The sequence below is a fragment of the Diadema antillarum genome, unplaced genomic scaffold (assembly GCF_040938485.1).
Source record: "Diadema antillarum isolate AM-2024a unplaced genomic scaffold, OU_Dant_1.0 seq00000085_RagTag, whole genome shotgun sequence".
Lineage (NCBI taxonomy): Eukaryota > Metazoa > Echinodermata > Echinoidea > Diadematoida > Diadematidae > Diadema > Diadema antillarum.
Genome location: NW_027271177.1, coordinates 1,456,121 through 1,528,209, shown reverse-complemented (window position 1 = coordinate 1,528,209; position 72,089 = coordinate 1,456,121). Strand labels below are relative to the sequence as shown.

General features: G+C 37.4%; 2 protein-coding genes across 2 annotated transcripts; both read left to right on the top strand.

Moving 5' to 3' along the window:
- Positions 1-10,846: 10,846 nt before the first annotated feature.
- Positions 10,847-25,236, top strand: LOC139726473 (epithelial sodium channel subunit gamma-2-like). Its single transcript, XM_071637427.1, has 10 exons — positions 10,847-11,228; positions 11,768-12,143; positions 12,677-12,789; positions 14,030-14,193; positions 15,173-15,371; positions 22,551-22,623; positions 23,014-23,071; positions 23,658-23,731; positions 24,480-24,555; positions 24,891-25,236. The coding sequence occupies exons 1-10, from the start codon at positions 10,847-10,849 to the stop codon at positions 25,053-25,055; spliced, it is 1,680 nt and encodes a 559-aa protein (XP_071493528.1). The 3' UTR covers positions 25,056-25,236.
- Positions 25,237-51,858: 26,622 nt separating this feature from the next.
- Positions 51,859-65,268, top strand: LOC139726471 (epithelial sodium channel subunit beta-like). The gene is made up of 7 exons (XM_071637426.1): positions 51,859-52,201; positions 54,048-54,188; positions 56,557-56,857; positions 58,041-58,141; positions 63,149-63,312; positions 64,281-64,479; positions 65,240-65,268. Exons 1-7 carry the CDS (start codon positions 51,859-51,861, stop codon positions 65,266-65,268), a joined length of 1,278 nt encoding a protein of 425 aa, XP_071493527.1.
- Positions 65,269-72,089: the final 6,821 nt, after the last annotated feature.

Sequence of the window (72,089 nt, the reverse complement as noted above, 5' to 3'; positions counted from 1 at the left end):
AATGTTCCATAAAAATAAACAAGGCAATCGCCAAATTGTGTCTCGCCCATTCGCGTACAAGGAATTAATATTTTTTATAACTCCCAGAAGTTAATTTACCTGCTTATGACCTTTGACCTTGTGGTGACCTTCAACACCCTAAGGGACATTTACCATCCAAGTTTGGTCACAAACGGACAAAGGGATCAAAAGTAATGAGCCATAATCGAAACGCGCCATAAAAACTTAACATTGGGCCATAAAAATTTGTTGACCACTTTCTGTGACCTTTGACCTTGTGATGACCTTTAACTTCCTAAGGGACATCTACCGTCCAAGTTTGGTCACAAACGGACATAGGGATCAAAAGTTATGAGCCACAATCAAAACGCGCCCTAAAAACATAACATTTGGCCCTAAAAGTTTGTTGACCACTGTCTGTGACCTTTGACCTTGTGACGACTTTCACCTTCCCAAGGGACATCTTCCATCCAAGTTTGGTCACAAACGGACAAAGGGATCAAAAGTTATGAGCCATAAACGAAATGCGCCCTAAAAACTTAACATTGGGCCCTAAAAGTTCGTTGACCCCCGTCTGTAACCTTTGACCTTGTGGTTACCTTCAACTTCCCAAGAGACATCTACCACGACTGACGACGGACGGACGACGGACGGACGTCATTTGGATCCCTTAGTCTCGCCTTCACCTCCGGTGGGCGAGACAAAAAGTACACAACAATGGCTTACAATAATTTCATATTGTGGAAAAAGTTAAGTCACTATATATATATATATATATATATATATATATATATATATATATATATGTAGACAGGTATATATGTATATACTCATATATATTATATATATATATATATATGTATGTATTATATATATATACACGTATATATATATATACATATATTATATATATATGTATATATATATATATATAGATGATAGCCTATCAGCATTCGTGTGTTTATGATTATCAACTTCGAGCAGATCCTTGAGAGCTGCTCTCTAACAGGAATACAACTCAGTGAATCGTAATGATTATAAAATCAATGTTTATTCCTGCTTGAAACCCTATATCTCTACCGAGTGACCTCGCGAGCTATTTGGAATGCACTGTGTCACATAATTAATCACTGTTTATTGTGGTATAGTCGATGATGACGGACTAATACTGAGTTACATATTACAAATTCAAGACAGCGGTTCGTAGGTTGGGTATGATTCTAACAATCACCTGCATGGTATTCAAATGTGGCGCATTGGTTTTCCTCTTTTCATGCATGCTTTTTACAGAAACACAATCTCGAGATGACAGATATTTCAAGACAGCACTTCAATTCTATGAATGTGTTCTATCAAATCGAAATTAACCGATAAAACACAATCTCGAGATGACGGATATTTAAAAACCCGTACTTCAGTTCTATGAACAGTGATGAATGTGTTCTATCAAATCGAAAATATTAGCTCAGAAAAGGAGAACGAGCCAACATTTCCGTTCCTTTCTACAACGTTTTGCACTTCGCCAAACTTGATCACATGATGAAGGTACCGTATATAGTAGATGGATTATAATGTCGCTATAACCATCTCTTTTCACAGTTACGTGAATGCAGGTTTGCCACATTCATTAATTCCAGCCTATTTAACATGATAATAAAAAGAGACTGCTAGTTTATGTGTTGGTCTCGCCACACAGCTAGCGAAGCAAAGTTTTCTTGCTGCTAAAGAGAGCTTGTATAATGTGCAGCCATAAATATATAATTGAAAGCTCACAGTGATAAAGAGGGGGGGGGGGGGAGAGATCGGATCAAAATCAGTCACACACAAATAGTTATTACACAAGATACATTGTTGGAAGTGAAATAAGTGGAATGAATTGAAATGAAAATGAAATCGAAAATGAAAGATGACCGACTAAATTCCTAAATATCAATGAGATGCTTGGTTTTCTATACAAAGAAAAAGAGGACAGAATCTACTGAGAAAAAGGTAAATAAACAAGGACATATGAATAGGAAATGTAGCTGTTTGAAGAATATACTGTTCATAACCATAATTCCCAATAGCATGGGTCTCATTCTAATATGATTCACATTCTTGTATCTAATTTAGACAGATATGTCGGTATATGTACTGCACGGGGAGAATACATTATTCTTTTCAACACAAGGACTGCTATTGGCATTCTCTCAATTTATTTTCCTCTGTTATTGTCTTCTTTATACAACAAAACTACGTACTTATTGTACACTATTGTAATCATACCATGGCGTTAGACATCATTTTCACATTACACTTTATCTTTATCATAATTAGTCAAAGTTATAGTCACTGCAGGACCTTATATCAATGTGTCTGTGGCGCATATCTGTAAGAAAAAAAAATAATACCAATAATAATAATAATTTTCATTCAATTTCTTTGATTGAATTTGCTAAACATATTCATGTTATGTGGGTATAACTGATTTGGAGTGATTCATATATATATATATGTATAGAATTATATACATAATTTTTATATGTATATATGTATATATATATATATATATATATATATATATATATATAACATAACTGGTTTTCATGTCATTTAGTGAAGTGAGAAAATTGAAATACGTACCCATTTCAATGCAGAAAACAATGCACAGGTTCAAGAAGAATGTAACCATATGTCATCTTTGCCTTCCCATTACGACTGTTTGAACCTTATTGGTTTGGGCAGAGAGAAATAAGAAAAATGTAATTAATTTGCACTTAACGGTAGCAAACATCCTCTTTGATAACAGCAGCCTTTGAAAGATTTGCTTGGCGCCACATTAATAACAAATGATCTAATGTTATACTGATCTATTTTTCAAACCTCACCTTTTGTCAACACCAATGATACACTCTTAATCGCAGTCCATGTTTAGAATCAGTAGCCGCTTACATCCAGCTCAGCATTAGGTAAAACATCAACAGACATGGCAGAGAACAGAACAGAGGCAAAATATTGTGATAATGACAATAGATATTGGACCCTTTATGTTGTATCGCTTTGGAGAGTATGTCAAATAAGCTTGATTAAATTTAACGCTAAGTGCTCTGTTGGGAAAGATCTTGTTGGTTGGTACTGACTTCCAATGTGTCATCAGAAAATAGCAACAGCAGTTGAACGCATTGTGAATAAAGTTCGTTAGTCATTTTAAAAATAGCATTGCTCATTGACAGCATAATATTGAGCTCCACAGGTGATCGAATTGATGAGAAAATTAGAGGGGTCGGTGCAATATAGTGCTAACCCACACAATAATCATTTTGAGATAATCACTGTTGAATGTTTGGAAAGGCCATACATTGTACATTAATAAAACATGAATGCATGCATTTTTACAATCTTATTGGTTGAATTCTAATATGATATTTTCACGGATGTTAGAGTGAAGGATATATAAGGATTATGAAAATGCATGTAACTCAATTTTTACAAAAGTGTGGGTTAGCACTATATTGCACCGACCCCATTAATTGATAACTGGATTATGACAGACGAGTATGAAAAGAGTTCACAGCGATGTCTGAAGATTTTTGTTGTTGTTGTTACAGGGCCACTCTAGCGGACAAAAGAAAAGAGATGGATGCATCTTCTTTCTTACATCTGCGAGTACTCATGTGCCCTATGCCCAAATTCCATATTCAGAAAAAGGAACATGCCCCTTCATTTAGTTAAAAGTAACCCCATTTTGTACCCTCCCCAAAGTTGCTTGGCCAGTAATCTATAGAGGCAAAAATTAATGTATAACTGCAAAATAGGGAGAGACCCAAGAGTCAGTGAGGTCAATATGAGCTCAAATCTTCAGATTGAAATTGGGGGGGGGGGGGGGCGGGGGGCAACGCCTCCCTCTTCTCTCAAGCAGTCATGAGACAGCCTTTTGAGTATGGTGCACAACTAACAAAAAAAAAAGAACAACATCAAAAACAACGAACAAACACCGATATGATATTCATGTTTCATCATGTGTGGCGCCTTTGATACTGCATGCCACGACTAAAGAAAACTGTTTAAAACTTTTAAGCATTCATCTAAACTCATTTGGTCATAATCCTATTTCCACTCACTCGGACGACATGTATTTTGTCAAAAAGCTTGTGATGGAGTGCAGAAGGAGTAGTCACTGGCTTTTTACTGGGGTTTCTGCTTTTGTCGTTTTTGTTCTTTCTATATATATATATATGTCAGTGACCTTCCCGTATCCACTCGCAATTCATTAGTACTTCATCAGTGTGCCATCATAATATACCCGTATCCGTATCAAATAATATGTCTGTAACTAGTACTGGATTGTTAGGCGTAATCTAGTCTCTGCCTGGGCTATTAAAATCACTCGATCATTAAGAGCAATCAAAGTCAGGAAAGTAAATTGATAAAATGTAGATTTGCGATCGCTGTCTCTCGCTCTCCCTCCCCCCTATCCTCTCTCTCTCTCTCCTCTCTCTCTCTCTCTCTCTCTCTCTCTCTATATATATATATATATATATGTATATATATAGCAACACACCACTTTGTCAGTCTGCCTGAAAATCGCCACAGCGAGAAACCGCCGGTAGCAGACAAGGCACCAACACACACACACACACACACACACACACACACACTCACACATATATATATATATATATATATATATATATATATATATCTATATATAATATATAAATTGATATAATTGATATAATCATAGATTGATAATAGAAGGAATGACAGGATAGAGAAAATTGCCATTTGTTTTTTTTAATCAAAATTCCTAATTTTCGGGGGCCTCTCCTTTCGTCAGGGATGAACTTAGCATTTTCACTATAGCATTTTCATCCCTAACGAAGAGGAGAGGCCCTCCAAAATTTGGGATTTTAATAAATTACCAATTGGCAATTAATGCATTTCTCTCTCGTGTCGTATATATATATATATATATATATATATGTGCACGCATAATGTACTATAATGTGTGTCTATGTGCGTGTATAGATGTAAGCATCATTCCGGCAAGCAAAACAAAATAAATGAAATCAGACCAGACCAAGCCAGACCAACTCAGTTCTCTTTACTCTCTCATTGATGGTGAAGCCATGACTGATGTTCCTACAACTGACGTCATTACACAAAGTGTGGTGAAAAACAGAAGGAACCCATTAATGATTCAAGCATTTTCCTTCTCAAGTGATCAGTAAAATTATTTTTTTAAATCTCTTACAATGTGTGTTTTGCTTCGTCTACGCATTTAAAAAGAGTAAATGGTCCTTTCAGGTAGTGTTCACGTGAAGAATATGGCAAATTCTGTCAAATTATGTGGCGAAAAATAATAGAGGCCTACATCACGTAGTATATTACTTTGGTAAGACAACACAAACATCAACTGTATCCCCACAATATGCAAAACATAACCTTCACATGATTTGTCACAGTACAGGATGACACAATACACTGAATCTGTCTTAATTAATTGAATTGGAAGAAGTCTACCGTCGACGAACTAAAATCGTCGGAGGACAACGGTAACATACATACAAAAAATAGGAAATACGCGTACTCACAGTTTATAAACCCATAATGATTATTGGAGTAATAAGTATTGTGATCGTATAGTTTTGGTTGAGACCCAACTTCAGGTTTCTAGCATTTTTTTTTTAAAGTGAGATAATGAGAAACATCTTATGAAATATGAAAGAGCATGTAACGCCAAGAGGTATTCAACGTTTATTTGATGAAAATAATGAAAATATGGTTGTGAATTTACTGAGATATTTAAAACCGAGCAATCCTCATAAAAGGTTAGACCCGCTCTTTATTAAGATCGCTTTGTTTTACTTTGCTTTTGGATGTCTCAGCAGTTAATTCCAAAACCAATTTTTATTAGATAATATTTGAATTCCTGTTAGAAATGTTCTGTATTACATAGGTGTTTTTTTTTTGTATACCCCATAAAAGAATTAAAAGCCCAATCCTCATGTCCACCATATACTATACTATCCCTTTAATCTATTATTCTTATGGGTCTTGTCCTTCCATGTTCAACTACCACGTGGATTACTGGCAGACTCCTATTTAATTTTCCAAAGAAGTAATCGCATGTTTTCATTTCTGGATCATGACCTTGGCACTAGAGACTAGAGCGTCAAATATCCATCATAATAATAAAATTCTCACGCTGGATTAAATTGCTATAGGTAGTGCTACTGATTAAATGCTAGATGATTGCATGGAAAAAGGCAACTGATATGACAGTGAAACAAACTTTTAATCAGTCATCGTCAGGGAAACACAAGAAAAAAAATGTTTACCTTTCTTTTCGCCCACACTCATTGGAGCATGATGGGGCAGACTTACTGCAAAAACAGTGGTTCGTCTAATAAGAGGAGATCTCCAACAGTCATTTCACGCAGCCTTGACGCAGTAAACCTGTCAAAGTGCCAAGGGTGAAATACAAAAAGGTTGTATTGTCAGTAATTTGCCGGGTCAGATAAGTGCAAATTACAGACGGCAGTGAGATGGTTTCCAAGGTTTGTGTCAATACTCATATTACCTTAATTTGCATAAGTAAAAGAGTGCTAAACGTCAGAAATTGAGTGACCATCGCATCGTAAACGAATGACCGTCTATCAGTAATAAAAGCTCGGTTTGTCTCACCCGCAAGTATTACATTCAGCTGACATCGTCTGATGTAACTCGTCCTTGCAGGCTTTGATAATTATCGGTTCTAGAGATAACAAGCAAATAAGAAACAAATTAAATGATAACGTTGGCTTTGACTCTTCACTCTCGCTCTTTCGACAGGCAAATACTCAAGTTTTATCAAAAGGTATTTATTTGCTATAAAAACACATATCACGTCAAATGACATGAACGGCATGATTTTAAACATTAAAAAATGATGAAAACAGATGCCAACAATACGATATGTACTGTGTAAAAATTACTTCTCATAATTACATACAGCTCGTAAGGTATATAAACAATGACAGCATATATATTCATTTCACTTAATTATTTTGGAACTAGGTATAAGATTTACGTACCTTGCAAAAGTTAAGGTTAAAATCACTCACATCATCTAGAACCACACTTTTCGTAAACTGGACCAGAGAGGTGAGAAATTCGTCTCACCTCCCAGACTGGACTGTATACTTCCACATGTTTATTCATGAATTTGAAAAATAGAATACGTGGAATAGACAACTTCCATCGCATTCATCTGCGTTTATAAGATTGTCATTGATTGTACGCGGGCATTCATTTGATATAGCGCTTCGAAATTGGTTCTCTGAAAAATGCTTATCATCAATCGTTTATTTAGTAAGCTCGAGGAAAACTCTATGAATTATCAATTGCCAGCAAATAAACAAGCAGAGCATTTTTGTTGTTGCTGTTTTCTGTGTTCTTATCGTCCATACCTCCGTAGTTTTCTTTTGTAATGATTGCATTGGTTTGACTTGTTCTGTTTTGTCAACTTAACTGACATTTTTTGTTCTTAAATCTGTCAAAGGTATGTATGTTACAGTACAATGGGTCAGCTACTCACAAGGGCTTTTCCTTTCTTGCTGCTTCCCCCACCAATGGCATTGTCTTTGTATGTAGTCATACCGCCACATTATTTCTAATTGTATGTCGTATGTCCTATGATTTTTTTCTCCTTTTGTATCTCATTTTGTACACTCATGTTTTATTGTATGCTTTGTATATTTTTAATGCTTGGTGCAAAATAAACTAAACTGAAACTGAAACTAAACTAAACTGAAACTGATATTTTGTAACTGTTTGCCTTATTGAGAAGTTTTAAATGCTCTCCACGGCGGTGTTGATGCGAATTTGAATGTGTCGCACTTGTATTTTTTATTTGAATGCCTTTTTTACACCCTTGTGTGAGAAACTCATGAAATTGCTTGCCGATGAAATAAAATTGAATGAACTAGTTAAAAAAAAATAAAAAAAAACAAAAAAACGGGGCAAATTCCAACGTCTGATCTGCGAAGAAGGCATATGGCCCTCATATCTCTCCACTCCCCTGTACCCCGGGTACACTTGCTGACGGGTGCTTATAGAGATTTCCAAATTAAGTTCAACTCCAAGCAAACATAAGACAAACAGACGAGATATTAACTTGTTGAGACCAATGTCATCTTCTAAAAACAAAACAACACGCTGCTACCAATCAAATCAGCTTTCAGTCCGAAGGTTATTCTTGTATGCGGAAAAAGACCCCCCACCCATCCCCCCAAAACAACAACTACAACAACAATAAACAATAATAAAAGCGATTTTATTTTCGTTACTTTCTCTTTATTTAGTCATTCCGGTGTGACACAAACGTTTCTAGTGCTACAATATTTCATATCCCCTTGCTGGGTGACATTCCATACATAGTGTGTAATTATTCTGCATTTATTGTATTTGTTGTATGTTGTTAATGTCGGATCAATTACAGTAATCGAACGAAGTATTTTAGTAGGTCAATTTACCAGCATAGAAGCGCTAATATTTGATGGTAAACATAGCAAACAGTACAGAATTATGAACTGGTTGAAGATAAATACCTTTTCAACAAAGTGGAAATTGGATTGTATATTTCTCATTGCTTTTCTAATAGGATGTCATGATAAACATCATGCTTCTACATCCCTTGGAAGCGTTTGGCACTGTGACACGTTGATTGTACGTGACTTATTGCATTGAATCATTCTTGTTCAAATAGCCTCCACGGTAAATTAAGGGATGACGAAAATGATCATCCCAGAGAACTGGACGGCTTGAAATATCCTGCGTGGTGATTACGAACACTTCGCTTTTTTCTTCCTGGAAATGACCTCGGTAGGGTAATTACAGTATTGGACACCGCCAGGACTGATTCCATTCATTCACACATGTATGCATTATGATGCTTCCAAAGGCATTCGCTGATTGGGGCCTCTATACGGTGGATTCATTAACCTCACGTCGGATTGTCATCAAGTAATAAGTATGCAGCTGAGACAATCTCTGGTGTCAAGTGAACACATTCTCTTTTTTTTCCATGAGCCTTGACACGTTTTTTTTTTTTTTTAAATAATATCATTGTTATCAGCATTTAGTTTACTGCATGCAAACAAAGGGAAATTGATCAGAAACGTACGTCTTCCATGCTTATATACATTTTTAGTCAGTTTCTCTTTGTTTGCATTTATTATTCAAAAGCTGCATCGTTTCGGTGATCCCTTGTGTTTATCTCCCAATCGATTTCTATCTTTCGGGCATATGTCAGGTCTGTGTAAGCTCAATCTGACCCCACGTGTATCGAGAATTAAGGGGTTTCTAGGACGGGACGAAAATATTCCAGGTCGCTTCATAGATCAGTTGGTTTATGAGAGCACCGGATTAGAATTTCAGAGATTTCGGCTTCGAATCTCGATGGATTCTTTTTGTTATTTTTTTTTTCATTTATACGTAATGCACTGATACATTCATTCACCTGTATATATTTTCCTGTATCTGTTCATCTCTCAAGATACTGGTCTGCATACTATACGGTATAAGTCGGGGAGTTTACTTGCAAGATTTACCATAGACCTATTAAAATATACCGTACAATATTTTACCATAATATATTATATTGTAATAAAATATAATGTAATATACTTTATCATCTATGCCCAAGTGCATCATTACTAGCACGTGCATGCATTGTTTACTAGCACCACTGCACTTTACTCCAATTTACAACCTCAAGCAATATCTATGAATCATACAGCCCTCTTCCACGCTACAGTGTATCAAATAAAGCCGGTCATTCCTTCAAGCTATACTGAATAAGCGACCATCTGCACTTTCTATAGCTGATATTTCCGATATCTTATATTTGTTTCCCCCGTAATGCAATGTCAACTCACGTCTATTTCTATATTTTTGTTTAGAGTTTTGGTTGATAATTTCTGTACATTATTCCATTAAGTCCTGTTTTCATTAACTTTTATGTTGTGAAGTGAAGTAAAATACCAATCATTAGTTACTGACAGAGCAGAAGTAAAGTCCTTTCTGAAATAAGGAAGCATACTAAGAAGATGTTAGCTGAAGAAGATAGACTTTTTTTTAAAGAGTTGAAACTTCTATACGTTTTTAAATTATCATTAAGAAGTATTACGATATAAATAAGCTGTATGAAAGAAAGAGGGGAACGATTGCATAGTTGTAGCATCGTTGTGTGAAAGAAAGTGACCATTATTTGGATTTCTGACATGTGTTATCATCACTCTGTAGTAAATTGTTATACTATATCTTTTATTTTACTTGTCATAAGTGTATGTGTGAACAAAATACACAAAATAGGTTTTTACTTTCTACTATCTACTCGTCCAAAAAAAAATACAGGTATAAGGAAATTTCTTTATGCCATCAAAGGTAAGGAAGTAGAAGTTCCACAAGGAAACGCAGTATTGGTAATGGAACAGAAAATTAGAGACAAAAAGAAAAATAAATGGATATCGAACTCAGCTATTATATAGGGAAAATGTATTTTGATAATTATAAAGAGCCTCAAAACAATAGTTAACAGGAATCACATTATGTTTTTACCATTAAATGTTTATAAGCAATTTCAAAATTGATCAGATGACTTGTTACAAGAAAACCAATTTTAGCACCCTCTCGCTTTGAAATCAGGATCGATTGTTTACTCAGTTAAATGTTACCGATATTACGTGTTTTCATGTTTTTCCTCGGTATATTCATTGTGTTTGATTTCATTTCTTCGCTTACTCTTCACAAATACCTCTCTCTGTCTTTCCCTCTTGTGATCGGTTTTCTCTTCCGTCAAAGATATCAATTTGGTCTTGAAAATATGGAGATGGACATGAGAACAGGAGAAAAAGGACACGACCTCGGTACCTCTCTTAAAGGAGATCCTGACATCGAACGCAAGAGGAACGATTTCCGCTCTCGAAAGAGTCCCGCAGAAATCGTCCAGAACTTCGTCGACAATGCGACCACGCACGGCGTCACGCGGATCTTGAGGTGCGATCGGTCGCGTCTTTCCCGTCTCTTCTGGGCCGTCATCACACTGACGGCCCTCGGTGCGCTGCTGTACCAGGGCTCCATAATCGTCATCGACTATTTCCACCGACCGACGACCACGAAAATCTCTCTCATCACCAAGTCGGAGCTCATTTTCCCAGCCATCACCATTTGCAACCTCAATATGATGAGGAAAAGCAAAGTAAACGGTATGAAAACCAAGGGGAAAGACGACAAAGACAAGAATGTTCCTTGCTTTTTAATGATGTCATAGAGGAGAAAAGTAATACAATACAATAGTAATGTAATACAATAGTGAAATTATGACCGTTATCGGATTAAGTGTAGGAAAGTTATACGAAATTGCGAAGCATCGTTAATACGATATGCAAATAAGCCAAGTCACTTCGTACAATCTTCCATAGATCGTACGTGTATAGGCCTACCAACATGACCAAAGAAAAAAGAAAAGAAAAGATGTGACGAACATTCAAATCGTCTGATCTGAAAGTGTAAAAAAGAAAAAGAAATGTTATGCCTGCCTGATTTATGTAATTTTCCATCGAGAAATACGAAAACAGAATTGAAATTAAAATTGAAATTCATCCATCTATCGAATCTATCCATTTATCTATCCATCTATCAAAATCTAATAATTTATGTTATATGACATATCATAAATTAGCATGCATAATGCTGGTTGAGAAAGATACGATGCATGTCATCGTTTACAATGTAACCTTTCCAGGGACGCGTTTCCAAGGACTGGTAGGATTGGACGCACTGTACGAAGACATCCATGGCGACGATTATGACTACGACTGGTTCTACGAAACGGACTCGTCCTCTACTACCACCTCACAGTCTCTTAATCGCCGACGTAGACGGCGCGAAGTTGACGAGGATGAAGCCTCAATCTCGTCGGGACTCGTGGACTATCCCAGCTGGGATGGCGTTAAGGACCCCGACGATTGGAAGTCTTTCTATGAGCGTTCACAGTCGTCCGACTTCACCGACCTGCAGGCTGCCGTGAGACCAACGCGCGAGGAGCTTAAGGCGTACGGGCACACAGGCGTGGACTTGATCCAACAGTGCAGCTTTGACGGGGATCCGTGTTCACACAAGTGCGTATAATCAACTTTCACTTTTGCCTATAGTCTTGTGTCGAACTGTATAAACCAAAAACATGTTTTCAGCTGGTACCCACATGAAATCGTGTCGTACAGAAGGCGACATAAAAGGAAGTAGCTATCTAAATGATGAACGATCTGTTTTGCAAAGGGATGTGTTCACAAGTGAATGATTCTCGTTGTTAAAGAAAGCCTACAGTCGCAAAGAGATTGAAACCCCTTAACTCACTGTTAGTGCCACCGCTTAGTTAATCGTCTGAGATGGTAGAAAGAATTATTCTTATACATTTTAGATGTTTTCTTTTACCATACCATCGACACTGTTATTTAACAAGAGAAAATTGTCAAAGTAAACAACGTTGAAATGATTCAAAGATTTGTTTTTTCACTATTAGTCTTTCCTCCAAAATTGCGGAACCGCCAACTTAGCTATACTTCCACTTTTTTGTTGTTATTGAGAATAATGTTTGCATCTTCCCCTCCTCGTGCTATCTCTTTTAACCCCTTTATTCTCACTTCCTGCGCAGAAACTTTAGCCGGATACAAAACATTCGCTATGGCAATTGTTTCGTGTTCAATGACGCCAACAAGTTGAAAAATGCTTCTGTGATCAAAACGAGTAGAACGGGCTCGCAGTACGGTAAGAAGAAGGTCGTTTATTCAGGGGTGACTTATTTCGTGAAAGTCTAGTCTTTTTTGCGTACAATGTATATGTATCATTTTATTTATTTTTTAGTGGATTTTTATTGCCACACTCTACTGGAATAGTTACTATGTATTTTCTTTGTGTAATTCCGTGAAAAGAGAAGTAATGTATCATAACGGACTTCTTGAATACTTATTGGACTTTATGTTCACGCGATCAACTTTAAAATCAGCTACTATAAAAGAAAAGCAAAGCAATCCTGATGGGTCCCATCTTTTTTTAGGACTACTTTGATTTAGATATCTCAGCCATTTCAACGCCAATTTTCATTAAATAGATTTTGAATTCCGATTAGAATTATGTGGTCTTTCATATTTCATAAAAGGTTGTCATTATCTACAAAATTATTTATCAAAAACCATTGGAAATTCCTAAACCCCATTTCAACCCAAAATGTGCCACCCCTTTAGATGTTCTAGGCCCAACAGTAGAAATTTGATAATAATTGGATACAATAGGCAAAGGGAAGTTATAAGATTTTGAGAACTCACTAATTTGTGCCGAACAGTTCTAAAAAAAAATAATAATATGGATGTGCAAATAAGTGAGGTAATGATGTCATAGTCCACAATTTCCATTGATTGTATAAAGAAAAATGACGAAAATTATCATCTTTCTTTCTGCTTCTTTCTGCTTGAAAAGTATTACGTATAACAATAATGATTAGTCAGATGTATAAGATATTTGAGACTAGGACATAGGACATAGTCGCTTTTGAAAACACACAAAAAGCAGCAACGGGAAATTTCAAGATTTTATGTACAAACTATAAAACATGTTTTGAGATTGCTGCTCGAAAAGTGTTTAGTGAAAATCAGCAAGACTTCACAATTTCACCACATCATTAATCTTTTTACATTTTTGATAAAATTCTCTGAGTCTTGACAGTTGTGTTATAAAATTCTGCTCCTTCTTATCAGAGGAATTCCAACCGATATTATATCATAGAATTCCTTTTTATGAGGGGACTATGACTATAATGTTACATTCCTACATATTGCAGCCAATTTGAATAAGTTTTTTTTTTTTCATCTTATCCCTCAAAACCTCGCACATATTGATATGTATCTCAAACAAGCCACTGATATAAGTATATTTTATCGCGCTCCTTGTATCCTTTCATATAAATATCTCTCTTCCTGTCTCCATTTCTTCTGGCCATTGAAAATGGTAGGTTTACACCTGACTTTGCTTGTGGAGCAGCCGGAGTACATCGGTGTCCTCACCCCAGAGGCAGGGGTGGTAGTAGCCATCCAAGATCCATCCGTGTTCGCCTTCCCCGAAGACGACGGTATCTCCGTGTCGACAGGACAGGCAACATCCATTGGACTTAGAAGGGTATGTACACACGGCATATATGACCCTGCATCAAACAAACACAAGCAAAAACAAACAAACAAACAAACAAACAATGACAAGAAAAGTTTCCTAACATGAATTCTTAGTTAAGGGCAGATTCTGAAAGAGCAGATTCAAAGAATCCATGTATAAGTCAACTCAAATAAACTCTCCTTACCCATCCAAATCATGGAAAGAAAAGCACACTCTTGAAAAGTGTGTATTACTGAGAAAATAGACTCTGAAGTGTTTCTTAGGGTCTATTCAGGCGCTTGATTTTTACCAAACTGTGCTCGGTGCAATGACTGCGACAAAAATGCAAGATGTAAAACTCCAGACCAACAACAATTGAAGTATTATTGGATTTAGCTGAAACTAAGCATACTCTATAAACACATTCTATCCATGACTACTACCAGCTTTCAAAGTAGTAACAGTGTTTTTCAAACACGATTAGAGTTTAAAGTGAAGAGTGTGTAGAGGATTTGTAAAGAAATGAACAGGGACCTGTAAGACATACCAAATCTCATTACTCTACCCCCCAAAAAATTTTCCAAAAAATGCTAAAAATACAAATTCCTTTTCCTTCTATGATCCCACACCTTCAGAAAATATGAACAACTCAAAATTGACTAGATTGACTGGCCCGTCTCACCTAATTTTGAGTTCGCACGTATGATCAGGACGTGCGATTTTATTCTTTGTTTTGTTTTGTGATGCACGGTCACAGTGCACGTCACGAGTTCAAAACCCAAAAGACATGCAGCCCCTGAACTCGATACTAGGCAAGTAAGGTCCACTGAATAGGCACTGAAAGCAAAGGTGCGTACCCAGTACAATGATGTAACGTCATAATATTCATTCAGTTCCAAATCATGCGAAATAGATACCATCTATGACTCCTACATGAATAACATGACACAGTTAGTTTGACTTTTCCAGCTGTTTTGTTTTGTTTTGTTTCGTTTTGTTTTTTCAGAGTTATATCACCCGTCTCGAGGATCCGTACGGTGACTGCGTGGACGGAAATCAGGAATACTACAATCCGCAAATGTACAACTTTTCCCAGCGTTCATGCTCGAAGATGTGCCTGGAAAAAGCGATGTTGAAGCAGTGCAAATGTGTCACCGACATCCTCGTCAACGGTACCATGTGCTCCCCCATCAATCAAACAGAACGTAAGCCTCAATACTCTCGTTTCACGTTCGCACACAATCATTTTCCCTGGCCTTATGGCATAGTCGAGCATGCGGGTGCACGTCACGAGACCGACCTCCACCATGCAGCCCACGAGTCATGCAATCCGTGATTCATACTTTCCACGAGTTATACAGCCGGTTTGAGCCCACAAGTCATACAGCCCATGAGTTAGACACTAAGCAAACAAGGCCACGAGACCGAATTTGTAGGCTGTTTGTACCTAGTTTCTAACTCATGAGCCTGGTGTCGCACTCATGGGCTGTATGACTCGTGGGGTGTATGTCTCATGAACCTTTTTTCAATGTCAAATTCGTGGGTTGCATGACTCGTGTCTGTCTCCTGGGATGACCCCGAGCATGCGACGTATTTTAGCCATTCGTATGTGATTCTTCAATTACCTGTCAAGAGATGGCGCGATTCTGAGTGACTGCTGAGCTGACTGGTGTATGTATAGTCATACTGCAGCTCGTCAGAATCGCGCCTTTGTAAGCCTAGGCGGTGGGCAAACAGGAACAGCATAGGAAATTGTAGTAGCTCTAGATTTTAAAGTTTGATGGTGTCTCGACGGGAACAAATTTAATTTTGGAACAGTCCAAGACTATAAACCAATCTAAGGTCAAGCACGATTTTTGTTGTTGATGACGAAGCTGTATCAAAGAGCTTCAACTTTTACTGAAGATGATATTATAGCCCTCAGTTGACATTGCACTCATTCGTCAAAACTGATACGGCCTTGACGCCTTTAATAATGTATTTCAGAACTATATTCTATCTGGGTATAGATGATAATGAGTATCACAAGCAAAATGAACATGCATATTTTATATTTTCCCTCAGTGACTCTCACTGCCATTTATAATAGTACAACAGTTAAATTAAAGAATTATTTTTTAGTAAGTCATCAACCAAAGAAGCAACATGGATAATCTTTACAGTGCATTCATTATTGACTGTGTAGATAGACCCGATCCAGACTAGTAGAAAAGGTAAAATCCTAACAGAAGTATGGAAGTTATGTTTCTTAAGACTATGCTTTCAAAAGGTGATATTTGTCTCCGCGTATACAATTAGAGCAGGTAATGAGGATATGGCCTTACCACTCTCCTTGGTTCTCACAAAAATAAAAACGTGACAATTATTATGAGTTGGTTTGTTGGATCTCTGGATTGAATGTAGAAACAAACTTTTCAACCAGTGTTGTCAAATACCAAGCTTGCTGTCAGGTGACGTGCTGGCAAGTCCCATTTATAAGGCTTACATGAATTTTCATCACAGATACTTATCTCAGTGAATTTAGAATCAATTACTAGTATACCTGTCAGTACAAATGACCATTTCTCTGTTCATGCGCACAGTCAAACTACAAACTGGCTTATACAATGGAAAACCTGTGAGGTAGATACGTCATAACCGCCTCTAATTTGCATAATCATGTCCAGGCTCGATATTAGTGGTGCCCCGGGCCAGCAGAAATCAATTTCGGGCCACTCCCTTTTTTTGAGGAAAGATAATATCATGGTGAGCTAACCATAACACCAAATTATATTGCCTGGCCACCGAAAAAAAAAGATAAAAAATAAAACTAAAACAGGGAAGTCTTTTAGGGCCGCTGCTATTCATAATATATATCAATGATTTTTCCTCTGTTTTCAGAGGTACTTTCCTTTATACACTATGCTGATGACACCAGTGTTTTTCTTGCCCATAACGATATCGATGTTCTTGTTTAACAAGTTAATACAGAATTGAAAAAAGTGACCAACTGGGTCAGAGCTAACAAGTTGTCATTGAATGTTAAAAAACAAAACAAGATATATGCTTTTCAGCAATACTGTTGATTTTTTGAATTCAGAAATAGTTCTGGATGATTGTAATTTAGAAAGTGTGTCATATTTTAAATTTCTTGGTATTTCTGTAGATAACAAACTTTCTTGAAAAATACATATTGATCGTATTTGCAAAATCATTTCTCGTAATATAGGTGTTATGAACAGACTAAAATCTTATATTCCTGAAAAGACATTACTTGTGTTATACTCCTCTTGATAGTCCCTTACCTTCTTAATGGAATTTTAGCTTGGGGCAATACACATCACACATCAGACGCTGCTGAATAGAGTGTTATTACTTGGAGGGCGCTGTATTCCTGCTGCCACATAGCAAAGTGTGCTCCCTGAATGACATCCCATTTGTGTCATTTCCATAATGGAGTTTTGTATTTTACATTTACCAGTGCTAGTGTACAGTGCAGTGATCCTTCAGGACAAGTTCCAGCATTTTTCATCATTCTGCCAGCATGGATTTTAGTATCAAGATTTTGACCTGGTTTACCCTGTCTATGCTCTGTATGTCTACATGTTCCAGCAGAGGCCTATGGATACTCAGTGGAAGCCAGATTACATGGAACACTATCATCCAAATGGAGGGTAGTGATCTGCAGTCAATAGACTGCTGCAACAATGGAGCTATTCAGCCAAGACTTTCTACCTCTTTCAAGTACACCAGATCACAGCTGTTTTCTCTAAGTGGTCATGCAAGCAGGACAATTCCTGTAGAAGCTTACATTGTCTTGAAAGAAAATGGCATATTCCATGCGAGAGGCAAGCGGGCTGGCTGTCACATGCATAGACGTGAATTCAAACATGTCAGCCCATCCAGTCAAGCTTGTAAAAGTGTTGATGTAGATATTCTCAAGGTAGTATATTGGAATGCTCACTCTGTTTATAATAAGAATCACTTTGTGTGTGACTTTGTTCTTGAGAAGGACATAGATGTGCTGTTTCTCCTTGAGACGTGGCTCCCTGCCGAGGATACAGTTGTCACAGGAGAACTGACTCCACCTGGGTACACTTTCATCAATGTATCTCGTCCAGCAACCATCGATCCAGGGCATCATGGTGGTATAGGTATCCTTGCAAAGAAGGAACTCAAACTTGTACACAATAAGGATGTTTTACATGTACTTACTGTTTCTACGTTTGAATATGCTATTGTGTCTAACATTTCCCGAACATTGCACTATGTGATCATTTACAGGCCTCCACCGTCAGCAAAGAACGGATTTAAAACTTCCACATTCATTGCAGAGTTTGAGGATTTTGTCCAGGAACTGAATCTGCTTCCAGGAAAGTTGGTAATAGGTGGGGATCTAAATGTTCATTTTGATCGTCCAAGTCAGGCTGACGTGAGTAGAATCAACTCTGCTTTGGAGTCATGTGATCTTGTCCAGCACATTATCAACCCACTCATAGACTCGGTCACACTTTGGACCCCTTGATCACCAGATCAGACGAGTCAATTCTGAATGATATTGAGGTCTGTAACAACGGTGAATCTGATCACTATGTTATTTGTTTTCATCTAAACATACCAAAGCCACAGGTATCTTGTCAAACTCTCTCTTTCAGAGAGTACAAGGATATGAACCATGAGAATTTCTCAAATGATCTTGATACATTGCTCGATGAGGGTGCTTCTCTTGATGACTGTAGAGATGTCGATAAACTTGTTGACTTCTTTAACTCTGCTGTGACGATTGTGCTTGATCATCATGCTCCAGTTACAGTGCAGACATTCAGACGCAGACGTCATCCTCAGTGGTACAATGAGGATATATCCTCTGCCCGTCGGGAACGACGTAGGGCGGAAAGGAGATGGCGCAAAGTGAAATCCCCCGAGAACTTCAGGTCTTACCACGACGCAAAGGACAAGGTCAAGAAGGCTCTCCTCACTGCTAAATCTGAATACTTCAAGGAAAAGCTTTCAGACTGCACTCCTAAGTCTGCTTTTGGAATCATTAATTTTCTCCTCAACCGCAAGGACACTGTTTTACCAGCTCATGTTTCACCAGTAGATTTGAGCAACCAGTTTGCATCCTTCTTTGCTGATAAGGTCAAAGATATTAACTGTGACCTGAGTAACCAGTGCAGCAACTTGGTTTTGAACCCCATGTACGCAGATCAGCAAACTCAACATGAATTTGATTTTTCTGAGGTAACTGCTATTGAACTTACACGGATAATCATGAAGAGTCCTTCTAAGACTTGCTGTCTTGATCCTTTACCTACATGGTTGCTGAAGAAGCATCTTCCGATTCTTGCTCCTTCGCTCACTGCTTTGGTAAATGTCTCTCTATCAACAGGAACCTTCCCAGACTCACTGAAGCAAGCTATTGTGATTCCAGTGATAAAGAAATCCTCATGTGACAAGGACATTCTCAAGAACTACAGACCAATTTCAAAATATCGAGTTCAAATCCAAGATCATCGAACGTGTAGTCACATCTCAGCTTGTTAAGTACATGGACGAGTCTCATTCAGTCGGCCTATAAGAGTAACCATAGCTGTGAGACAGCCCTCCTCAAAGTCCAAGATGATATCCTTCGCAGCATTGACAAAAGGAAAGGGGTTATGCTGGTAATGCTTGACCTGTCAGCTGCGTTCGATACAATCAATCATGAAATTCTGCTCGATCGCTTACACAACACCTTTGGTATCAAAGGTTCAGCTCTACAGTGGATGGCTTCCTACCTCACAAACCGAAGGAGTCGTGTCTGCGTGTCTGGTCACTTGTCTTGGGAGTGTACTGGTACTTCAGTAGTTGGTATTCCACAAGGATCTGTAATTGGGCCCCTATTGTTCACCATGTATACCAGTCCTCTTGGAAATCTTCTACGTACTGAAAATGTTAAGTATCATATGTATGCAGATGACGTGCAAATCTATCTTGAGATTGACCCCAGTGACCCTTCCAGTGTTCACCTCACTCTGAATGCACTGTCCAGATGTGTGGGTAAAGTGCAGGAATGCATGACTGTGAACAAGCTGAAACTCAATGAAGAGAAAACAGAGTTTCTTGTTCTCGCCTCCCAACGCCATCTTAAGCTTGTACAGGACATCAAACTTGCTCTTGGTACAATTCTCATCTCTCCATCTGATCATGTGCGCAATCTTGGAGTTATCTTTTCCTCTGATGCAAAGATGAGCATGCAGGTTTCACAGATCTGTAAGTTAGCTAACTACATGTACTACATCAGAAATCTGTGGAAGATCAGAAAATTTAATGATGCTTCTACTTGTCACGCAGCAGTCCGTGCATTGGTCTTATCGCGACTTGACTACTGTAATGCTCTTCTTGGCAGAATCAGTCAGGCTGATGCGGATCGCTTACAGAGAGTTCAGAATGCTGCCTCTAGACTAGTGTACCATGTTCGTTCACGTTCTCATGCCACTCCTCTTATACGTCAACTCCACTGGCTGCCAATCAAAGCAAGAATATCCTTCAAGCTTCTCCTGCTGGTCTACAAAGTAGTCAACAAAAGAGCTCCAGAGTACATTGAGGAGTGTCTGGTACGACACTCTCACTCTAGGCGCATTCGTCTTTCATCATCCGTTATCTTTACACAACCACACACAAAAAAACTAGCCGGAGATGCAGCTTTCTCTTCTTGTGCTCCTAGGCTGTGGAATAAGCTCCCTCCTCTTCTCAAATCTTCACCCACACTCGATCATTTCAAACAAAACTTGAAGACTTATTTATTTTGATGTCCCTCCATGTGCACTGGACTTATACTGTCACTGTCTGGTATTTTGTATATATTTTATCTCCTATGGCGACCAGGGATGACATGTCATAGCGCTTTGCATCCAGTGGAAAAGGCGCTCTATAAATGTCTACTATTATTATTATTACTGCGAAAGAAAGCCCTCCGTATCATTTCCAATTCTCCCACTCGTTCACATACAAATGTGTTGTTTAACTGTAATAAGCTACTAAAAATTAACAAATTATTTTTATACAACTTAGGCCAATTTATGTATATGTATGATAACAGTTTACTGCCACCTATCTTTGGTTCTATGTTAAAAAAAAACCCCAATCATTTCATAATTACCCCACCCGACGCTCTAACGAGTTTCATTTACCACTTCTTCGAACGATTCTAGCAAAGAATACACTTATTTACACTAGACCTAATTATTGGAATTCCCTGAACCACGATATAAAATCTGCTCCTTCCATATACTCCTTTAAAAGGAGATTGAAGTTTTTTCTTTTGCAATCCTATAATGACGACCCCCTGAATCAGATTAGTTCATAGGCTTATTTTGTTACCCGTCCGCAAAATCTTTATTGCCGTTCTTTTTATTTTTGTTACTTTTGCCTAAGCTTTGATTATGATAAGATCTTCTTTAACTTATACCTCGCAGTTGAAGGGTTTGTTGTATTTTTTTTCTTTTCTTCTTCTTCTTCTTCTCTTTCTTCCTCAAACCTCCGAGGGTCGTTGTCTCTGTTGCATATTCCTGTCCATTTTGTTACCTCTTCGTCGCGCTATAGTCTTGTTTCCTGTCGTGTCGTCAAGTCAGTTTTCTTTCCTATAAGTAGTCTTGTTGCTGTCCCAGTCTTGTCTCATGCTCGTTATTTTGTTTGTTATTGTTTTGTGTGTATCTGTTTGTCCGTCTGTCTCTTAGTGGGCTGCTAAACTTTTATGCCAAACTTTTCGTGCTGCTTTGTTGCTATATTCAGTCAAATTTTGCATCGAGTTTTTAATACAAGAAGGGCCCACGCTCTACAAGCATTGTCTTTTTAGTGGGTCCCCCCGTTTTTTCACACAGTGCATATTGACAATTCTTTCATTTTCGTTACCTCTGCAACAATTGCAATGTATTGATCTGTTAGTTTTTCCCATTATTGTTGTTTTCTTTGTACGAATTTACATGCATTGTTTCTGTCACTCAAGAAAATGAGATTTATGTTTATATTACTTTGTTGTGGAAAAACGAATAAATTCGAACTTGAACTTGAACTTGAATGAATGAATAAATGAATGAATAAATAAATGAGTAAATAAGATTAAAATGATAATGATAATAATAACAATAACAACAACAATAATAATAATGATAATGTAGTCAAATAAAATAAAAGAGTGAGTGTGAAAAAAGGTGTCCGAATATTTGAAAACTGAATCAGATATTTAAGTGCATGATTTTAATATTCTAATATTTGTCACAGTGGGAGGACTTTTAAAAGAAATGAACCATTAGTAGTGATAGGTATCAATGTAATATATTTTCAGATTTTATTTAAGATAAAAGAATGTAGGCCTACATACAATATTCTCTCGATTTCTTACAATTACATCTATTCATACAAAGGAGCCTGCCGTACTTCAGTCTTGAAGAAGTATATTAGGAACAAACTCAGCTGCCAGTGCGAAAACCCGTGCTTGTAAGTATTGTTTGATTTTGTCACAAGCTGTTAATAAATAAGTCTGCCAAAATATTAAGTGGATGCAAACATATATAATATATCCCTCACTGAAACCGGTACAACCTTGAAAAATGAGTAAAACCTTGAGAAAGGAGCTGATGACAATATCATAAAATATTTCCCACCAAAATTATAATTTTCAAAATATTATCTCTTCAGGTTTTTCAAGATTCTTTCACAATGGTGAATAGAGAAGTTCAGCATCTTTGTATAGTAGTCAGAGTTATGGTGGGAATGCAAACAAACAAACAAAACACGTATGACCTTATCCTATGTTTATGTATGGATCATGAAAGCATGTCTAGATTTTCTCATCGGTCATGTCGTGCCTATTGCCTATCTGCACAGTGAAACTGTCTATATCCCGACGATCTCAACATCACGCTGGCCCACCGAAAGATACGAAGTAAGCATTTCTTTTAACGCATTAAAAGACTTTTGACACCGTATAAAGCTATTGCATTCCATATACAGTGCACCTAATGCAAGAGGCAGATTGTATCTGGCTACTAGTAATGTTAATCGTTCGTGTCGGAGTATAAGTTGCCTGAAAATATTGATAACGAAAAGATGAATATGTACAGTGTACGCATGTAGGCCAATTATAGAGAAGATAAAGCGATGATGGATTAGGCTTGCTAAATATTGTTACTGCTAATTCACGCAAAGTTGGATTTAAATTTTCCTGAATATCGAACTGCTAGTAACAAATGTTTAACTCGCTAGAACTTCCCTTCGTTTGCGTGCGTGTGTGTGTGGGGGGGGGGGGGGGGGGAGAGGGCCGAAGAGTGTTGAACGCATGCCGTAAATGGGTCAACTGCAAAAGCTGTGCAGAGAATAGTAAATTATATCTATTGAGCTACAGCAATAAGAAGAAAACCGTCTATCACAGACACACGCAGACACACACACGCAACATCTTACTGTGTGACATTGGTGTTTATTGTGTACATTTATTCGGGATTAATTCTCCGAACTTCTGTCATTTTTAGGAGCATCTGTATACACGACTCGCTAACAAGAGTGAGAAGGCTGCAAGATTCCTACTAAACAAGGAGCACGCCAGGTTAGACCGAACTCTTCATACTTATCGTTTTCCAAACTAGTATGATAGTGCTGCAAAAAAAAAAGAAAAAAGAAAAACAGATGATTAACAAAGCAAATGTTTGTTGTGATATGGTTTTTTGTTTTTTGTTTTATTGAATGTTGTAAGAATTTGTGTCGGATATATTCTCGCACTTGGAACTGACAAATCCTAAATCTGGGCTAACAAAATAAACAAACCATAACTATGCATGTGTATCTCGGCTTATTGCTTGATATCATCACTATTTCAAAATTGTTATCTAGTCATGATTAACCTTTGACTGCTCATTCCCCATAACATTATTTGTCCTATAATTTTGTGATTTTTGTCCTCCTACAAATGAATATTTACCAGCCACAGCGGTTGCCAAGTTAATTGACGTTGACACCATCGTTCCTGATGACTATGTTCAAGTTGTTCAAATTGATTTATTTCATTTCTAACGAACAAATAATTAGGAATACAATAAAATGTTCGTATATACAGATGTCAGGAAATCAGTATAACAATGCGATGAACATAATAAGATGTAATAAAGACACAGGTTAATTATAAACAAAGATACAAATAAATGTTGAATTATCATTATGGTAAAGGCATAGATGCTAAACAGATGGAATTTGTTCAACAGGAAATCTCTAAATGTCCATTACCTTGCTTGATGCATATTGCCTGAAAGTGTTCTTGTATAGATGAACAGCATAGCATACTCTTGTTGTTCCATCAGCAAAAACCTGGTGCGACTCAAGGTATTCTTTCAAGAACTCAACTTCGAGAGGGTGGTGGAGACTCCACTGATTACGGTATGTTGATTCGGGCAATAAAATGTTGTTTCACATTCTATTCATGACTCTCATTACATGAATTGGGAAAAAATCTTGAGATCGATTTACGATCTATTATCTTTTCATAATCACATAATACGCTCCGCTTGCGGTTGCGTTATTAAGATTATGTAAAAATGGTATGCATTCACAAAATTGAGAATCTTATTATTCAATGACTAATGAATACATTACGAAATAAAGGCGTAATATATGAACATTGGTATAATGTCACCCAATTTGATTTGGTTTATTTGTATTTAGCTGTTGTCTTGTTGATTCACTTCAGTTCTTTCTGTTTTCGTTTTTCCCAGATCGAAACCCTATTCGGTAGTGTCGGCGGTCTCATGGGACTATACATAGGCATGTCCGTTATCTCGGCGTGTGAAATTCTGGTCTTCATTGCGCAGCTTGTCCGATCTGTGTGCTGCAAGTCCAACGAGCGCCGGCCTAACGTCATCAAAGTCACCGGGACATAGAGCCGTATACTTTGCATGACTAGGGCGTTTTAGATTTTCGCGACGGGGACGTTCAGAGGGAAAAAAAAACTGTTCTTAGCATGCGCTAAATCGCTTATCAAACTCTATCTCTTTATAGCTGGCGACTTCTTAATTTTCACGACGCGTTTTGGACTATTTTTACGTCCGCTCAATTCACGACGCAGAGAACTACTTGAAGCACCAATAGGTTGTGCCATTTTATATCTTGTAGGTTTCGTCCCCGCGTAATCTAAAGCTACTTTTCAGCACGACGCAGGGAGAGAGGACAACGTCAAACGCACTCGTCGTCTCAATCGTCCGGGCCGAAAATCTAAAGCTCCCCATTGTCTTGCCCGATGACGTTAGTATTAAATGGTGGCGTCACACTGTCCCGATGTTGACACAAGGTAGCAGTGCGAATATGAAATTTTCAGTTTAGTACGAAGTTGACCCCGAATATGGTCAAAAGTCAATCAACATCCGAAGCAAATACAAAAGGTTACATGATTGACCCGAACCACACAAGAAGGCACCGTGAAAATGGGATTTTTTTTTTATTAAGAAGTTTGCTAGAAGGACACACGAAGGAAACACAATGGCTACACGAAGATTTTGCCGCCGCTCACTCAGTTGTCCCCGGGGCCTAGGAAACTCCACAGGTGTAGCAGTATAATGCGCCCTAGAGCTTTGAGCCCGCTCCGGGTTGGCATTCCTGAAATGGCAAGAATACGCGTCTTGCCGGGCCCTGACCACTAGAGTGTTTAGGGGAAGTTGCCTCCCCTCAGAGTGGATCAGCCAGGACTGAGTGCCTCCTTCCGTAACTACCCTTAAAATGTGAAGCGCCATCTATCTAATGTGAGATCAGAGGTCGCTTTGCCGAAATCCTCCATCTATCTTTACCGAAGATTTCATCTGGGCCCAGTTTCAAGATTTACCATTGCACAGCAACAACTTTACAATTTAGGCATCAGTTTTACGATTGCAAACCAACTACTTTACCATTTAGGCATCAACTTCACAACCGCAAAGCATCAACTTTACCATTTAGGTTACAGCTTCACAATTGCATAGCAACAAATTTACCATTAAAAGGCATCAACTTTACAATTGCAAAGCAACAATTTTGCCATTTTGGCATTAACAATAAGATTGCAAAGCAACAACTTGTCCATTTTGGCATTAACAATACGATTGCAAAGCATCAACTTTGAAATTGTAGAGCAACGACTTTACCATTTAAATAAGGAAACAACTTTGCGATTGCAAAGCAACAAGTTTACCATTTAGACACAAACTTTAACATCGCGAAGCAACAACTGTATCATTTAGGCATTAACAATACGATTACAAAGCAACAAGTTTACCATTTACACACCAATTCTAAAATCGCAAAGCAACAACTTTACCATTTGGCAACAACCCTATCATTTAGACACCAACATTAAATTCGGAAAGCAACAACGGTACAATTATCACTTTACTATTAAGGCAACAGTTTTGCGATTGCAACGGAACAACTTTACCATTTAGGCATCAACTTTACAATTGCAAAGCAGCAAGTTTACTATTTAGGCAACAACTTTACATTTGCAAATCTACAACTACCATTTAGACACCAACTTTACAATCGCAAAGCAGCAAGTTTACCATTTAGGCAACATATTTGCGATTTCAAGGCCACAAGTTTACCATTAAGACCCCAACTTTAAAATCGCAAAGCAACAACTGTACCATTTAGGTAGGGCTCCACACTGACTTTTTTTGATGGCCCAATGAGGTCTACAAAATCATCAATTTCAAATATTTGCTGGCCCGAAAGAAAAATTTGGTGGCCCGGAAAAAAAAACCCAACAACAATACAAAACATTAACTCACTGCATGCATTTATGCATCTCCGGCGCAAAAAGTTACGAATTTATTGACATACTTTAAAAAAAATTTAGTGGCCCGATGCGGGCTTTCATTTTTGGTGGCCCCGGGCACCGTTAGTGTCGAGCCCTGATTTAGGTATCAACTTTACAGTTGCAAAGCAGCAAGTTTGCATTTAGGCAACAAGTTTGCAATTACAAAGCAACAAGTTTACCATTTAGGTAACAATTTACAATCATAGCAACAGCTTTATCATTAAGACAACTTTACCATTCAGGCATCAACTTTACAATTGCAAAGCAACAACTTAACCATTTAGACATGAATTTTACGATTGCAAAGCTACAACTTTACAATTGCAGAGCAACGACTTTTCCATTAATGCAACAACTTTACCATTTAAACACCAACTTTACAATTGCAAAGCCACAAGTTTACCATTAAGGCAACAAATTGTGCTATTTCAAATCCACAAGTTTACCATTTAGACACTAAATTTAAAATCACAAAGCAACAACGTTACCATGTAGGCAACATCTTTATAAATGCAGAGCAACAACTTTACAATTGCAAGGCAACACATGTGCGATTTCAAAGCCACAAGCTTACCATTTAGACACAAACTATAAAATCGCAAAGGATCAACTTTACCATTTAGACACTAATCTTAAAACTGCAAAGCAACTACTTTTCCATTTAGGCAACAACTTTACATTTGCAAATCTACAACTACCATGTAGGCACCAACTTTACGATTGCAAAGCAACAACTTAACTTGACTATTTATTCAACAACTTCACGATTGCAAAGCAACCTTGACTATTTAGGCAACAACTTTACGATTGCAAGGCAAAAACTTTATCATTTAGACTACAACTTTGAAATTGAAGCGACAACTTTACCGTTTAGGTAAGTTACCATTTAAGTGTTTACAATTAAAGACCTGAATATAAGAACGACCCAAGTCCAATTTATGGCCAAATTCAGTTTGACATGGGAAATTGTAGCTTATGCATGGACTCATCTTGTGTATAAATGATACATCCTAATTACCCCCGGAAGTGCCTGAAATAAATGAGTTAAATCTTATATGAATGTAAGAATGAAGGACTTGGGTCATTCTTACATTCATATTATAGCGCCCTCTATCGTCCTTCTCTCATCTCTATAGCAGAATATCATGTATATGAATCAAAGAACGACCCAAGTCCATATGAATCAAAGAACGACCCAAGTCCATCACACAAAATGACCTCTCCACAATTAATGTAAATGTTAATTGTCATAATAATATATGTTCTAATTTGTATGTACAATGTTGCCTTCCCATCACAGTTAAATAGGATATTATTGGACAAATAAAAAAGATATGAAGTTTTTTTTTAAGTTTACTCGAAATGGTCTTCCATGGACTTGGGTCGTTCTTATATTCAGATACTCAATTGCAAAGCGACAATTCTTCCATTTAGGCAACAACTTTATAATTGCAAAGCAACAACTATTAAGGCAGCATCTTTTTGATTATTGCATTGCAAAGCAACAACTTAATCATAAAGCAACAACTTCATCAGTTAGGCAGCAACTTCGCAATTGCAGCACAACAACTTTACCATTTAGGCAACAACTTTATATTGCAAAGCAAAAATCTGTTTTGGGCACATGCATGTTCGGTACGATGTGCAAAAAGTATAGTAGTGGGGCAGATATGTAGCAAAAATTGGTCGAGATGCTCACATCCGGCGGAAAGTATAAAATTTCCATATAGCGGTATTTTGGGCCGCTGATTTCAAAAATTACCGGATCCAAGAGATCTGACCACATGGTCGGCCGCCGTTTTGACTTCAAATATGGCTTCCGTCAGGATAAAAATTTAAAGATCCTTATCTTCTGTTCAAAATGACCTTTGACTCCAAAATTTGGTACATAAAAGCGTTTTGACATGTTGACTTTGATGACAGATTATTTTGAAGTGTCTGACAAACATCGAATGGCCGCCATTTGGAATTCCAATATGGCCGCCTCGACGAAATGTTCAAAATCCCTATCTCGAGTTCCAGTGTCGAGTGATGCTGAAATTAGGTGCAAACAGGTATTTTAGCATGCTGAGTTAAACAATAGAATAATGTGATGTGTCTGACAGACGCAATTCCCGCTATTTTGAATTCCAATTTGGCTGCCAAGACAAACATCATGACTGACATTCACGGGCATGTCAAAAGGTGCAGCAAAAATTAAGTTTAATGCATCTTTTACTGATGTCACAATGTAAATACAGCAGCGCGCACTCAATCACTTACAAACGCGCGCTCAATCAGGGAGCCTAATTTACAAACCCGAGCTAGAGGTTTTCAGCATTCACACATGGCAACTATGTAGTAAAATTCAAACTACCTGCCGTGCAGCTCGTCAGACGTATAAAAAAAAAAGTCTGCTATTGAAGTCATCATATCACCATGCTTTTATGTATTAAATTTCAGTGGCCTATGTTGTTCAGAACTGCAGATAGGGATCTTTGAATGTTTTGTGATGGAGGCCTACCCAGTGGCCAGATCTCTTGGATCCGGGTAATTTTTATGAAATCAGTGCCCCAAAATACCCCTTTAAGCAAATTTCCATACTTTCCGCCGGATGTGAGCATCTTTTTCACATATCTGCCCCACTATATTGCCTACGTGTCCTTAACCTTTTCATTGACTTGTGAATGGGGACACAATAATATATGCTGAGAGTTATGCCAAGAAGCGGTATGTAGGCCTACTGAGCAAAACGAGGTCATGCGTTTTCGAACGACAATATCGGAACACAATTTCCATTGAACGGCAAAATGACGTGTTAAAATTAATGAACCAGATCCCCTCGGGCACGACAAGGGGAGAAAATAAACAGTTTGCCCTTCAGTCTGAAGTTGGAAAGATCGCTTGCATGACTAATTCCCTGTAAGGTTGTCGGTGTAAAATTCTTACAACCTCTATCACAAACCTGAGAACAGATTCGACAAGAGATCAGCTGTAAATAGAAATTGTAAATTTCTCTCACCTGAATTTGCCATGAAGGGCTGTGTCTGGGGGCTATGTGAATGATATCCTACCAAGAAAAAATGAATTGAATTTATTGAAAATTGTGTGTTCTTTTAAGCTATAACAATGATAATGATGATAATAATAAAAACAATAACAATGATAATAATAACAATAGTAATAGTAATAATAATAATAATAATAATAATAATAATAATGATAAGGAGAAGAAGAAGAAGGGGAAGAAAAAGGTCTTCTTTGTACAGGATAGCCTCTTCAGTGTTGCCACTGTTCTACAAGAGGGCCTGCCATTATTATCACCCTGGTGTTGCAAGGTACCTATTTATACACCTGGGTCGAGAGGGACGTGGTGGGTTAAAACATCTTGTCCAACAAATCCGAGGACGTAAGCGCTTGGTGTAGCGCCTCGTGAATTTAATCAGCAAATTTTCGTAATCTTATTTGGTTTACATAATCACAACATATGGCATAAGTGTACAATTTTATTCATCTTTACCAGATAGGCAGTTCTCTGGGTATGTTTATTACAATTACGGAAATATTATTGTTGTCAAACATAGGGCACTTTATTTAATCCAATGTCTAAAAGGGGGTCAAATGAAAACCACGGTATGACATAATTGACAAGGTTAAAAAAGAATAAAGAGTGGATCTATGAATACATTTCTGATCACATTCCATGTAACGAGTAATGTTTCAGACCTAAAATGAAGTATTATAATGAGTACATTTTAGTGAGTTTTTATTTGAAATTGAATAGAATGCCAACTCTTTCAGCTTGTCTTTAAGGAAAGAGAGGGCTGCCAATCGACCAAACAAAAAGAAGAACAAAACAAAACACACACAAACTAAAACAAAGCAAATCCTTTTGGGTTTGTTTGTTCATGTGCTATTATGAAGATATCCTATGTCGTTGTACCTTTGTTTAGGTGCCTTATAATTGCGCTGAAATATCAACCATCAAGTCGGATATCAAGTAAATTCTGAAAAAATCAGATTTTTGCCTCTGATATGTAAACGCACCCCTGTAAATACAAAGGTATAATCTGCCTAATTTTCCGAAAAACACAAAAGTCATGTGAAACATTGGGACTCCGGTCTTTAATCACACAACCACACACACACACACACACACACACACACACACACACACACACATACACGTGTACATATATCGTATAGGTATATTACGCGTATAAAACGATTGCTGACTCCTCGAAAGTTAATTTTGTCAGGCCCATACTAGACAAATTACAAATGAAACATGGCAAAAATGGCAATATTACGCACCATAACAATACAGATTGGTCCAGTCAAATTTTAGGTATTGAGTAAAACATTCATTTCGTGACATGTTACTGTAAATATTGTATTATCCATCTAAATACATATTTCGATAATCAAATCAATTCGAATTACCATGTTATCAAAATTATCAACTGCATGTTTATGGAACGATTGCTTAATGTGAAAAAAGAAGCGAAGAGGCAATAAAATCGATTTTAAATGCGACATCTACTACCGGATTATTGACTTGTTCTTTTACTGTTGAATGCTGTGAAATGCACTCTGCCATGATGAAGCTTATAAGGGAAATATAATAGAAAGTAACAAGTTGGTTTCTAGTACTCTTGTTCATTTGAGTTTATTTTCATATTTCTCAATTAGATATACATCAAATATGATAATAGCAAGAAAAAGAATGATGTTCGATATGCCAGTTTCTATGCACAATATGGTATTACAATCATGATAGTTGGATGGCGTTAAATCATGAACATTTGAGTCAGAGTAAATGATGCTAGAGAAATAGAATTGAAACTACCAGCATAAATCGACTGTCAAGATCAAGAAAAGAAGCACGGAAACAACTTAGGATAAAAAGTTCGTTAATGTCTATATTGCTATATTGCTGTGTATATTATGACTGAGGCAATTATGCTATTCTACATACAGGGGTAAATTAAAGTAATAAGACCAGTGATCACGATCACGGAATGCAGGGTAGAGTATTGATATAAATTTAACCGATTTATAGCAACACACAATTTTCATAGCATTAAATACATCCTTTTGATGTAATGACAATGCATGAATTGTGGATTCTTGATCATGGTAAGGGCGTAAGTTGGCACTAAACATAGTGCTCAAGACAACTTAACGCCCTTCTCATTTTCAACAGACGATAATCATGATATACAAGAACTCTGGTTGCATTTGCTGCCTCCTACTTGTTACTTTAACTTTTTTAGGGATAGAATGATATCTTTATGGAATGATGGAGATAAGACCTCGTCGCTCTGTGTTTCGAGTTTATTAAATTCATTTGTGGTGCGTCATCACTAGGTGAAGTCGGAGATCATAAGCGGAAGAAAAATGCGCGTAAAGCTGACTTTGGCAATACAACTTTACAGTTTTCTAACTTCGATTAAAAACAATGATCCCTGTAATAAATAGTGCTAATCATATATCAATCTAAAGCTAAGCATCTGAAGAATTCATATCTGCTAAAACCGCAAATATAGTTTTCCCGATATTATACGTCTCTCCTGATGACGCATGACTTTAAATGTTTTTTACAATCGTCTGTTGAGAATGAGAAGGGCTTTAAGTTGTCTCGAACACTATGGGTTTCGTGATCACTTAACGCCCTTATCATTCTCAAGCGACGCAATGTAGTAGAGGACAAGAGCCGAACCTACAGATCTGTTTAAATGTAGCATGATACGGCTATGAGTTTCTGCTCTTCGATGATAAAGAGAAATTTCATGAGAAGTGAAACTGCATTAGAAACGACGATGAGCGGTAAGATATAATACAATGACATGCTATTCGTCAGTAATTTATGGCTGGCATGAGAAAGGGATACTGGTAGAGTAAATTGTTAGCATGCATATGGAAGAGGGTTCCCCATGATAGGGGCCGTGAAGACAAAGAAAGAACAAAAATCGCGTGATAAGTGGACAATAAAATAAAAGGCTGACATGACAAATGAGCAGTACTGACCTCGGATACATCACATTGCATCAAGTGTGCCACTCGATGGTACTCGAGTCATTAGTATTTTGAAGAATCGTCCCGATGTTTCGCTCCTGAAACAGCTCATTAATTTTAGAGCAGATGATTAGACACATCGACATTGTGTCTCTTGTGGCCCAGTCCAGTGATGGATCCAGAAGGCGTGCGCCCCTCTTGATTTCTTGTTAAAACAAAAGAAATAAAAAGCAAAAATGGAGGGGGCTGCGTGTGCCCCCTTTAATTTTGTAAAGGCGCCTCCCCTTTACTAAATTCCTGGATCCGCCCCTATAGCCTGTGGTCAAGCAGTGATTTGGAGCAACCCTCCAGGCAAAGATTAGTGGAGTACACATTTCAGAGTCTTTCTTTATCATTATTATCATCACTATCATTAAATTTGTTATTATTGTTATTATCATAATTCATGCTTTATTACTTGAAGCAATGAAATTACTGAACAGTTATTATACATAAAAGACAAGCATACACATACAAACAACTGATAAATATAACGAAACTGTCTAACCGCATGCACTATACAGATGCAACCACAAAATCACATTTCATTATAAATATACGGCAAGATTGCTAAAAAGACATGAAATTGTTGATTAACCAGCATTATCCTCCTACCGGGTATCCATTTATTCTACTGGTTAAAAAGCAGCAATGTGAACAAAGTATATACTTGGCTGAAGGGTAAACTTTATGTCGAGCTTCGCTGGGCTCGAACACACGAACCAAAATCACGTCCATTTGGTTCAGAGACATGTTCTCTTACCCATTACACTCGGCCACGACACCCCCACGATACATAACATTATATAAGTGTTATGTGTGTGTGTGTGTGTGTGTGTGCGTGCGTGTGTGTGTGTCTGTCTGTCTGTGTGGGTCTGTGTGTGTTTGCAGTCGTATGTAAGTCAATTGCGTTTTTATTATGCTATAGAAAAAAAGGATAAATTATTTTGAATTTAGTTTATAATTTTATTACTGTCCATGCATGACGTCACGAAGTTTTGCAGTCTTCTCGTACTTACGACAGCGGTATTGTAGAATTCATAAACTTTTTTGAACGGATTGTACGATTTTCCACATCACCGAAGTATTCTCCTGACGTTGCTGCATTCACTCAATCCACTCTAATATATAATTTGAGTTTTCATTGACAAGATATAGCTTGGGAATCCCCATGACTCATAGCTATTTCATTTTACTATTAGTATCTGATCTTACTGACATTTCATTTCATGACTACAGGTCACACGAACAACGAAGCAGTATATAGAAAATAAATATGTATCAATTCTAATTATATATATTTTTTCTCTACAGAGGTACTTTATTCATTTACTTCAAAACTATACATCGAGTGATTCCTTTTTTAAACAAATATTTATTATTGTTATATTAGATATCAAGCTACTTCAATTTTTGTCAAAACTTGGTAAGTCGAATAGTCACGTCTATTTTTGTCAAAACTTGGAGGGTTGAATAGTCACATCTATTTTCTTTTCAACTTGATAAGTTGAATAGTCACATCTACTTTTGTCAAAACTTTTAGTAAGTTAAATAGCCATTTCAAGCGAAGTATAAGTGGAATATTTGCTGCTGCAATGTGGCTTTGGCAATTTATTATCTTAATTGGACTATTGGTGTGATGAATATTAACAATTGTCGTGACGGAGAAAAAAAATACTCCTTTGATACGGTATAGCAGACTTCATGCTAATGTGAACTGACACAAATCATCCTGAGCGTCCTCAACAAGTTTCAGTGGGTAATTACAGTTAATGCATATCAGTTATGGCTGTCAACGTGATATCACTTGTAACTATTGAATGTTCATCACACTCGTGTATCATAACCGTCTTCTGTAGTTTTTGTTTTCATATATTACTTATATCGTTTATGTCTAGGGGTCAAGTTCCTTTGAAATACTTTAAAGAACATTCTTCCTATTAGTAATATCATAGGATTACTATCAAGACTTGGCCATTTAGACACTTCTTGTGAAATGGAACTCAGAGACTGAAAATTATTTTGCAGTATCTAATTATCTAAAACACTTACCAATAAAAAATACAACACGTCTGCTTTTGCAATGTTCTAACTATACGAGAAGAATGCAACTTTCAACAAAAACTGCCTGTAACTATACCATTAGATTTGTAACGGTTAAAAACACGATTAAAGACACAAACGCGCACAAACACATACAAACAAACACACACACTCAGAACCACATATTAAACTAGAAAAGCACTCCGAGAGCGCAGACCTCCGCCAAGCAGTTACTTTCCATCGATGATCTTGCTCTTCCATATGGAGATCTGGGGGGCATTTCACGAAGGAACTTGTTGGATAAAATATCTGACAAGTCAATTATATCCGACAAGTTTTGAGAAATTCTTTAGTTTGAATGGCTGATTTCTCTGAACTTGTCAGATGTAATTGACTTGTCGGACATTTTATCCGACAAGTTCCTTCACGAAATGCCCCCAGTGATTTCCACCCACTGAAAAAATTGCCCGAGATCCCCAATATAGAAGCCTTTGTTACGTCATAAACCCTCAGATGCGCGGCGCGCCTCGCCTTAGCAGAAACCAAAGACGCTTAACTACAGCTGTACTATCTTTGGCAGAAACTAGGTCACGCACTTTAGTGCGCGCCTGCAAACCTCAAATACGCTCAGCCTGAACTCCCAAGTTCATTGACCCTACCTGCCAAAATATAAAAAATCCTTCATAAATTCCCCCAAAATTCTTGGATCATTACCAAAAGTTAATCGTTTGGTACTTGTGTCATTCTCAACCTTTGCTGCAAGTTTCATCCCAATCCGTTTAATACTTTTTGAGTTATTTTGCGCACAGACAAACGAACGAACGAACGAACAAACCAACGGTAACGAAAACATAACCTCCTCCCTTGGCGGAGGTAATCATTTTCTCCGTCTGACCATGGGGTGCGTTTATACGATTTTTCTTCCGGCCAGAAACAGTGTTTTGAAACACTGTTTCTAGCCAAACAGTGTTTCTAGCTCGAAAAAAAAATCTTATAAACGCTAGCCGTGATTTGAAAAAGTGTTTTGAAACACTGATTCAAATCGCACAAAATAGTGCGTTTCAAAACAAAAGAGTGTTTCAAAAATCTTATAAACGCAACCGCGATCTCAAACAATGTTTACATGACGTCACAATGCCTTGTGCGCACCCTGTTTGACCTTTTGCCGAGGAAAAACTGCGCAGAGTGAGTTGCGCGATGGCACAGTCTGAGCGAGAGCCCCAACACGCTCGGAGGAAAAAAATCTTATAAACGCTCTCCTGACAAAACTGTGATTTGAAACAGTGTTTCAAAACAGTGTTTCAAAACAGTGTTTGAAAACAGTGATTCTGGGCACGCAAAATCTTATAAACGCGGCCCATGTCTGAGATATAGACTAGTCTTCCCAGAAACGTCGCACGAAACCTCTCAAGAATTCTTTGATAAAGTAGTACACACCATATAAGATTGCGATGTTACTTTCGGATTCGCGTCTTCTCTGACAATTAAAGGCATTATTTACTATGAGATGAAAAAAAAAATCAGCTTTAGTGCTTCAAAATAGTTCTTAAATTTGAGGTCGATAGAAACAACCAATGTTAAAAATGTTAATCCGTATAACCAATGTTAAGTATTATCAGAAAAACAGTTATAAAAAGATCACTCATAACCTAATCCGTCTACAGATATGGTTTACTGAGAAAATAGGGATATCTCCTCTTTTTTTTTACATAGTAGGATGTGCTGTGATACAAGTGACCCACACATTATGCATTATAATGTGAGAACTCGAACATTTTTTTTTAAATCACTGCTCCTCATGGTAAGCAATATCTTTAATGAAGGCATGAGTGACCGTGTAGTACAGATGTACTATACTATACGAGTGAGTGCATGAATGCTCCGAATGAAATTGAACGAATAAAACAAAGCATGCGCAGTAGTTCATAGTTTGCGGTTATGATTTCCGCTCACAATGAGAATAGGCCTGTCGCTACATTGAATTCCGAGAAGCATTACACCATTTTATTTAGCACAACTGGACAGAGGGGTAGTGGACTATTCAGCTGCTTATTCGGCACAAGGATTGTCACATTGCACTTGATTCGCCAGCGCTGGATTTTTGAGTTCCCCTAACCTTTGGCAAACTTAACCACTACACCAGGACAGAGTTTGGTGTATGGGACTCTGGAATTCATATTGAGTCTCTGTGTCTGAAGTGGTGAGTTTATTCTCCTCCAGACTTCGCCTCAACATTGGATCAAACATAGTTTTTGTTCTGTGGGCATTTTGCTAGGACTCTGTATTATCATTAAAGTCATTCAAAATCCATGCATAGCATCCATTTATGAACTTTTTTAATTGAAAATTGAGTACAAGGACATTATGTTTCGCGTAGTAAATCAACACATTGTCTAGGCAAGGAAAATGTGTTCCAAAATTGCTCAAGAGATTATTGCTCCATGATGTTTTTTAGGTTATAGAGAGAGATTCTATTCAACCTGACATTGTAATTTGTGGTCTATAGAGATCCATGCAGACCGGATAACCGGAGATTTTAACCGTGGAGGCCAGAGTACATGAAATGGTTCTTACAGGCATTCAAAGCGACGATCCAAGAGATAATCCAAGAAACCGTAGATCAGGCGTATCTGCTAGTCTCGTATCAGGACAATTTACCCCCCCCCCCCTTTCCTCGGAAGTATCCCCGGCTAAATACTGGTAAGTGATAAGGTTAGAGTAAAGATTTGGATTAGGGTTAGGTTTAGGGTAAAAAGTTTGGTTTAGGATTAGGTTCAGGATTAGGACTAGGATTAGGGTCAGGGGAAGGGTTCAGGGTAATTGCCCTCGAGACAATCCAATACAATACAATACAATGCAATACAATATGGGTACTTTCAGTTCTGTAGCGTTCTTTCAGTGAGCGAATATGTATCCCAGCGCTTCACAGAAATAGTTTATGATATCCAACTTACATAGGAGGAAGGAAAGATCTATCTTACTTAAAGCTTGTAAGATTGTCCTTGAAATTACGTTGGACTATGGAGCAGCATAACTTTGTTCATAGTTCATAATTGATGAAAGTGGAAGGAAAACTACCTTTTATACAGATCAAGAGCAGTAATAGCCAATGCCTATCCTACACCGTATGAAAGCTGATATTCACTTTCATATCTTAACCGACTTTTTTATATTCACTTGGAATATGATACAAGTTACCGTCCAACACAACCGATAAGACTTTGCACCAGGGACAAAAAAAAAAAAAAATCGCACCCGGGTTCTGGCAGCACGAATGTTCCTTTACAGTGATAACTACATATCGACCGTACTGTATCCGTTCAGTATTTCACTCATTGTGCAGCGGATTATTGAATTTCAATTCTGAAAATGCAAAATCTCCCTGTCGTGGGAGGGGGATACCCCCTCCTACACACTCGCACATGATATGCTATATTCCACCTTCAAGTTTTTGCCCCCCCCCCCCCCCCCCCATCATGAAAACGGATCGACGACGCTGGAGTGGATTATGCAGAGAAAGTCATGTGCTAAAGATGTGTTAAAATGAAAGGTTCATCATTGATTATTGTGACAATAATTATCATTAGCAGAAATAACTTTTAAAGAGCGATCCCCATTTATTAAAAATCACGATACCAATTAGCAGCCACTTATACTCTGTGTCTGGAAACATACCTACTAAAGTTCATTGAGACTTGCATAAATTGACTCATTTCTAAACGGCTTCTTGTGCTTCATGATCGACCGCAATACATTTTTTCTAATGTAAATGTGAAGTCCTAATTAATTACGTTAATATAGGATTATGTGTTATATATTATATATATATATCTGATTACTACAATCTATTGATGATCTAAACAAATGAATATAGATCAACAAAATCAATAAAGTATTTCCGAGGAAAAACAAAACAGAACGGTAAATTTCATATAGTGTTGTCCATTGAAGTTGGTTAGAAGAATAAGAGAGGCAGTGATTTCGGGACTTTTACAGGATGATCAGTTTATATGTTATCTATCTTTAGTAATGTGTGTGTGGGCGTATGTGTGGGAGATTTTAGGAACACACTGATATAATATCATCAATAATTATAAGATATAAATGTATATAGGGCATATAATGATAAGATATATAATCAATAATTTTCTGTTAGTCAATAGTCGCCTTTGTTAGGGCAGTATATGTACATGTACATGATATGGGGTGCCCTCTACATTAGCGTATTCTATCTTGTCCCCAGAACCTGTAGGGTTGAAAAAGACAAATCATACTGATGTGTTTTGTTTTGTTTCTTCGTTGTACATGTTCGTTCTGAAATCAAATTCCCTTAAATATCTCTCCAGTTTGTGTGGGTGTGTTTGGAAGCGCGAGGGGGGGGGGCGGTGGTGGCAGAAGGAGCACTTGCCCCCCCCCCCCATATTTTTGTGCCCCCTGTAACAAATAATCGAGTAATTATTTAAAGATCAAAATGAACAATAAAGGCACTTTTCTCGTCTAAAATTTGTCAATTTCATAACTGAAAATGCGAATTTTTTCGCATCACGTAATAGGGAGAACAATACACTAACATTATACATTATTAAATCTATACACTAATATTTCATTGAGTGTTTAGATGGTAGCCTCGCTTCCTCGAGTGTGCCCCCTGAAACATACCTTTTAATAGTAAACCTGACATTTTTCCTTTTCTTCTATGCTCCTATGCTCATAATTCCACAAGAACAAATTGTATTGCTCGAACAATGCGATCACGTTTAAGCTTTTAATGAATACATTTCAGACGAATGGCAAAGTAAAAGTAGCTCGCTCCCCCTGCCCGTACTTAGTAAAATGAATAGTTTTCATAAGTTATGATTAGTGTAGTCCTTCGCAGTGATTTTTTTGTTACGTTTTATTCCCTAGAAATGTGATTTAAAATGCTATATAAACGCGACTTTTACACTCTTGTTTTTACAAAAAGTTCCTACCGTGGGAGGGGGGTATCCCCCTCCCACACCCTCCCCAGCTCGGTCGTTTCGATCCCTCGCTGAGGATCTCACATCGTCACATAATCTACCCCCCTATGTTATAATTATAGCCCTTCACATTGATTTTTCCACTTAGTAAAACGAATAGTTTTCATAAGTTATGATCATAGTCCTTCGCAGTGATTTTTTTACTATTGAATTCCTTAGGGATTTGATTTAAAATGCTCTATAAACGCGACTTTACACCCTTGTTTTTACAAAAAAGTTCCTACCGTGGGAGGGGGTATCCCTCTCCCACACCCTCCCCCGCTCGGTCGCTTCGATCCCCCGCTGAGGATCTCACATCGTCACATAATGTACCCCCGTATGTTATAATCATAGTCCTTCACAGTGAATTTTCCACTTAGAAAACGAATAGTTTTCATAAGTTATGATCATAGTCCTTCGCAGTGATATTTTTACTATTCAATTCCTTAGAGATTTGATTTAAAATGCTCTATAAACGCGACTTTACACCCTTGTTTTTACAAAAAGTCCCTACCGTGGAAAGGGGTATCCCCCTCCCACACCCTCGCCGAGGATCTCACACCGTCACAGTCATAATGTACCCCCGTATAGTCCTTTATAGCGAAGATTCGTGTATGCATACAACCACATGTATAACTATGTACAGTGTAAAGTGTATAGTGTAAATGTACATGATGACACAGGAGCAAATAAATCAAATTTTAAAAAAAAATCTCACAGGTTACATTTAGATGTTTAGTGTTAAGACGCACCCCCCTTGAAAAAAAGCTGGTGACGCCCCTGCACATTTGATTTTGAAAAGTCGTTAGCGTATGCGACATGCATTTCAATAATTTTCTGCCGATCACACTTTAACATTGATAGTCATAAACAAAATGCGAAAATTCTATTTTAATCTATAGAAAATGAGATCAAGTGAACGCTGTGCTTAAAGGTTAAAAGCACAAATTTATAGAGAATCTAGAAATATGACAAGTTTGATATCTACGGAAAGCTAATAAGCTAGTTAACAAAACTGGATATCTTTCAGACGATGTAACTTTAACCCCAAACTGTATTTGAGATTGAAAAAACACCCAATTTCCATGACCACGTAGCTCCGTTCGCTACAAGAAACATCGGATTTGAGCGACGTCACCCAATGAGCTGATTTGCCGTACGGCTATATGAGACCCGCTCTGGCAAAACCCGAAACTTCTCGGCAAATGTGATTTCGCGCTACAGCCAGAAAAAAGGCAAAAAAAAAAAAAATGACCTACCTCAGGGACCAAATTGACATTTTGGTATCATGTTGTAGGGTAAATTTTCTAGTTTCTGATTGATATCAACAAAATTTCGAAATACAACCTACAAAATGTGGAATTTTGAAGAGAAAAGTGGGATGTCAATCTCAAATGTTGGCCAAAATCTTACGTCTAAAGACCAAATCGCTTTCGCTTAAGGCGAAAATGACTGTTTTGGCGATCGTGTCTTAGATATTCTGCGTTGAACCTTGACACGTTTGGTACCTACAGAAAGATCTACCTCTGCTTATTTCAAATATGGTCATGACATGATGTCATGCTACTCACTTTTATTCATAAATTCGTCTGAAACATGCGCAAGTTTATGCAAATCGTCTCCCAGACGCGTAAACAGCCTTGTTGCTTACCAAGACACGTGATCGAAATACGTGTTCACGATTGGTCAACTGCGCCGAGGACCCCCTTGTTTTAATACAAGCAACCTACGTGTTATATTATGGGGATCGCTGCAGCAGCGACGTGTATCGTGACTGCTGCTCAGCATGGAAATGTTGCAGTTTCCCGCTTTGTTAGAATTTTTTGGCAAGTTGAGGTAGAAATTAGAATTTAAACCAACACACAAGAGAAAAAGAAGGTCACATTTATCTAACAAACCTTCATCATGCCCTTTCGAAGAAGAAGCAAGCTGAAATCACGGTATCAAGGAATACCTCTTCACTGCCGATTCTGCTGGTACTGTTGTGCGTACACCATCCTGATCACGGCAATCGCGAATCTTGAGCTGATTAGGGTAGGTTTTCTGCTTTTCAAACGTGGTATTTCCGTAAATTTATGGGTGTAAAAATGATTTCCAATCAATTACAGCTGTTTGACTTAGTTATCATTCTTCATGAGTATGTGAGATTACCTCAGCTACACGCAATTCCCCCACAATGATCGATTTGTTGTGTCAATAATAACAGCAAATTGTGGCTCTACGAAGGAACAGCTGATCATGGCAATCGTGAATCTTGAGCTGACGATAGGTTTTGTGCTTTTAAAACTGTTTTTCCGTAAATTCATGGGTGTTAGGGCATGGGGTGAAGCTGAAAAAGAGGCTTAGAAAATGGGTTTCGTTCCAGCAACACTGGCACTACTTTCTGAATGCGGAAATGTGATGTTTTGTACATCCTAAATATACTGTAAAAAGTTCTCCTCGAAATATCCTGTAGTTTCTGCGAAAATCCATATTTTATAAACTGCGACCAGCAGCCCAATACACATATCGTAATGGGGCTGTGAACTGTAGCATACAGGATCATGACGGAAGTTTTATCGCGGACAAATATCAACTTAAAATCGGGAAAAAATCTTCAATTTGAAGACTTATTGATAAATTTGAAGTATTGACAACAGAGATCGTGCAAGGTTTGCTTCTGCAAATAGTTCCTTTCTGTTCAAATTGATGACTAAACGTGACTCGGTCGAGAGGAAACTGGGAGAACTACGCTGAATTGACGGTCAGCGCAGGCGCACACATCACTGCGCACAAATTTCGAATCCATTGACTGGATATTAAGCTGTCTGTGTGTGCATGCGCTGGCCGTCAATTTAGTGTAGTTCTCCCAGTTTCCTCTCGACCGAGTCACATTTAGTCATCAATTTGAACAGAAAGGAACTATTTGCAGAAGCAACCCTTGCACGAACTCTGTTATCAATACTTCAAATTTATTGATAAGTCTTCAAATTGAAGATTTTTTCCCGATTTTAAGTTGATTTGTCCGCGATAAAACTTCCGTCATGATCCTGTATGCTACAGTTCACAGCCCCATGACGCTATGCGTATGGGGCTGCTGGCCGCAGTTATGCGTATGGGGATGCTAGCCGCAGTATAGTTCCCATGGTGTTTCTAAGCTGAAATACGTACAGTGTATACACATTTGTAAAGCACTGCTTTTAGCCATATACCTAGAAAAAAAAGTGAAGTTTTGGTTTAATAGTTGCATTATATTAGAGGTGGGCTATAGAGGGTGACATTTTCAGAACATGCTCATTACACCTTAGTTTGATGACTTTTTGCCTACTGACACCATTTTTGAAAAAAAGAACGAAAAAAATGCAAAATCCGGGGTGCCCCGGCCGAAATCGTAAAAAATCCAAGATGGCCGCCGTTTCGGCTTTAAAAAGACATTTTTAGCCATAACTCGGCTATTTTTTGGTCTATTGTGATGATTTTGGTGTCTTACCCCATGTTTTAGGGGTCAAGGAAATGGATTATCATGATAATTTTAGTGTAAAACCTAAGCTTCTACATGAAACTAACCTTTTTCCCATATTTAGGGTTAAATTTCCTTCTCCTTTACCCCTACCCCAACCGCCATTTTTTTGCACTTTTTTCTGTATTTTTTTTCAAGTCATGTTAACTACCGTACTCTAAATAACAAGTTCTAGCAATCTGTTTTTTTTTTTTCACTACCGACAATACAGCAAGAATTATACAAAATAACTTACGGTATACATGTATGTGTCATGCCAATACTGGTATGTGGCTGTTGCATTCATAATGCATGGTAACTGTGGAACCAGTATTGTACTGTATCTGCTTGATAGTGTCCATTAACATTTTGGTCCTAAAACCTTTAACAATATAAATAAATAGATATAATAATAAATATTCCTTCTCCTTTACCCCTACCCCAACCGCTATTTTTTGCACCTTTTTTCCGTATTTTTTTCAAGTCATATTAACTACCATCATTTTGATAACAAGTTCTAGCTATCAATGTGGTGTTTTCTTGCAACAATACAGCAAGAAATATACAAATAACTTACATTATACATGGTTTACATATGTGTCATGCACTACAGGTCTGAATACCAAATGTTTATCAGCACTACAAAGCAGATACAGTATAAGCACTGGCTTCTGTTACAATGTACCATACATCCTGAATGCACAAGCCACACTATACCGATATGTGCATGACACATGTGTAAACCATGTATAATGTAAGTTATTTGTTATTATTTATTATTATGTTTATTTATTTATATTGTTAAAGGTCTTAGGACCAAAATGTTAATGGACACTATCAAGCAGATACAGTACAATACTGGTTCCACAGTTACCGTGCATTCTGAATGCACCAGCCACATACCAGTTTTGGCATGACACATACATGTATACCGTAAGCTATTTGTATATTATTTGTTGCTGTATTGTCGGTAGAAAACAAAAGACCAGATTGCTAGAACTTGTTATCAAAAGTATGGTAGTTAACATGACTTGAAAAAAATGCGGAAAAAAGGCAAAAAAATGGCGGTTGGGGTAGGGGTAAAGGAGAAGGAAATTCAACCCTTAATATGGGGAAAAGGTTAGTTTCATGGAGAAGCTTAGGTTTTCCACTAAAATTATCATGATAATCCATTTCCTTGACCCCTAAAACATGGGGTTAGACACCAAAACCATCACAATAGACCAAAAAATAGCCGAGTTATGGCCAAAAATGTCTTTTTAAGGCCGAAACGGCGGCCATCTTGGATTTTTTACGATTTCGGCCGGGGCACCCCGGATTTTGCATTTTTTTCGTTCTTTTTTTCAAAAATGGTGTCAGTAGGCAAAAAGTCATCAAACCAAGGTGTGATGAGTATGTTCTGAAAATATGACCTAAAATTGACCCTCTATAGCCCACCTCTAATTATATCTCATGTTTCAGCTTTTCCTGATGCTGGCTATGCAAAGGAAGACAAGAGCAAAGTGGTTCGAGACCATAAGAGAGAGAGCACTGACTGACCCTCAGAGGTCAAGGCAAATGCCTTATATTCTGTTCAAAGACATGTTATTAATCAAATGACTAATCATTCAAGGCAAAAAAAAAATCATTGCGTTTGTTTGTGTGTGTGTCCGCGTGCATTTTTTTTTTGTTTTCAGTGATCTTTTTATTAATTCCATTTCCTTTGAGAATATAACAATTCAAAAAAATTACACACATTCTACATAACATCTGTCATAAATCATGTAGATATTCCTACAGTTATGAGACATAATCCATAATCCATAAAACAAGAATAATCATTCAATTCATTTTAAGGCAGATATCAAACAGAAGAGAGGAAATAGAATGAATTATCCGATCATTCCTTTTTAACTACAAAACAAACAAGCAGAATTCATATATGCATTTGTGAGCAATTTAGCCAAACACTAAAAAAACAGGAAATGAAATTTCTATTATATCAAAAGAACGATGACAACAACAACAACATAAACCACCCTCATTCCCACCTTTCCACCATACCCAACCCTCAACTACTCATAACTTTAAACTTTAACCCCCCCCCCCCAAAAAAAAAGTCCTTCTCATCTCTAAACCACCTCCCCACCCTCTACACTACATCCACCTCCTTACCCGAGACAGACACACTCCCTCTCATCCACCTCTCATCTCATCCACCTTTCATCCACCCACCCATTTACACACCCACCCTGCACACACATCCGCTTAAACACACACACACACACACACACACACACACACACACACACACATCCACTTAAACACACTTCCACACCCCCTGCACACACATTCACTCACCACAACACACAGTTATTTCTGCTCGCATTCAGAACATAATAATTATGCTAATTATGCTTAGGATATATGCTGCATACACACAATACATGCATGCACATACACATATCATACACACAATATACATATCCACATACCTGCATATATATTTTATATACACAATACTTATCTCTGAACTCAAAAATATCTAAAGAAAAGAAGTCAGTAATCAAACACACACAAAAGGGGAGAAGTACGGGTGCATAAATAAACTAATCCTTTACAAATTTTTTAAACATTCCCATTTCAGCAAATGCAAACCCGGTTTATTTCTTCTTATGGCAATATCATTCTCTTCCTTTCGACATGTCATTAATGCCTTTTTTAATTCTACCAATGTCGGTGTTATTAACTGTGACCTCGCTTTATATAACATATGTTTAACTATAAGAATAAGAGTGTTGTACAGTTTGATTCTGTGAGAAGTTCCTTCTAAACCAATATGTATATCCCGCCAAGCTAAATTACGTAACTCTTCTAACTGAAAGTACTCAATGAAATCATGCCATAAAGATTTAACTTTTTCACAGTTCCAAAATAAATGCGAGTAAGTTTCAGAGCTTTTTCCACAAAAGGAACATAAATTATCAGCCACAAAACCAAATTTTAGGAGCTGTTCCTTAGTATAAATCGGCCCGTGTAATAACTTATATTGAAATTCTCTTAAGTCTCCAATTAGAGTTGAACTTCTGGGCCTTATAAAAATATCTCTCATACTTTTATCAGCGAAAACAAATTTTTGGTGTCCATCTCTAATTTCTAAACAGTAAGACTGCTTTAAAAGAGACACGAAATGTGAATAAATCTTCCTGGATTGTATCTTTTTTAAATCTGTAATTTGGCCAAAAAACTTTAAAGGTATATTAAAATCACTGACATCTACTTCATACCAATTGCATAAAATTCCATCATATTTCCCACTTTTCAAAATGGACTCACAAAAACTCCATACATAAGCAATGTTTTCACTTTGTAAACCTAAACTTTGAAAATAACTAATTGGTCTTATGGATTGTTTATCAAATAATTGTTCTAAGTGATAAACCTTCCGCTCATATAAATCTGCATTAAATATCATTTTCCCTCTCAATAAAAAATCTTTATTATTAAATATAATTGGATTAATTTTCCCTTCTTCAAAACTTCTGCAGTTATATAAGTCTTCCCAGGCAGCTAACATTTCTAAATAAAACGATGGTGCCTTAAGTGAAAGTTTTTTAGTCTCATAATTGCAAAGAAATAAAATTCTACCTCCTACAGCTTTAAAACTGTGATCAAAGTATACTTTCCAACTCATATTTCGTTCTCCATACAAAAGTCTTTTTACCCACATCACTCTCTGAGTTTTCACAAACAATTCAAAATTCATCATTCTCAATCCACCATCCTTGTAATCCTGATACATAATGGCTCGTTTGACGCGATCCTTGCCCTTCCACACAAAATCAAAGCAACTTTTTTGAATTTCATCAAATAACCATTTTGGAACAACAGAGGATGACGCCACATAAATCAATTTAGATAAAGCATAAGTTTTAAGTAAGTGAATTTTCCCCATGATGGTGAGATCTCTTTGCTTCCACCAACCTAAAAGTCTTTTAATTTTACTTAATATTTCTTTATAATTAACTTCCTCCATTCTCTTCCTTTCTAAAGCAAATGTAATCCCTAAAATCTTGTGCATGTGGGATGTGCATGTGGGAGAATCTTATTGTACACACACACACACACACACACCCTCACATGCACACACACATACGCACACACATAGTTATGAAGATTCAATATACCCAAGTGCATTAAAATATTATTCTACATGCCTTGGCCATTTATCACATCAGCATCATAAAAAAGATGATCATAAACATGAACACACACAATGATATAATACATGTATTGATCAGTGCATTACACATACACAGGTGCATAAAAACGCTGACATATTATATACACTCACACGCACACATACAAACTCATTTACACACATGAGACATTACTATTAAACAGATCATATTGTTTATCAGTAAACATGTTTTTCTTTTCTTCTTCTTCTTCTTCTTAAGAAGCTTTAATATACTTAGATCACATAGCAATCACGTTGTTAATGAAATATTATACAGTACTTTAGAAAATTTAATCTTCATAAAATTTCTTGAAGTTTTCATTGCTATCATTAGGTTACAGCATGGTGGGACACTACCTCCTTTCATGTAAGATAGCTCAAAATGATAATCAGTCAAATTTTCTAGTTTTAATGAATTTCCTGAAACATTCCATGGTCCAAATATCCTTGAAAGGGTGTAAAAGTTTTGAAAAATGCCAATATATAAAATAAAGGCAAAATTATAGTTTACCCATTCATGAGTGAAAACTGTTGGATTCTGTATTGGAGGCAATGTGTACCTGAAAATCTTGGAGAGAATAAAACAGGTTTGGCATTAAAAATTATGATAACATTGCAATTAACTTCCAATATCAGAGGATCTGTGCAAACCTGACTAAACTTATGCACAATTTTCATTTGGCTGGTGTGTATTAGTTTTAGCAAACTGATTTTGTACTCACACCTACATTGTACTGACCTTTCTACATGAACATTCTGTTTCAGTATTAATAATATTTACATATTCTTTTTCCCAGAGTGGGAGAAACAAATTTTAATTGTAGTCATTCAGTTTTATGAAAAAAACCACACTTAGGAAAACATCTTTGTTCTTAGAATAATTCAACCCTAATCAAATCATAATAGTGGGCAGAAATGTTTGCTAAAGGGCGAACAATCACATACTGAGGCAAGGAGTCAAAACATATTGCATAAACATTGGCATTCAAAATACAGGAAGCAATCTGTATTACAAAGACATTTTATCATGCACAACTTTGGTAAGATGTCAATTCTTGAATATCAATCACATTGACCAAAGAACTGGTGCATATACAGTACATTCTGTTGTTTCTGAACTTTGCACTGAAGTTCTTTGTGTATGTGTGTGAATGTTTCAGTGGTGTATATATATTGCTCCATTTTATCAAGGACAACTTATAGTAACATGACAATGTTTTCATGCTTCAATATCAATCATATTAACCTATTTCCCTTGGCAAGTAATGAGCAGGTTGACTCTGTTGCAAATGATGCATACAGGCAACACAGCAGAACCTGAAGAGCTTCCAGAAGAAAATCTTGATCTTGATGTGAGCGTCTTAGGGGAGGAAACAGAGGCTCCTGCTGACGGACCAGGCTCCTCCTTCAGCTTTCGTTTCCTAGCGAGATTCAGGCGTTTGCTATCTATAAACCTCTTGTAGCACGTTTCATGGAATCCTATTCAATACAATGGAGAAATGAACAGCAATGATTAGCCGTTGGATTTTGTTAGGGGGAAAAAAAGGCTAAACGCTAGAGGGAGGGGTTGAACATTACACTCAATATATCATTAAATGTACGGTAGACTATTGACTGCCAATATTTGAATCTTGTAATTACCAATAGGCCCTAGTACTATGCCAGGTAATCATTAACACCTCATGATCATTGTCATCATCAACTACTTCAACTTGTACTTGCAGTCCAATTACTGATTTTAAATTACATCTACAGCTTTCAGCACCTGATCACATGCAATATCAAATTATCATAATTATGAATACAACTGCCTTATCATCATTAATACTAGTAATCCTTGGCCTTTCACTATCGCCACCACCCACTGCTTTATAGTTTGGCACAACATAATGGCAATCATATGTTTTAGGGAGTTTAATTGTTGAAATTATGTTCTTGTCATTGTTGGTTTTTTAGACCTATTTATATCAAATATTAATAAGTTAATTTAATGAGATGCTAAATGTGTGTTTTGAGGGGGGATTCGCCAATTTCGGGGTGAGAGAAACAGGATGGATTTTTAATATTAATACTCCATGGCCACGATTATGAAAATATAAATTTACATGCAGTTTAGACCTTTTTCAATCCACTTTATCCAGTCCTGTGTGTCAAGATTTTTACAAAACAATATCACCGATCAGCCACATCAACCTAACCTGGGCTGTATAGAACAACATGTGAAATTACATCTAGGCTACATTATAAACGGCGCTATGCCATGCCAAGGTGAAATTCAAGATAATTTATCTAAAATGTAACAGACACGCTAATGGCTAAGCTACTGCATTAGCGCCCATTATAACATACACAAGCAACGTTCATAACATAGCTAACGTTGTACTTGTAGTCATCATGGTCATTAACATTACGCATATAACATGAGAGAGACTGCACTGCAGTGTCGACTGCTACGACTGTACGCACGTAAACTAACCTGTACAATCCTACGTAGGTTGCAGTCAGTCCCCCGAGCAGCTGAATCACTTCGTTCTGGTCTGCGATTTCACGGTCTCCCCCACTCAATTTGATCCACTTTTTGGCACACAAAATAGGTTTCGTCTATCTTAGGTTTGTCATGGCCGTGAAATTTTCAAACTTCATCGATGTTACATGCATAATAACGCATCTTAAAAGTTTCGGCAGAGCAGACGACGTAGACGCATCGACAGGCTCACAGGGGGCGGCCATTTTGACTCGTAAACGATAATTCTCGATTCGGATTGGATAACATACATCACATGATCGTTCGCGAATGAATATCGTACACGGCAAAGTGTACATATTCAGCTCCTCAGTGAAAAAAAGTTCACTGTTTCCCCCTAAATTACCAAAATACTACAGGAGTGTTTGTGTCGAACTTTTTCCTGTAGCCTTTTTGGTTATTTGTTTACACGTAGCTGTGGAGAAATTTTAGTGCCGCAGTTGTCGGAACGAAACAAGCGAAAAAACCAGCTCACCCCATGGCCTATGTAAAGTATGATTCCAATGAACACAAACAAACAAACAATTTCACGACGTGAATATATAGTTTTGGCGGACGATTTATTCTAGATTGACAACTTTCACACCAATTTCCTGAAAAGTGCACACAGTTTGCCTATAGAAAATCCCACTGGGTTGCATACACACGTGGTGACGTCACAGATTTGGCACTTTTTCCAATGCTCAAATTTGGTAAAAATAAAGATGCTTATATTCAAAGCAGAGACAACTTTATTGCATGATTTATGTCAGAAATTAATCAAAATAACATTAAATGATGGAAAACAGTCAATTTATATGATATTATTTCCTATAAAAAAGATAGAGTGAATGCTTTGCTACAGTTTACAAGGTTGTTAAAGGATTACCTCATCAGATATCAATAATTTGTTTCTTTATGAAAAAAAAATCAGCGCTCTTGAGAATTGAAATTGTTATGTATGAATAGATGAATATCAAAAACACAAGTGATGCGTAATAATTATATTACGCACTATAGACTGCTCGATGGTAGCTGGTAAAAGAGAGAATGCATGAAACGCAACTTGGCATTACGTAATCATACATCTTTCATATTTACATACATGTCGCCTGAAGAAGACGTATGATTACGCCTAAAACTTAGTTTAAGCAAACCTTCCTGTTGGACTTGCAAGTGCACTTTATATCTCCCTGTTAGGGTCAAGATAATTTACTTTTGTTGTCATTGTCGTATTTGGGCCAAATCCGTACGTGCCAGTTGATCTCTAAAATTTATAAGGACCTACTGACAAGATGTACATGGACCGTTTTACAGTTATGTCTACGAGTTTTCCCATATGAAAAACGGCACAAATCAGTGACGTATCTCCCGCCTCTTTTTTTTTTTTTTTTTTTTTTTTTGGAGGGGGGGGGGGGGCAGGGCCTGAGAACGAAAACTGATATTTGAATCTTTTTAAAAGATAAATGTCGGCTTTTTCCTAAAACTTGGCAAGGACCCATCTTGATGGCAAATGAAAAGTTCAAATGCTTCAGAACACTAGGAATTGACGAAAACAAAAGGTTCCTGGAATACAGTATTTGTAGTTTTTTATGGATATCTATTATGCCGCAGTGAGGAAACATGGAGATGACACAAGGCCAAGACGCTAAGGATGAGGGTAAGGTGAATGACTCCGCGTCCCCGATGAGTACAGCCGATGCCATCAAGGACTTCGCTGATAACACGACCACGCACGGTGTGCCACAAATCCTGAGATCAGATCGGTCCCGTCTATTCCGTCTTACGTGGGCCGTCATCACAGCGACCGCCCTGAGCGCGCTGCTGTTTCAGGGCTCAAACACCATCATCGACTTCTTCCACAGACCGACGACGTCGAAAATCTCTCTCATCACCAGAAAGGAACTTTACTTCCCGTCAATCACTATTTGCAACCTGAACATGATGAGAAGAAGCAAACTGAACGGTAAAAAAAAAAGGAGGGGTGACCAAATGCCACAAAAAAAAAAACCTCACGTTAATCAATGTATAGAACGTTGACTGTGGTAAGATGGAAGAAACAATATGGAACAAGTTCATGAAAATTGGCCGTAACGAAAGAAAGGGCCTTACAGGCTTTCGTAATCAGAATCTCATTTAAAAAAAAAATCACAATACAGTGATATAGCGGTCTCAACCACTGTTATGTAGATCAAGGTAGTAATTTCACAGTTCGCAACTCTTCTTTTGCTCAGAACCACTATCTTTGGAGGAAACACGTTATTTGCCAATTATTAGAGAACTTATACCCTTTCCTCTTAGATCCTAACATTTTTTTTTTGGTTATCATCTCATCGCGAATTATTACAATTTACATTTTATCATTTATCATCCAATGATTAATAAAAGTGCGGGCTTTCCAAAAGGGTCACTTTACTGTGTGTGAAGGCATATAGGGCCCTGTTTCATAAAGCTGTTCGTAAAGTTACGCATGACTTTACGAACGACTGGAATATGAAGTGTCAACATGTGTGCCCATGTATTCCCTTACGATTTAACAAAGCACGACTGTATGTCAATATTTCATCTACATTGGGGGGGGGGGGGGAGGAGGAAATACACTATCAACTAACACATTGCATAAGCATATACAAATAATCACTATCATCTGTAATTTTCAACTTTTCAAATTAACAATGATGAGGAAACCCAATTTGCTTTTCATGTCTAAGTGGTTCGTAAAGTCGTGCGTAACTTCACGGCCAATGTCTGTATGAATATAAATGTGTATACCAGTAGCGTATACACGTATAAGAAAGGAAGGAGATGTGTTCAAGAATAAGGAGGGGAAGGTAGAGAGAAAGAGAGAGAGAAAAGAGAGAGAGAGAGAGAGAGAGAGAGAGAGAGAGAGCTACTACGCTTTACTACTGACTATTTTAATACTACTAAACACGATTAAATCGGTGCTTAATTACATCGATATAGGCAGTTATAGAGCAATTTGTGAATCGGTTGCAATACATTGAAACAACTCGAAGTAAGAATTTCCTTAATTTGAAAAGACATGAAATGTATGTATAGATGTGACAATATATGTGACCGTGCGTCAAAAACCGAACAAAAAGTAGCACCCTTTGATATTACGTGAGGACTCAAGAACGGTGAAACGGTCAACCAAGTCAATCTTGAGTTTTTCATATTTTCTGAAGCAGCTGTCTTTCTACATTATTCTTAAGTTTGAGATCATAACATGAATGGGAAAGTGTGTTTTGAACAGTTTTTCTACAACGCTTTTTTGGGGGAGAATATAATGATCAGGTATGTCTTAGAGGCCCCTTTTTATTTGTCTAAATCCTTTCCGTACTCTTCACTTTCAAGTCTACTAACTTTTAGAAGGATAAAGCTACTGTTTTGAAAGTTGGCATTAATCATGGACAGAATGTGTTGATAAATCATGCTTAATTTCAGCTTAATCTGATAATCCCTTGATTGTTGCTGCTCCGGTTGCTTTCATCCTGTGTTTTGTCCCTTTCATCACAGCTATTGAGGCTCGGTAAAGATTAAGCACTTGAATAGACCCTGTACTTCAGAGCCTTTTTTTTTTCTCAATCCACACTTTTCTTGAGTGTGTGCTTTCTTTCCAGTATTCAGATATGTTAGGGGAGTCCATTTGAATTGGGTTATAATTAAAGCTTAGAGTCTGCTCGTTCAGAATCTGCCCTGAACTCAAAATCCATATCTGCCAACTTTTTGTTGGTTTTGTGATGCAGGGTCACATATAGCCTATCTAGGAGGCAGGGGCCTATAGATCAAAACTCTTTTGTTCTTATCAGGGACACGTTTCGAAGGACTGGTAGCTTTGGATGAACAGCATGCTCACCTCCAGGATGAATCCACAGCACAAGGATCAAGCGACAGCAGTTTTGACTTCGGGTTCTGGGATCTGTACCTGGATTCGTCCTCGAGTTCAATGGGTGAATCCATTCATTACCCCACCTGGGAGGACGGGATCATCTCTTCAAGAATTATTGCAATTTACATTTTATAATTTTCATGCAATGGTTAATGAAAGTGAGGGGGTTCCAAAAGGGACACGTTTCTTTATGTAACCCCAGTCATACAGGGCCCTGTTTCATAAAACCCCGGTCACACAGCGCTTTACGGCTTAATCACGGCCAAAACACGTCAAAAAGTGGTCTCCCGTGAAGCAGACGATGTTGTTCGCATTGATGTCGAGCTTAAGACGAGCTCACGGTCGATTTACAAACGTGGCAGGACGCGGGGAAAAATCTTAACGGAGTCGGACGCGGTAAACAGTTTTGAACTGCTCAAAATTTTATTCCGCGGACAACCACGGGCGGCACACATGGTAAAGACGTGCAACACACGTGCAACACACTTGATGATCCGTGTTCCGGCAGTGATTAAAATTTGGGGAGACGCGGTAAAGACGCGAAGGTTTAGCGGTCTCTCACGGGCAGAGCACGGTCATCTGATGCGTGTTACGGGTTGGTATCACGGGAAATAGCGTGTGTTTAGCGGCTTGTAAATGGCAAATGGATTTTTCCGCGTACACACACGTTGCTGGACGTGGTTAGCCGTGCTCAGGCAGTGCTTCAGCAGTGGAACAGCCGCCAACAAAACACGGCCCCGTACAAAACACGGCCAAATATTACCACTTACGACCACGTACACCAGATTTTCATAATTTTTTGTACGTGATTTGGACGTGGAGTGCATGTGACCGGGGCTTTAAGCTGTTCGTAAATTTACGAATGACTCTACGAAGGACTGAAATACGAAGTGTCAACGTGTGTGCCCATTTTTCCCCTTACGATTTAACAAAGCACGACTGTATGTCAATATTTCATCTACATTGGGGGAAAATACACTATCAACTAAAAAAGTGTGTAAGAACGTAAAAACAATATATTATCATCTGTAAATTTCAAATGCAACTTTTGAAATTAACAATGATTAGGAAACTCACTTTGCTTGCCATATCTATTTAAGTCGTTCGTAAAGTTGTGCGTAACTTCACGAGCAGTTTTATAAAACAGGGCCCAGGTCTGTATGAATATAATGTGTATACTACAGCATATGCGTATACACGTGAGAAAGGAAGGGGATGTGTTCAAGAATAAGGAGTGGAAGGAAGAGAGAGAGAGAGAGAAGAGAGAGCTACTACTCTTTACTACTGGCTACTACTAAACACAATTAAATCGGTGCTTAACTACATCGATGTAGGCAGTGATATGGCAATTTGTAAATCAGTCGCCATACAGTAAAACAACTCGAAGTAAGAATTTCATTAATTTGAATAAACATGCAATTCACGTATAGACATGACAATACAATCTATCTAGGAGGTAGGGGCCTACATCAAAACTCTTTTGTTCGTATCAGGGACACGTTTCGAAGGACTGGTAGCTTTGGATGAGCACCGTGCTGTTTGTTTATTTGTTTGTTTTATGTATTTAAACACGGGTTTAAATACTTTCACCCAGCCGTTAGGCTGTTTTTTTAGCAAGTCCGTATGATATACACTGTACAAAAAAAAAAAAAACACGCAACATAATTTGGTACAATCAACGTATAGGATAATACATAGACAATAATCAATATAACGAAACAAAAAGATGAGAGAAAAATACATATATACACAACACTCTTTGGCAGAATCAAATACAAAAACAGTAGAATGCAGAAAGAAATAGATCTCGGAAAGAATGTGAAATCAAAACAAAAATCAATCCTCAGAAATAGACAAACTTATCGATATCGATAATCGATAATCAATTTTTTTTCACTTTGGCACTGAGGCAGTCAATAGGCAGCCTCCCATACAAATCTCGTCTATTGTGACGATAATCCACTTTCAGAACAGTTCGCAAGGCACTGTTCTGCCTATTGACTGCCTCAGTGCCAAAGTGAAAAAAAAAATTGATTACCGATTATCGATATCGATAAGTTTTTCTATTTCTGAGGATTTCATCCACTGAAGAATCATTTAATTCATTTACAAATTTTTCAATATTTGTTAAGCTTTCTCATGTTGCGTGATGAAATATAACATTTGGTTACCACCTGATTTCGGTTTACGCTTACTCCATGAGAAAAGAACCATTTCATGGTCCCTTAGGCTGAAAGGCAAGTTTTGCATTGTGATTTTCACTCTGACAAATCAACATGATCAATCAGTGTTTTAGAGTGCTTTGTTACCCTCGTTGCCATGGAAACGCATTGAGTCAATGAATATTCTTCTGCTATGCTTTGCATGCGAAAAGTATGATACTAATTTCTTGTTCTACAGATGACACATTCACATCTCCTCACCTGCAGGACGATTCGACAGCGAATCCACAGCGCAAGGATCCAGCAACAGCAGTTTGAAATTCGGGTTGTGGGATCTGTTCCGGGATTCGTCCTCGAGCTCAATCAGTGAATTCATTTATTATCCCACCTGGGAGGACGGGACAGATCCTAACGACTGGGAGTCTATGTACAATCAATCTCGAATGTCGGATTTTAGCGACCTGCAGGACGACGTCAAACCTACACGGGAAGAGCTGGACGAGTACGGACAGCCTGGCGAGGACTTGATTAGACAGTGCACCTTCGACAAGGAGCCCTGCTCATTTGAGTGCGTTCTGACTTACTATGGCTGACTCGTGCTTGATCTCTTGTTTGTATATTACAATTGCATTTCTCACTCGATGGTGATAGAAGAAAAAAAAATCATATTGAACCTTAAAAAACACCAAAAAAAGAACAAAAACGAGCTTGCATCCCGAGGTGCATTAAACACTGAATTTTTGGCCGAAATTATTGACTCTTTTTCCTTTTTTCCTTTTGGCGGCAACTTGTCAGTGACGTTTATTTTATATGTCTCTGTAAGTAGGATGGTTGTCTTTAACAACTTTTGAACGCGTGGAAAATAGGGCTAATACAACAGAAACTTACGGGTCTAACATACTTCCTGGCCTTTAACCTGATTTTTAACGTTCCACTTTATAAAGCGCTGGACAAAACTTATCTCAAGTTAAGATGTTTAGTGGTATATTATAGCCTGTAATAATGGACGTCTCTCGTGGCTGAGTGGTTAGGTCGGGCCACACGAATAAAACATAAGGATTAGGCTACCATGCACGTATGAATGTTCGAGTCCGAGCCCGGTAATAGTGCCCTTTCGCAAGCTAATAATAGTCGAGTGCTGAGACCGACACATCACAGTCACTTCGATGACAGAGATTTCCAAAGGATTGATAATCATGATGATAATGCCTCAAAAAATAGGTATACCTACTCACACAAGATTATGTAACCACCTGTTTCTACTGGTATCAAAATTTGATATTGAAATCTTGCACTTCTTCTCTCGTGTCGCTACACTTTTCCCAGCCACTGCAGAACACAGGCTCTGGCACATGGGGTGTAATCGTGGAGATCATGTACAGGGTTGTGGTAGCATCTTACACTGAGTTATACATTGACCTTATTGGAAGTAAGATTTGTCATACGTGGCCACAAAGGGAGTAATCAATACTTGCTGCAGAGAAACACGGGATAAACTGTTTTAAGTCTCCACTAAAGGACTATAGGCGATTAGAATAAGTTGTTTGCTTATGGAACAAAAGCACTCCTGCACGGTTATTCAAATCTGAGATTGATTTCAGGATTTATAACCCATGAACCTTATCTCTCCAATTATATTTCGCTGTCCGACTATAAATATTATATATATATATATATATATATATATATATATATATATATATACATATAAATATAAATTATACATTCTGTTTATCTACTTTGATCCTCAGTGACTTCACGAAGATCCAAGACATTCGCTACGGGAATTGTTACATTTTTAACCAGTTCAAGAAATCGGCCAACAAAACAAGAAGCACGGGCTCGCAATACGGTAAAATTTGATCAGCGCTTGGCGGCAAATTTTAGGCGTCCGTTATGTTCTTTTGTTAATTCTTTGCCAGATTTTGGATGCATTCTAAGGAGAGCAACCACACTAAAAGTCTTTGTCTTTGAGGTATGTTTTTCCAAATGTATACTAGTACAAAATATGCAGAGCTTAATTCCTAAAGGCGCCGAGTTCCCATTCGGTTACTGCCAGTACATAAAGATTCGCTTTTATTTTCTTTTTCAGTTTTGAATTTATTATCATTTTGTTTGTTAGTTCTCTACCACAAGCAAAGAGGTCATTTTGTTTTGGTATTAGATTTGAGCCAAGTCTTGATAAATGTCAGGAGTTTGAGGAGTTTGGCTTAACATATTTATGCAGCAAAACCTTTTGCAGCATAATTTTACTCATATATTTATCTTTTTTATCTGATGAACACGTCAGCACCCATGGAAGGTACGTTTATTGTAATAATGTGAAACAGGCCACGATTTCCCCTTCGAAATAGCTGTGTTCTAAACATAACAGTCCATGTAATCATGAGTTATCTATCAATTAATGTTTTAGGAGGCAAGAATGCGGTAATGGTCTCGAGTAAAAATACCCAATGCGGCAGGGTGCCTGTATTCCTGGCTGGGGCATTTTCTCAAATAAAACAGCTAGTGAATATCATGTGTGCTTAGTCCCACTTTAGATCACCAGCAGGAGTTAAGCCAGGCTGACACTTGCACGACTTTTGGCCACGATTTTGTCGTGGCAAGTCGTGACCAAAATTTTGAACATTTCAAAATTCTCGTCCTGACATGGCACGCAGTCACGACGGGTTTACGCACACTTCACGCCAGCTTACGACTAGTTTGTGCACTGGCACGACTCGACTCGAGTCGTGCCAATGCGTACCACAAAATCGTGCAAGTGTCAGCCTGGCTTTAAGCTAGGCTGACACTTGCACGACTTTTGGCCACGATTTTGTCATGGCAAGTCGTGCCATTTCGGGGCACGAACTGGGAGGCTCCCGCACTGTTCACGACTAGTTCACGCATAGTTCACGACGAGTTCACGACGAGTTCACGAATAGTTTACGAATGCGTGCCCATCAGTGTCCACATTTACGCGAACTGGCACGACGACTTCACGCATAGTTTGCGCATAGTTTGCGCATAGTTTACGCACTTCCCGCATTGGCACGACGAGTTTGCGCAATTCGGACGGTGTCGTGCCGACTTGGGCACGCCATATAAAAAGGGGGCCTCCCCAACCCCTGGTCATTTTTGGATTGGCTGTGGAAGAGACAACATGCTGAATGCCAGAGACACAATCATTGCAGAGAAGAGAAGATGTCTACACCTGGCAGCTGCTCTAGGGCCATTCTCCAAAAAAGTGTGCAATTACAGTTTTACAAATGACAAAAATTCATCATCAAAGATTTCATTCATGTTTTATCAATTCAGAAAGTTTGATTCCTTAGGAATACAAAACAATCAATGGGTGATTTTTGAAAGCTCATATTTTTTCTAGAAACATTTCCAAACGCAGAGTCCTTTTTTACATGTTAGTACCATATTATCAGCTACATTACCAGAGTTAACATCTTAGAAAATCGTTGATTGTCTGCTTATTTCTCGCTTTAAAATGGCAATGCTTATGTCAAACTACAAGCTTAAACATAAACAAACATCATGAAAACATTCTGGAGTCAGCCGTGATCTAATGTGTAATAAAATAATCCTGATTTATAAATTAAATGCTAAATAAAAAGCAAGAAAATAAATATATTTCAACTTAAAATATGTTACCCTAATTCAACTTTATACATGCATTTGAATTATATCAATAATTTCATTGATTACGTATGAAACATCCTGAATAAGTATTACACTTCTCATAAATAGCAAATACCAGGTAACATCTCTGTCAGATTAAATACATTCTGGATCGGAAGAAGAACGGTGTGTGGTAACGCATCTGGCGCATCATAAGTTCCGTTAGCATACGTTTCAGACCAAACACCAATCATGCCCATAAATTCATTTTAACTTGTAAGAACATCACAATGTGACTATTTTCGTTAAAACACCGCACTTCTAAACGTAAAAAAACCGATGATTTCGTCAAAGGTAGAGGATTAGATAACCCTTCGACAAAACTTTGAATAATACGTGAAATACGAGAACCAAACAAACACAAATCCACAATACTTTTTATTTCATATAGTTCTGAAATTTTGTAATTACATGGAAGACGGTAAAAATGAAGTTGGAAAAGGTTTCTGTGCTCATGATACGCACAAATTCAATTTTCCTTTGTTCCTGTCCGTAATGAATTAGGTCTCACGAATCGACAAACGATGGTAACGTATCTGACAAAGCATTTATGTTTATTGACACATTTAACTACCGATTACATCAAACCCAGATCACTCAGTCATGTGATTGAAAGAAACCTGATGCAAAACGCTAGACGTCATTAATCCTATAGTCACTTTCAGAGCATTGTGCAACCAAGGAAGTACTCTTGAATTTAACCATAATACTGAGCGCATTTTATGTAGATAAGATGCAAAATTACGCAATGAACAAAGGTATAGAGCGTTCATGTAGCATCGTTTGCTGTGAAGTTGACAGCATAAGGTGGGAACCAGACTTCAGCCCTTAAAAGTCCTAAGTTGATTTCTACAGACAAAAATTTATTGTGGTATACAAAACGTTCACACACACACACACACACACACACACACACACACACACACCTCAACAAAGCAGATATAAAATGGATGTCTAACATATATCTGACGGCACTTTTTGTAAATGCCATAATTCTAAGGGATAATATTATAGTTCTGGTTTAGATGAGGATTCAGTTTTTAACCTTTTGCAAGATAATCAAAATCCACCTATAACACGAAAAGTTTATTTGATGAAAATCGGTTTAGAAATGGCTGAGATGTCCATAATAAAGTAAAAGGAAGATGTTCAAATAAAAGTAGATCGGCCATCACATTTTGTTAGGACCTCTTTCTTTTACTTTTTGGATATCTTGACCACTTCAAAACCGATTTTTCATTAAATAAACTTTTAATTCCTTTTAGAGCTGCATGTTTTCTTATCAAGTCGTATAGAGCACAATGTCAAATTAAATCGGTTAAATCCGCGCACAAACCTTTGCTGCATGATATATTTCATTGGTAAAGTATCTGACATGTTTGATGGTAACGTATCTGATGGGCCGTTACCGTACTCACACTATTATTTACATTTTCTTGAGCAATTTCTATTGTGTGATTAATTATTACCTTAAGTATTCAAAAGTACCGGAGCTTTGCTTAGCAATTATGACCTTAAGTATTCAAAAGTACCGGAGCTTTGCTTAGCATACTTTTTTTTCTAAATGAAGCAAATTTTAAGTAACGTATCTGACTTCAGCTCATCGTAACATTAGGTTTCCACGGCTTCCATGGCCACGCTGGGACGCGCACCCATGTCGTTAACTACTCGTGAACTCGACGTGAGCTGTTCATGAACTATTCGTGACAGTCGTGGCATGGCGCGCACTGCCACGCACTGGCACGCATCCTCCCGCATCGTCCCGACGAATTCACGACGAGTTCACGAACAGTTTGCGCATAGCTCACGACCCGGTCACGAAATTTTGTCGTGACCAAAATTTTGAACATTTCAAAATTCTCGTCCCGACATGGCACGCAGTCACGACAGGTTTACGCACACTTCACGCCAGTTTACGACTAGTTTGCGCACTGGCACGACTCGAGTCGTGCCAATGCGTGCCACAAAATCGTGCAAGTGTCAGCTTAGCTTTACTCGCAAGAGTTACGGGAAGCGACAACTGGTACGGCCTTTTCATCAATGAATGAAATGGCCCTTGCCGCAAATAGGCATCCTGTGCAAAGCTTCCCGCAAACAGGGCATTTTACTCTATTCGAATATATTATATTAAGAATACTGACAGATCTAATAAAGGGCAATATGAAAGGGAGTAAAATTAGAGATCTTTTTTTCAAAATTCTAATAATTGTCAAGTGATAACGTTTATGTACTCGAATATCAATTGATGGGTGATGTTCGTTCTAATATTCCGATGGTTCGTTGATCCGAAAATGCACTGAGATTCGTTATTCCGAAAAACACAAATTTCCCTTACCTATAAAAATTTAGTTTATCCGGAAATAAAATAAGGTTTGTTAATCCGAAAATGAACAGAGACAATTTTGAATCAAAACAAATAATGCAGATAATCACTGATTTAGAGAGGAATTCACGATCTACAGATTCTAAGAAGGTAATAAAGTTTGAAAGCACAATTAAAGTATATCACAGGAAGAATAAAAACCACAACACCACCTGAACTCGGTATATATTCGCCATCAACAGTAGCAGTAACAATTTTGGAAAAGCGGCTCTCATTATTTTATAAGAAAGACATAGAAGACTGTTTTCTGTGTGAGTGTGACACTGTAAGGCTATTATGTAGTTATTACTCCCATGAAGTATATAAAATTTTTGGAAACAACCGACTCAAACCACAAGTAGGAGCCTTTGCAAGTTCTACCTAAAACACCAATTATACACATAACTGTTTCTTTCACAGAACCGATAATGTATTCCTGCAATGCTTATATAATGACAAATGTATAATTTCCCTGTAGTAGTAGAAGTCTTCTGTTTTCATGAGATCCCATATCATACAATATTCAAGAAGTAAAACTCTCTTTCTTACATTGCTACAGTCACGACAGTTGCTATTATTCCCAATGCGAGTAACCCCTTTCGTCGTCTTAGCACCACTACACTCGTCATAAGTGATGTGATCTGCGACAAAATGGCATATTTCGTGTATGTTTTCTTGACAAATAATCGCAATAAATTATCTGTTGTAATATGCATCAGTTAAACATGATGCATGTACTCAATCAGAGACATATTGAGTGAAATAAAACAAAAACCTGATTATTATATATTTGTTAAATCAATATCTATTACTCTCTTCAACTTTCAGGTCTGCATTTGACTCTGTTCGTGAATGAGCCAGAATATGTTGGTGTCCTCAGTCCTGAAGTAGGAGTAGTGGTATCCATCAATCACCCATCCATTTTTCCCTTTCCTGAAGACGATGGCATCCTCGTATCTACCGGACAGGTTGCATCCATTGGGCTTAAAAGGGTATATCTTTATTTTTTATTAGCGAAATTAAAAGTAAAACATTGCTTCGGTATGCCTGCAGGATCTGTTAATTTTGCTATAAAATGGACACGTTATATTTAAAAGCAATGCGTGCATTAACGCTGTCTGGCATGATTTCATTTGGGTAACGACGAAAATGCAATATATCCTAGCCAAATAAGTACTCCGAAAGTATTAAAATCGCAGAGCACATCTTATCGCAGTTCACCATGACCGATGCCCTAAAAATCAGTGGTGCCTGGTCGGTAACTGGTCGATCACCGGTCGTTGTCCGACCGAAATTGGCTAAAAGCTTGCCGACGGGTCGCCGAGAAGGCTGATTTTGGGGGTTGTGACAGTAGCCTAATCGTGATTCTGCAAAGCATATCTGAACGGAGAGGGCGATAGATCATTCCTTCAAAGAAGACTCTCTGTCGTCTGTTTAATATGTAAGGAATGTTTTCTTTTTTTTAAATGAAACCTAATACAGTTCAAGTTTAAGTTTAAGTTCAAGTTCAAGATTTGAATTAACACGTGAGATAAAAGACGTGTCATACGATCAAAATCATAATACATTTTTGGTCTCCAAATATTCATAACCATAACGACTCATTCTCACGGCAAATAGCGTCAGCCGGACAACTTCGTGGGTGAACTCTTTGCATATACTGTTAGCAAATCCCCAATAGTGGCAGATGAATTTGAAACCTTCCCATGTTTGAAAATACTACAAGTAGACCTACATGTCAAAACCGGTCTTTTCAAACTTATGATTGTTGATTCTTGTCATTCACATTGTTATTGAAATGATACATATACATCAAGCATAACAATTCATAAGGAGAGATATGGCGAATCAAAGAAATACACACACACACACACACACACACACACACACACACACAAACACACACACACACAACAAACGGAAATGAAGTATTTTTGCAATTGTCATCGTTTCCCGAAAGACGCACATCACTCGTCTCCCAGAACCATACGGTGACTGCGGGAAAGGCGGAGAAGATTACTACGCTAAAGATGAATACGACTTTTCCCAGCGTTCGTGCTTTAAGATGTGCCTGGAAAGAGAGATGTCGAAGCAATGCAACTGTGTCACCGACATCCTCGTCAATGGTACCATGTGCTCCCCCACCAACATAACAGAAAGTAAGTCAATCATTTTTTTTAAGACTCCTTTTTTGTGTTAGTCTTGTAGTAAACAATTAGTTAATTCTGCCGGGGACTACATTATGATTATAATGTAGTCATAGTTATGATTATGTCTCTTAATGGGCTGCCAAACTTTTTTTTTTTTTGGTGACAAACTTTTTGTGCTGATTTGCTGCTGTTTTCAATTCAATTCAATTTTTGCGTCGATCTTTCAATACAAGAGGGGCCCACACTCTGCAAGCATTGTCTTTTTAGTGGGTCCCCCCTTTTTTTTTCTCACACAGTACAACTATTGGAATGTATCTCTACTGTTATTTTTAATTATTATTTTCTCTGTACAAATTGTATGCATTGTTTTTTGTGACTCAAGAAAGTGAGATTTTATGTGTATATAATAATTGTGGAAAAAACGAATAAATTTGAACTTGAACTTGAACTTGACAGAAGCAAAAACGCAATGTTGTCTCAAAGGGGAGAAAAGTCGATTTCAGTTCTAGGTCAGGTTTATGGAAATCGTATTCACGGTATTATGGTATTTTCATTCAAAAAGAAAGTCTAAACTACAGAAATTGAGAGACTCACAAACGAAAAGGATTATACATGTTATATGGCAAACATGTTATATTCATAACTTTATTCATAAATCACTTTTAATGCAAATATAGTATTACAGGTATATTTTCTTTCACAGCCAAAGATGAGAAGAGAGCAAGATGCATTAAAAATGTTTGCTGAAATCATTGATATTTGTTGATAGATGAGGAGCAGAAACAGACGAAAGTGTAGCTCAATTTGGAATATATTTATAATACTGCTTTAACAAATTGCATGTATCTGTAAAACTAAGAATAACCCAGTCCAGACATGTACTGGAAAAACAATGAAACGCTTTTCAAACAACGGAAACGATAATGTTCATAATAGAATGCAATTATGCATTTACTGGCATACATGCACTCTGAAAATTCAAATGGTCAATCTAACATCTCAAATGATGTCGATCCTTGAACCTTTCGTAAATATCTAATATAACACTCAAAATGTTGGGTTTACCATTTCCCCCCTTTTTAAAGAGTGTGCCATTGTGGTGTCGTACAAACAGATGAGATGTGAAAATTGAGAAGGCGATCATTCCTGTTACAGGGTGCTTTAACAAGTTCTCAACTTCAGCAAAATAAAAACAGAAATACAAAGTTAAAGTTTGCCACATCATCTATCCACACTTCGCTTTTAGATAATAATGATCAGACAAACTATTACCGTGTTATTTCATGCCACGTATTCTTCTCATTCAAACGAAGAGAAATGCCGTATTAAAGTCTTCAAAAAGTACATCAGGAATACACTTGGCTGTGAGTGCGAAAACCCGTGCGAGTAAGTACTGAATGTTTCCATACAACACTTGATTATTAAAATGTGGTTTACATCATTTCGATGAAATTTGTCAAAATATTGACAGGCCAAACATTAAATTTTTCTATACTTTCATCGATGGGCTATATTGTTGTTCAGTCGATAGAAAGGACATAGGACTCGATGGACTGTCCATTCGATCTCCGTATCTCCTTGGTTCCAGTTCACGATCTGCTGAAGTTGCGCTCCCATTAAAGGGGATGGCTAGTAACCGATCAGTGGGAATCAATGCGAATGCTGAGGGATGACTGTTCCAATCCTTGTGGGATTTATTGAAGAGTACAGTATATATTTACTGTTGTGTGAAAATTATTTGCTTCAGAACGGTCTCATATTCAAGTAATGTGCAGATTAATGCCCCGTCACTGACCAGGGACGCTTACCTGGAAACATTAAACTGCACATTACTTGAATATGAGACCATTCTGAAGCAAATAATTTTCACACAAGAATAGATATATAGTGTACTCTTAAATGAATCCCACAAGAATTGGAACAATCATCCTCCAGCATTCCCACTGATTCCCACTGATCAGTTACTAGCCATCCCCTTTAAAAAGCTAAGCGAAGCACGTTCAGCCTCGTTGTTTAGTCCTTGGAAAAGGGGAATTCACTCAAAATAATTATGATAATGTCGATTGAGCTAATACAAAAACAGGCATGATAGAAGGAGAAGATACTCTGGCAAAGACGTTATTATTGAAGGGAATGTCTCTATCTTAATATTTACAGAAACCAAATGTTGTACAGATTGCGTTCAATTTAGCTTGTGAAGGCGATAAAAGAAAATCATTGTCCATTTAACGGTAAATTAATACAAACACACATACACACACTCACGCACGCGCATGCACGCAAACGCACAGTCACACGATCACATAGGTCTGGAAGTTAAGGAGTACATGTAAACGCAAATTACTAACCTAACATAACTGAGAAAAGACACACACCTAGGATGCGAGAAAGATTTTCTGCATGTATACCGTTACTGTTGATGCGTATCTCTAAGTGGTTTTTATGTTTTATTATTTTTCTCTCTCACAAAGTGAAAACGTCTACAATGCGAGAATCTCAACGGCTCGATGGCCCAGCGAGAGATACGAAGTATGTAACTTTTTTTTCTCTCACACATATACAATGAACACGTATCACCAAAACGAAGTGAACACATCGTTTTCAAACTGCTTAAGTGTAACACAACACTGAAAGGTGAATTAATTTAGAGTGAAATGCCATGTACAGAATGGTAAGGGACTATTCCAAAGGTGAGCATAAGATAAGATTTATAAAGTTTCCACACATACATTCAGATTGGGAATTGAGATTTAGCCTCCATCTCATTTCAAAGTTTGGAAGGGGTGATGTCACGATCCGATAAACACAATTTTAGGTTGGTTTAGATAAAAGAAAAAAGAGTTTTGACCGGAGTACTGCAAGTTTAATGCAAGTGGAATTTGCAATGTATGTGTGCGTGAGTCCTTGAATGTGTGTTATGGGTATACAAGCAGTCAACTGTTTAGGTTTAATGGGCATGACTGCCAGATTGCATGTAATTTATTTATCAGTGTAGATTCCTACATTGATTTTTTTTTCTACTTTTTATGATCGTGGGCTTGTTGATTCAAGTTCTAACTGGTAGAGTTTTTAAACCTCCTTTTGTACACCAATTGGTTTGATTGTGTATATAATTTTGCATCATTTTTATTCGCTGTTTTAATATATCCTTGTTTATCATATTGTTTTGTCATATCGTACATACATCTGGTTACTACTGATTTTAACTAGACGTATTGCTCCTTTCAACTCTGATTGCTTGTTTGTATTGGTTTTTATGCTTATGTTTATGTAACATGATTTTATATTCATATAGTTGGATTGTACAGGACCTTGATGTAAAACAGCACTCACTTGCTGATCTTGTTATCCTGTCAAAATATGTTGAAATAAATAAATAGATAAATAGATAAATAAATAAATGTTTTTACGTGTCAAGAAAAAATAATTAAGATTACATCATATTTTGCAGTATGATGTCATGACGTTAGAACGATAGAATTGTAATAAACTTTTAATTGGACTAAGTACCTAACTGTATTATTTACTCTTCAAATGAAAGCAGATGTTCATTATTTCATTGAATAAGTGTCGGCTAACGGCATTTCTACCTAAAGATTCTATTTGATGATATCAAAATAAAACGCATAAACTGGACTTAAGCTTTATATTGGGTACCATAAAGTAGTGATTTCTCGGTGCTTATAATAAAGTGAGATAAAGTATTGAAGTGTCTGTCTTCTATCTGGGATTCTGAGATAGCTGCAGAAAAGAAAACGTCGCCTAGAACTTTGCTGATAATCAGTAAATAAATCGAATTCAAATCTAATTTCTAGGAGCATCTTTACATGAGGCTGAAAGCTGAAAACGGATCGGCAAAATTTAGCTCATTCAAGGACCAGGCCAGGTAAGATTCATAAAGGGACGCGTGCCGCTTTACAAGCAGAGACAAGACGAAACCAAAATTTGCACAATTGAAATTAATTCTTTAAAAAAATAAATCATTACTTCAGAAATATCAGCACATCGCCTCATTTCACCTCTGTGTTTTGCTATGGCATGTCATGAGTAATCGCATAAAGTAATGACACTTAGCGACTAGTTTCTATAATATACAATGTATTTCGGTGATGCGACAATTGCTCCTGTCTCTTTCTCCAAAGGCTTAGTTAAGGTTAGGGCTGTGATGGGGTTTAAGGCTTAATTTGAAGTGAGGATTAGGACTATGGATAGGGTTAAGCACTTGGGTAGAATTTATTTTTGGCTTAGCGAGCAGATACTCCATGGGAGCAATTGTCGCAGGAGCAAATGTCGTGGAACAATTATATTTCATAGTATATAGTCCACGGTACATAGCGGATGAGCTGGATTCTACCCTGCACAAGATCCACTTTGATTGCAACTTCAAGAAATATCTGTAAATTGCTAATTTGGGTTCAGGGTTAAGGTTGGGGTTAAACATTCTATATCGAATCTGCAAGCAAAGCCAAACTCATAACACAAGTTCTATAGTCAACAGCAATATTTCAGGCTTAAGTTTGCCAATGCTTAAGCAATCACTTTGCTGGATCAGATTCACATTTATAAATTGTATGTTCATGATTGGTTGACATTTAAACTGAAGGTAATGTATGTATAACTCCATAGGCCTTATATATTCAGAAATTAGAATCATAGCTTGCTGTGTTGCCTCATTTGAAAATGAATGAACTGGAACTTGGTTTGGTTTGGTTTGGTTTTGTGGATTTTTGTGCATCCCACAGCATGCAAGTATTTTCATATATTTTCATATAGTTAAATTATGTATATTATTTTCAAGTGTGTTTGTTTGTTTTTATTCCTTTGGACTTATCACTTTATATCAATTCTATTGGTTTACAATATGACGCGTTTTCAAGATTGGTGATATTCATTTTGCATGGCAAATCTGCCATCTTCACAATTAACTTGGTAAGCAAATCTCGGTCATTTACGGACCCATCCTTGATTGAACAAACACCAATACCGTTCTATTGCATAGCACACATACACAAACACACTCAGACACACCCTCAACACAAAATGCATCCATAATTCTGATAAATCGACCTCATACTGTTTTGTGCAACGATTAAAGGGTGTGCGCAGTTCTGGTCGAGGTGAGGATTTAGCTTTTAACGTTTTACGAGATATTCAGAAACCACTCTATGGGATGTCCAAGAGCATGCAATTCTAAAGGGTATCAAAAGTTTTTCAAATTCATGAATTGAAAAATCGGTTTTGAAATGGCTGAGATATCCAAAAAACAAGGTGAAACAAAGAGATCCTAATGAAGTCGTGGCCTGTCGCCTTTTATTGTTATCATCACTTTTTTGGACATCTCAACCATTTCAAAACCAATTTTCATCAAATAAACGTTGAATCCTTTTTAAAATTACATGCTCTTTCAAATTTTAGAAGAGGTTTCTAATTATCTCACTTATAAATGTTCAAAACATGAATCCCTTACCTCAACCAGTAATATACAGTCCCTTTAAACTCTTATTTAGCCAAGAGGGTTACTCTAATAAATGATCCAATTAATGTTTTCTCTTTTTTTCTTTTTCTTTTTTACTAATCAGCAAAAACCTTGTGCGTGTGAAGATATACTATGAAGAACTCAACTTTGAAAGGGTGGTGGAGACTCCGTTAAACACGGTATGTTACAATTCATTTTGTTGATATGCATGCATGACATTTTCAAACCTTTAAACAGATAACCAACTCGGGAGTCAACTCCATATCTCTTGATGATATTCATTCGTCTGTTGTATTCATGCACATACCGTAATGTGACAAGGAATGGTATAGCTACCCTAGGATAAGTTTTCATGACGGACCACAGCGTTACTTTCATGGCACGTGAGCTAAACTGCTGCCTCATTTATAACATTATTGCAGTTTATTCTTTCCCTTCTTACCATTATTTTTTCGATTTGCATAGGTCGCGAGTCTGTTCGGCAATATTGGCGGGCTGATGGGTCTGTACGTTGGCATGTCAGTCATCTCCATTGGGGAAATTTTCGTCCTCGTTTTCCACGTCATCCGATCGGAATATCGCAAGAGGACGATTAAACGTTAGAACGGCACCTTGGCAACGGGAATACAAATCCCGTTTGAATCCTTTACTTAAGAAGTTGACTGTGTCAAGTGCATTCACAGTGTTCTTTCAGTAGATCGGTGCGAATTAATATTCATCATGGGAAATCGACTTTTCGAAATATATTATTGTCTCCCATATTATGTTTGTGGATGTGAAATTTTATGAATATTATTTTTAAGTAAGATTAGCAACTACAACCTCTGTTTCATGGCAGTAGGAGAATGGTGAAATCAGGTCCTACATAAATAGGCAAGTTATGTTTATCAATTGAATTCTCTCTTTGTCGACGTATCGAATGAGGTTACTTCGAATATGTGTTATATAGAAGCTAAAAAAAAGATGCAAGAAAATAAGTTTTATGATAAAGAACATGCCTAAAGTTTGTTAGGCAAAGCGTCGGACTATAGTGTCTTGTTAAGAGTTGACCGAACTTGAATGAAAGGTGAATTGCGTTGTTTCATAACGTCTCTTTTGTCTTACTTGACTTTTATAATCATGTTACAAGTGGATGTTTACTCCGAAAAAAAAGTCCTGTAGTTCATTGAGCTGTTAGTAACATAATACACGCATTATGGTAGATTTAGACATGGTAGTACACTGAATAATCACCTCACAATTGCTGGATGACAATCTTATTAACCAATTATAATATGAAAACTTTGCACTTCTGATGTAAGGGAAAATCTTTACACGCTGATTAAAAAAAGAAGAGACCGGGGTGGGTTTTGTGACTCCATAGCCCCTGGAAGCTTTTAGTTGATATTAGGCCTGTTAACCTTAAACTGTGTAAGCAGAAATGTCAGTGAAGTGACGTTAGTTGGTTGATCAAGTGTTTTCTCTTGATATGCAGATGTTAACCACTTAGGACGGACAGGTTTCCTGCTATAAGATTGATGGAAAGAGTAGATAGCACACTGTATGTTATGCATGTTTTCAAGATTTGGTATAGTTATAAGATGTATCTCTCTCTGCCGTGGACGTTACAGCCTATTGGCGATTGCTGATGCAGTAATTAGTGTCCCTGTATTCAATACAGGGACACTAGCAGTAATCCTCCTACAGCGCCCTCTGTCGTCGCACGAGTGAAGCAAAGTGGACGCTCTTTCGTAAGTTATCCCAGATATACTACGTAATGGAAAACAACGAGAGCCGTTGTCATCCACGTTTACAAATACATTCAGGACTAGATGTTCCGCTTGCATTTTCCGCACGATGTCTATCTACTGTATTCTTTCTTGGACAGAGCGATTTGCTCCCAATGTCGCTCCTATTACGGACATTTTCATACCATTGTTCTGTTTGATTTTGTCTGTTTGATTTTATATGGTACAGACTGAAAAAGACATTTTACACTCATTTGCATTAACAGGATATGGCGGCCCATGAAATATAAATTGTTTTAACTTCGATCATCTGAATGCCGTCAATGCTGTTTTTTTTCAACATTATCTTTTTTTAATGTTGTTGATGCTCACGTATGATATGCTGCACCCCACCAAATTAATACCTAAGTAATATA

Excerpts from the sequence above, each read along its gene's own strand:
- LOC139726473 (XM_071637427.1), top strand. The coding sequence starts at position 10,847 with ATGGAGATGGACATGAGAACAGGAGAAAAAGGACACGACCTCGGTACC. Across the intron at positions 14,194-15,172 it reads CATCCATTGGACTTAGAAGG|AGTTATATCACCCGTCTCGA; the intron begins GTATGTACACAC and ends TTGTTTTTTCAG. Across the intron at positions 15,372-22,550 it reads CCCCATCAATCAAACAGAAC|GAGCCTGCCGTACTTCAGTC; the intron begins GTAAGCCTCAAT and ends ATTCATACAAAG.
- LOC139726471 (XM_071637426.1), top strand. The coding sequence starts at position 51,859 with ATGGAGATGACACAAGGCCAAGACGCTAAGGATGAGGGTAAGGTGAAT. Across the intron at positions 63,313-64,280 it reads CATCCATTGGGCTTAAAAGG|ACGCACATCACTCGTCTCCC; the intron begins GTATATCTTTAT and ends GTTTCCCGAAAG. Across the intron at positions 64,480-65,239 it reads CCCCACCAACATAACAGAAA|ATGAGGAGCAGAAACAGACG; the intron begins GTAAGTCAATCA and ends ATTTGTTGATAG.